The sequence below is a fragment of the Coffea arabica genome, chromosome 1c, assembly GCF_036785885.1.
Source record: "Coffea arabica cultivar ET-39 chromosome 1c, Coffea Arabica ET-39 HiFi, whole genome shotgun sequence".
Taxonomy (NCBI): domain Eukaryota; kingdom Viridiplantae; phylum Streptophyta; class Magnoliopsida; order Gentianales; family Rubiaceae; genus Coffea; species Coffea arabica.
Genome location: NC_092310.1, coordinates 42,949,651 through 43,021,739, shown reverse-complemented (window position 1 = coordinate 43,021,739; position 72,089 = coordinate 42,949,651). Strand labels below are relative to the sequence as shown.

Below are 72,089 nucleotides of genomic sequence, written 5' to 3'. Positions count from 1 at the left end.
AAGAAAAAGCAAGGGAGATGGAGAGAGGGTATTAGGAGAGAGCTACGAGAGGGTTTTGGAGGGAGACCGAGAGAAACAACGGCCAGAGGGGGTGACGGCTGGTGGTGTGAGAAAAAGGAGAGAGCTTGGGCTGAGGAAAAGAAACGAAGCAAGAGGGGAACGGCTAGGGTTACGGGCATGAAAGCTTCGGGAAGTGGTTGAAGAAAAGGTAGCGGACTGGAGAAAAACCGAAAAAGAAAGAAAGCTAGAAAAAACTGAGAGGAGGAAAAGCTTCAGGTTGCGGAGGAAGAGCTTCAAGCAAGAAAAAGCTGGAAGGAGGGACTCTCCCACGTCCAAAACCTCTGCTGAAATAGAAGGTAGTCCGTCTCTATCTTTGGTTATTGGTAAAATTTTTATCGTAGCTTCCAGGTTCGATGCGTTGTATGAGGGTTTACACTTTTCTGATTTGGGGTAGTCATGGTTATGATTGATGTTGTTAATTTCTAGTGAATAGGGCTTTATGCCCTTCTGTTCTTGGATCCTTTATCATGTTTGGGTAGATCAGGATTTTTAGAAGAGATTAAGCTCCTGTTGCAACAGTTTTGAAACTCTCGGCTTGCGCAAATTTGTTGCCGCAGTGTTGATCAATCCGTCTGTTTGTTTTACTTTGGGTTGTAGTGGTTGTCATGTTCACGCTTTTGTTTTGCTGTTGATTGGAGTTGTTCTGCTGAATAAGGGTGTTGAACAAGGGCAGTAAATGATGTAGCATCAGGGAGTGGTTTGCGATGTAGCATCAGGCCGCAACAAGGCCAATTGATTGCAACAATTTTGATAAAAATTCGATCTTTTGGATTGCTGAAGTTTCTGGAATGGCTTCTGTTCTTGGATCCTTTATCATGTTTGGGTAGATCAGGGTTTTTAGAAGAGATTAAGCTCTTGTTGCAACAGTTTTGAAACTCTCGGCTTGCGCAAATTTGTTGCCGCAGTGTTGATCAATCCGTCTGTTTGTTTTACTTTGGGTTGTAGTGGTTGTCATGTTCATGCTTTTGTTTTGCTGTTGATTGGAGTTGTTCTGTTGAATAAGGGTGTTGAATAAGGGCAGTAAATGATGTAGCATCAAAGAGTGGTTTGCGATGTAGCATTAGGCCGCAACAAGGCCAATTGATTGCAGCAATTTTGATAAAAATTCGATCTTTTGGATTGCTGAAGTTTCTGGAATGGCTTGTTTTCTCTTTTGAGTTTCGCTTGTTGTTCAACGGTATCCCACGTATGTACTTGCTGCAATTCAAAGTAGCAATGTGCAGCATAGCAGCAAGTCGTAACATGGCATTGGTTTCTTGCAAGCAGCAGGCTTTGCCTGCAAGTATTGAAACATTAGCTGAAGTTTTTGTGTTCATAGGTAGTAGTTCTAGGTGTGGTTTTCACTTTGGATGTGCATAGCCTTTCCTCTCATTTTGAGCTCGATGTTTGAGTATGACTATGCTTGTAATGTTGAAATAATTTTTCTTCCTTAATCAGAAATTCATAAGGAACCTGAAATTTTGAAGCTGCCTTGTTCTTTCTTTTGCTTTTCTGTCCTAATCTTGGGGTTTATACTCAAAAATGCGTTTTGAATCTTTTTGATTGGGAACTTACGGGTAAAGCCTATCATTTTCTCTCCGTCCGTGAAACTGAAGTAACATGAGCCCCAGATCTTGGGTTTCATTCTTTTGTTCATTTCATGAGTTGGGTTGGGTCGAAGTTTTGTAGCAAGTGTTCATATCATTTTGTGGTGTTTTATCATTCCCCTCCCCCTACCTCAAGATCGTGCCTTTGGGTTCTTGCATTTGGGTTGTTCTACTTGAATCCGTCTAGGCTGAATAAGGGGGATGCTGCAATAGAAAGTTGCAGAAGCTTTTCTCACGTTATTTTGCATGAAGCTGCATTAGTTTCATGTTTTTATTCGGCAACAGCTTACAAGTTGGTTTCATCACTTTGTTTGTACATTTAAATCTTGTGTCAATGATGGTTGCTATTCTCTAGTTTGTTCACAAGCTGCAAATTTGTAGCAGAAAATGGTAGAAGCAAAGAAAGCGTCTTTGCATGCATGGATAATTTCTGAAAAAATTGCGCTTTGGCCCCTAAGTCTCCCTTTGTTTCACTATGGCCCAAATGGATTAAAAATCAATCAAATTGCCCCCTCGAACTTTCTTTTTCCTTTCAATTGGATCCTAATCTTGTGAATATGGGCTGTTTAGGCATTTGAATGCATTTAATGATTCAATTTCATATTAATGTGATTATTTGAGATGCCTTGACCTTTTCTTGTATTTTGGAGGGCAAATAAGCGATTTCATGTCATTGGGGCCCCGAATTCAAGGGAGGTACACCCTAATCCCTCATTTCTTACTTTATTTGACTCTACGTGCCTTATGTGCCTTTATATGCTTAATTGCTTGCCTTTTGAATTATTTATTTATTTATTTATTCGCTTTATTTATTTTTTAATTTGGCATATTTATTTTTCAATTTTGGTTATTTGAAAGGCACTTGAATGCCAAATTTGTAATAGTTAGATATTTATTTTAATTATTTATTTATTTCCCTTTTTTAGATTGTAGTAGGGCTCCCTTAATGTAATAGATAGGGCTTTATTTGCTTTATTTGCTCTATGTGATTTGCATGCTTACGTGCTACGTGTTACTTGCTTTCTTAGGGCCTTGCATCTAGATATCATGCTTATGTGTTATGTGTTACATGTGATTTATGTGTTTATTTGCTTTATTAGCCTTTACATGATTTATTTGATTTGTAATGAATGTGCGACGTCACCACACTAGTCCAACACTAGTTGTGGCCCTTTCCCGAATCCACACTAGTCCAACGCTAGTTGTGGCTCATTGTTTCGATTTTCCACTAGTCCAACGCTAGTAGGAATTCATAGATATTGGCTAGTCCAATGCTATACCCTTAGGGACCTTCCTCGCTAGATCATGTTTGTATGATTACATTACACTTCATGCATATTTTTCCATTTCTTAGGATCTTTATCATTTTTACATAATATTTCCCCTAATAAAATATCCCCTTACCCCTATATATATATGACATTTAGATTTGCATCTCATTTAGGAAATTAGGGGGTAGATTAGTGCATTTTGCCTGATTAGACTAGAAAAACCCCTCGGATATGGGATATGGACGAGTTTGGCTTCTCTAACCTTAGCACGCTCGTATTCCCTTTATAAAAGGGAACATTGAAAGTCACAAGTATAAGTCCCCCGCACCCATTATGATGCATTCCTTTAGGTCATACACATTTGTATATTATTATTTTTCTTTACTTTTTCTTTCTTTTGAATCTCATGACTTGCATTATTCGTGACTTCTTCGAAGAGTCTTTATTGGGCGTCACAATTAATGTGATTGGTACCAAATAAGTTTTGAAGATACATTTCGACCCCCCCGATACCCTTTTAGGTCTAGGTTTTGCATTCGTATAGTACATCCAAATGTGATAAATCTTTAGGTTAGAAATAGGAAAATCTTTGACTAAATCGCGCAATTAGTTTGGCTAGGTTGAAAGGGTGTCTTGGATACCTATCCTTGCCTTCCCTTTCTTCAAATGTGACTCCCGAATTTTTTTTTTATTTTCGTAGACTTGAAGTCGATTAAAAAGGATTTTTCTACTTTTTCTTTAAAAATTCATTTTTTAAGTGACTTGGTAAACCTGAACTCTATACCAAGTGGCGACTCTATTTTTCATTCAAAAATACCCTTTTAAACTACATTTTGGGTCAAATCGTCGCATTTTCAAGTCCCATTTAGACCCATGCTTTTTCATAGTCAAAAATTCATTTTCCAATAAAAAATCGAATCAAAAGTCATTTTTTCTGGACTCGTTTTTATTTTTTCTTTATTTTAAAAATGGGGCGCGACAGCTGGCGACTCCACTAGGGACTTAGAGAGTCCGAGTAAATTTGATTTAGTCAATCTTTTTCTTCCTTTAACCTTTTCATATATCGCATTTTGATATTTAGAGTTGCATTTTTCTTTTTTAGGATTTTTGCATTTCGCGCGTATCAACTCACTCCCTCACCCATTTGCGTACGATTGATTTGATGGATGAATGATTTCTGTGATGTGATCTCGCGCTTTGCATTGCATTTGGGTGGGGGGAATTTTACCCTAGAGCCTCGCGTTGGTTCTCGATCCCTCCCCTCCAAACGAAGCACTTCATACGTGCATGTATAGTTTTATACCCTATTTTTTTTCTTTGTCGTGGGCACCATCCCACACCTCCTTATAGGATTAGGATCGATTGCCTTGGGTAGGCGGATGGTGTGCTCTGCGCCTATAGCGCTACTTAAGGGATCACTCGAGCCACCGATCGAAGGCCTTGAGAGTGATGACCCTTCGCCTTTAGGTCTGAAGGCTTGGGAGCCGAAGCCTTATTGAATCTAGATGCATTAGTGAGCCAAACCTCATGCATCCATATTAGAAATGCCTAGGGTAGAGTCAACCTTACCCTATTAAGGACACTATGCACGAGGGGAGGGGTCCTACCCTTTTTCCTTATTTATCTTTATTGCTTTTTATATCATCTAATTGTCCAACGTGTTATGTGATTATGTGTTAAACTGACGTTTCCTTGTCTCTTGTCTTTTGCATTCACAAACGTTAGGAAATAAGAGGTTTGGCATGATTCTCTTTTAGGACCTACCCTTATAGATAGGCTATTGCACGTTTAGAAATTCTGGTATATTTCATTCGCAAATTAATAATGGCATATCATTTTAGGCCTACCCTGGCATATAAAGGGCTCCTTAGGTCAGGTTTTCATTTAAATTGCATGTTTTATTGCTTTAATAAACTGGCATCATGCATCCACCTTAGAAGGGAATGCCATTTAGGGGATCCCGTGCTAGGAATAAACCGCCATGTGTCTCGGATATATAATTCAATGAGACTTGCACGTCTATATTTCTTGTACCATCCAAAGGGGTAGTGCATGAGGTAAGGTAGGATACGATTTTTCCCTGATAACACAATAACTTTGGCACTTTAGGATATGAACATCTAACAATCATCTTTTGGCCATTTTAAACGAAATTGGTAACAATCCCTTGCTTAAAGGACATTAATTTGAAGAGATTCACAAATGATTCTTCATTGTTGAGACAAAAATATAGAGGCCAAATCTTGATTTTAGGAAGCTCATAGACTAATGCATTGCAATGATTTTTTTGAAAACTACCAATGGGTAGATAATTCAACCCATTTTTGAATAAACCATCAATTCCATTCAGTTCATTTGATCAAGTTATTTATCAATTTCATCCAATCCATTTTGTCAATTCAAATTTAGGACAATCTAATCATTTTTGAATAAATCATTAACTCCATTTCATTCATTTGGCCAATTCACCCATTTTTAGGGCAATCGAACCGATTTTGAATAAATCAAGTTTCGTTCAATCTATTTGACCAATTTACCATTTTTAGGGTGATCCGATTAATTTTGGATAAATCAAATTTCATTCAAATTCATTTGACCAGTTTACCTATTTTTAGGGCAATTCGATCGTTTTGAATAAATCATCAATTTATCCAATCCATTTGACCCGCTTTTTCCCCTTTAGGGTTTAAGTCTAAGGTTCACTGAATAAAAGTAATCGAGACATTGCAACCTCTTTTACATATCATTTTATGATCAAAACAGGCAATCCATTCGGACTTCGTTCTCATTTTTTAAGACAAATGTCTCTTCTCACTCTAATTGGCCAATTTTTTCAAATCATTTTTTCACTCAATCAGTTGATCGGATTCATCAGGTATTGTATGGTGCCTACCCTAGAGGATTGCATTTTCATGTTAGACCTACTCTTGACATAAAAGGGTTCCCCCCATAGGACATGCATATCGATTCTGCAATTTTGCTTACTAACTTTGGGTTTTTTTTTCCTTTCATTTTTCCCCTCCCCCTGCATTCATAAAAATGTTTCAATAAGGTGAAAATATTTTTTCTATATCTGATAACAATTTTTGATCCGGAAAGTGTGAAAAGTATTACTTGACTCTTGGGCAGACCCTGCGATGAAAACATGAATGATCTATTTGGAAGCGTTAGGATAAAACCTCTAAGAGATTTCATAATTGTTTTTCAAAGGAAAATTCTGTATATTTGATTTGTTAATACATTTTCGGCCCAAAAGAAAAGGAGACAAAAAGTGTATATATGTGGAGTTCTTTAGAAGTTTTTCTCTTCTCATTTGTATTATAATTGAACGAGAAATTTTGTTTTAAACTTTTTCAGCAATAAAGTTTTGGATAATTATTGTATTCATGTACATTTCATTCTTTTGCTCATCGGAGATTTCATGATGAATTTTGGGAAATAAAGCTAAATTGAGATTTCCTCAACCTCCAGCCTGAAATTTCACGAGTGTATGCTTTCTAAAGTCCATACGTACACTCAATTAGTGATCCAAACTGTACAATAAGAGTGCCTGGAATTAAAAAGAAGCAGCTCAAACTGATAGGTCACTCAAAAGTCCCAATCAGATACCTTTTCTTCTTCACAAAAGCACCCCAAAATAAAATCAGTCCAGTGACTGATAAAATGCAAATTGGGGCAATCTTTGCTTGAAAAATGTCCACTGTGCCTAATTATATTCAATTCACATCTAAGTGAAAGCAAAATGTTCATTATCCTTGTTTATTTTGAAAATTTGGAATGATACTTCGAGCGTTCATTTCTCTACCCATACAGATTTTTATCATTTGCTTTCCTATTTGAGCCTTTCAAAGAATAATTTCGTTTCAAATAAGAGCCTTAATGATCACTACCCTACATTGGAAAATTTTCAAATATCAAAAGAAAATGAATTTTCAATGAGCAATTCGTTACTTTGGTTGTCATGAAGCGTAAGAATGATGCTTTGGTCATCATTTCTACAACCTAAATACTGTTTTACCCTTGCATTCTCATATGAGCTAAAATCGGTGGTTCTTTTTAAAGCACCTATGATCGCACCCCACATTGAGAAGGGAGATTGGAGAATTTTCCCAAAAAGGAGAAAAAAGCAAAATGCTAAAATTAAAAGAAAGAGAGAACCCCGAATGGGAAAATTTATTCTACCTGAGCTTCAATTTTGGAAAAAAGAGAAAAGAAAAGAGAGAAAGAGAAAAGAAAGAAAAGTTGTCCGGCGGATCCTCTATGTTTTGCGGATATGGATGAACGGAAGTCATCCTAGTTGATTTATATGCATACAAAAAATTTCGCATTAATGAAAATTTTCCTTTCAGAGTTAATGTAAGGAACGGATTGGAAGTTAGGCCATCTTCTTTTCCAATCAAACATTCTATCCCTAGTTATCCCTTTTGAGCCTTCAGAATAAATTATTTCGTTTGGCAACCCCTGAGGATCGCAAACCCCACACTGGAGCAAGTTTGAGTTGAAAAAGAAAGAAAAGTCTCAAGAGGCGAAAAGTGACAAAACAAAAATAAAATCAAAAGAAAAAAGAGAACCTTGGTTGAGCATAAACTGAGGCAAAATTTTGAAATTTCAAAGGAATGGCGGAAGGCCGAAAGGAAAAATCAATCAAAAAGAGAAAGTTGAAAGAGAAAAGAGCCTTAATTGAGAATAAATTGGGGTAAGTTTTGATTTAACCCTAAAATAGGGTTGATATAATAATGCGATCTCAGATCATTTGAACCACTTTTAAGAAATCTGCTTTCAAGCCTTAATTTTTCTAAGCATCCCGCCAGACCCCATTACAAAAGTCGAAAGTCCTGACTTTTGTTCCTTTGCAATATCTCTGTCAAGAAAATTTCTAATTGGCAAGTGATGCTTGTATACTGATGCCAGAATTTTTTTAAATGTATTTCCGAATTGATTAGCTGTGAAGTTGATAGTACTCATCTTCTGAAAATCCGCCAGGGCACCTTTGAAAATAAAAAGAAAAAAGAAGAAGCGAGCAAAAAAAAAAAAAGCAAAAGAAATGAAAAAAGATTTGATGCTGAAGTCCCCGTTAAGTGATGATGAAAGTCACCAAATTTACGATCTGTGAGTTCAAAATAGGGGCAATTTTGGAAAAATGCGATCTTTGGTACAACGTCCTTGGAAGTCTTATTCTTTAACTATCGTTTTCAAACCACATTACAAGCTCATAAAGTCCATCGTTGATTTATCCTTCATGACAACTAAAGTAAGGATTATGCTCATAAGGAACCCATCAATCATTTGTGATCATAAGAGTATGACCAGTTTTCACATGTTTAGCTATCGTTTCTGCCCACATGTTACAAGCCTAAAAAAGGCTTATATGTTGACTAAGTTTTCTCAAGAAATATGGGTGACAAACTACTTGCTTTCACTAAGATGTGATATTGAATGGATTACATACAATTTGGACATAAGAATAAGACAGATCCTAACTTCTCATGTTTCCTTAGCCATCTCAAAAGCAGAAATAACACCCACTTATTTGGTCTATGAAAGATGAGTTAACAAGGAGTGGTGACCCATTACCCTAAGCATCAATGCTAAAATAAGGGAAAGAATCTTTTAATTTGGTATTATTTTGAGAAATTCATCATGAAATGTTCTGTTAGAAAGCACAGTTTCTTACTTTGTCCCAATAAATAGAGAGTCATCCAAGCAAATTTTTGCAATTAAGTGGTCCCACACTGGGGCAAATTTTCATTTGAGAGATTTGGCAAAATGAGCTCATACTGGGGCAAATTTTTATTGTGAGATTTCACAAAATAAGCCCATACTGGGGCAGATTTTTTGTAATACATTTGAGAATTTCGAATCAATCACGCTGCTTTTTTCATTAGTAGTAGTTGCATTAATTTTCAAAATAAGAAATTTAAGTGCATCTTGTACTTTGGTGATCCCCCTGTGCAGGTATTTATGGCTCAACATAATGAAACAGCATCCAGTGACGTGGAAGGCCGATACTGGGAAAAGAGAAACAGGAAGAAAGAAGAAAAAGGCCCTACACTAAGACAAAATTTTGTTGAAAAGGTTCTCTCGAAAAGATCAAAAATCAGGAAAATTCCAAAAGAAAAAGAGAAAAAAAAAATTTTCAAAATAAAAAAAAATCAAAATCAAAATCAAATTTCATCACGGCAAGCTGGGGTTTAATCCCACTGACCGATTGTCAGAGCATTTCATTTTGCATCCACCACTAGCCGTTGGGTCAGTCCCACTAGTGAGCATTTCATTATCACTGCCACTAAACATGGGTTAGTCCCACTAGTGCGCATTTTCATCTTATCATTAGACATAGGTCACTCTCACTAACATTTCATTTCATTCCATGATTTTAAGTTTTATTCGGGTCAGTCCCATGATTTTAAGTTTTATTCAGGTCAGTCCCATGATTTTAAATTTTGTTCGGGTCAGTCCCATAATTTTAAGTTTTATTCGGGTTAGTCCCATGATTTTAAATTTTATTGGGGTCAGTGCCATGATTTTAAGTTTTGTTCGGGTCAGTCTCATGATTTTAAGTTTTATAAGTTTTATTCGGGTCAGTCCCATGATTTTAAATTTTGTTCGGGTCAGTCCTATGATTTTAAATTTTATTCGGATCAGTCCCATGATTTTAAGTTTTGTTCGGGTCAATCCTATGATTTTAAATTTTGTTCGGGTCAGTCCCATGATTTTAAATTTTATTCGGGTCAATCCCATGATTTTAAATTTTATTCGGGTCAGTCCCATGATTTTAAGTTTTTTTATTTTTTATTTTTATTTTTTTATCCACGTTTGCTCATTAGTCTCCTAATTTTATTTTTAGGCATTTTTTAGCATTTAAAAAAAAGAAAGGAAAAAAAAAGAAAAAAAGGTTCACAAAATACGTTTTCTTTTAGCATTTTGTTTATCTTGTTTTATTTGTATTATTTCATTATTAAAAAAAAAAAGGACAGACCAAGCTCATGGACCGTGAGCCACACAAGATCAAAACTCTTTCTTTGTACCATATTCATTAGCAGAAAACATGCGGGAAGAAAAGGATTGGAGGGCTGCAAGGAAAGAGAAAAAAACTGAGGTTAACGGAGAGCCTTTGATATCAGGTTTTGGGGCTGGCCATTGGGTATAAAGGAGGGAGCATCGAATGACGGCAAAAGGGGGAGATCAGAGGGCTGATGGCTAGGGTATTAGGAGAAAGCTGAACGAGAAAAATCTGAGAAAAGCTATGGGGTTGCAGGGAAAAGGAACCAGAAACCAGAAAAGTGTAGAGAGGACGGACGGCTAGAGAAAAAAAGCAGGAGAAAGGAATCTGGGGGGGGCGCTAGAACAGAAAGAACAGCGGATGAAAAAGAAAAAGCAAGGGAGATGGAGAGAGGGTATTAGGAGAGAGCTACGAGAGGATTTTGGATGGAGACCGAGAGAAACAACGGCCAGAGGGGGTGACGGCTGGTGGTGTGAGAAAAAGGAGAGAGCTTGGGCTGAGGAAAAGAAACGAAGCAATAAGGGAACGGCTAGGGTTACGGGCATGAAAGCTTCGGGAAGTGGTTGAAGAAAAGGTAGCGGACTAGAGAAAAACTGAAAAAGAAAGAAAGCTAGAAAAGACTGAGAGGAGGAAAAGCTTCAGGTTGCGGAGGAAGAGCTTCAAGCAAGAAAAAGCTGGAAGGAGGGACTCTCCCACGTCCAAAACCTCTACTGAAATAGAAGGTTGTCCGTCTCTATCTTTGGTTATTGGTAAAATTTTTATCGTAGCTTCCAGGTTCGATGCGTTGTATGAGGGTTTACACTTTTCTGATTTGGGGTAGTCATGGTTATGATTGATGTTGTTAATTTCTAGTGAATAGGGCTTTATGCCCCTCTGTTCTTGGATCCTTTATCATGTTTGGGTAGATCAGGGTTTTTAGAAGAGATTAAGCTCCTGTTGCAACAGTTTTGAAACTTTCGGCTTGCGCAAATTTGTTACCGCAGTGTTGATCAATCCGTCTGTTTGTTTTACTTTGGGTTGTAGTGGTTGTCATGTTCACGCTTTTGTTTTGCTGTTGATTGGAGTTGTTCTGTTGAATAAGGGCAGTAAATGATGTAGCATCAGGGAGTGGTTTGCGATGTAGCATCAGGCCGCAACAAGGCCAATTGATTGCAGCAATTTTGATAAAAATTCGATCTTTTGGATTGCTGAAGTTTCTCGAATGGCTTGTTTTCTCTTTTGAGTTTCGCTTGTTGTTTAACGGTATCCCACGTATGTACTTGCTGCAATTCAAAGTAGCAATGTGCAGCATAGCAGCAAGCCGTAACATGGCATTGGTTTCTTGCAAGCAGCAAGCTTTGCCTGCAAGTTTTGAAACATTAGCTGAAGTTTTTGTGTTCAAAGGTAGTAGTTCTAGGTGTGGTTTCCACTTTGGATGTGCATAGCCTTTCCTCTCATTTTGAGCTCGATGTTTGAGTATGACTATGCTTGTAATGTTGAAATAATTTTTCTTCCTTAATCAGAAATTCGTAAGGAACCTGAAATTTTGAAGCTGCCTTGTTCTTTCTTTTGCTTTTCTGTCCTAATCTTGGGGTTTATACTCAAAAATGCGTTTTGAATCTTTTTGATTGGGAACTTACGGGTAAAGTCTATCATTTTCTCTCCGTCCGTGAAACTGAAGTAACATGAGCCGCAGATCTTGGGTTTCATTCTTTTGTTCATTTCATGAGTTGGGTTGGATCGAAGTTTTGCAGCAAGTGTTCATATCATTTTGTGGTGTTTTATCCTTCCCCTCCCCCTACCTCAAGATCGTGCCTTTGGGTTCTTGCATTTGGGTTGTTCTACTTGAATCCGTCTAGGCTGAATAAGGGGGATGCTGCAATAGAAAGTTGCAGAAGCTTTTCTCACGTTATTTTGCATGAAGCTGCATTAGTTTCATGTTTTTATTCGGCAACAGCTTACAAGTTGGTTTCATCACTTTGTTTGTACATTTAAATCTTGTGTCAATGATGGTTGCTATTTCTCTAGTTTGTTCACAAGCTGCAAATTTGTAGCAGAAAATGGTAGAAGCAAAGAAAGCGTCAGCTTGCTGGACGCTTTCATTTGCATGCATGGATAATTTCTGAAAAAATTGCGCTTTGGCCCCTAAGTCTCCCTTTGTTTCACTATGGCCCAAATGGATTAAAAATCAATCAAATTGCTCTTTTTCCTTTCAATTGGATCCTAATCTTGTGAATATGGGCTGTTTAGGCATTTGAATGCATTTAATGATTCAATTTCGTATTAATGTGATTATTTGAGATGCCTTGACCTTTTCTTGTATTTTGGAGGACAAATAAGTGATTTCATGTCATTGGGGCCCCGAATTCAAAGGAGGTACACCCTAATCCCTCATTTCTTACTTTATTTGACTCTACGTGCCTTATGTGCCTTTACATGCTTAATTGCTTGCCTTTTGAATTATTTATTTATTTATTTATTCGCTTTATTTATTTTTTAATTGGCATATTTATTTTTCAATTTTGGTTATTTGAAAGGCACTTGAATGCCAAATTTGTAATAGTTAGGTATTTATTTTAATTATTTATTTATTTCCCTTTTTTAGATTGTAGTAGGGCTCCCCTAATGTAATAAATAGGGCTTTCTTTGCTTTATTTGCTCTGTGTGATTTGCATGCTTACGTGCTACGTGTTACTTGCTTTTTTAGGGCCTTGCATCTAGATACCATGCTTATGTGTTATGTGCTACATGTGATTTATGTGTTTATTTGCTTTATTAGCCTTTACATGATTTATTTGATTTGTAATGAATGTGCGACGTCACCACACTAGTCCAACGCTAGTTGTGGCCCCCTTTCCCGAATGCACACTAGTCCAACGTTAGTTGTGGCTCATTGTTTCGATTTTCCACTAGTCCAACGCTAGTAGGAATTCATAGATATGGGCTAGTCCAATGCAATACCCTTAGGGACCTTCCTCGCTAGATCATGTTTGTATGATTACATTACACTTCATGCATATTTTTTCATTTCTTAGGATCTTTATCATTTTTACATAATATTTCCCCTAATAAAATATCCCCTTACCCCTATATATATATGACATTTAGATTTACATCTCATTTAGGAAATTAGAGGGTAGATTAGTGCATTTTGCCTGATTAGACTAGAAAAACCCCTCGGATATGGGATATGGATGAGTTTGGCTTTTCTAGCCTTAGCACGCTCGTATTCCCTCTATAAAATGGAACATTGAAAGTCACAAGTATAAGTCCCCCGCACCCATTATGATGCATTCCTTTGGGTCATACACATTTGTATATTATTATTTTTCTTTACTTTTTCTTTCTTTTGAGTCTCATGACTTGCATTATTCGTGACTTTTTCGAATAGTCTTTATTGGGCGTCACAATTAATGTGATTGGTACCAAATAAACTTTGAAGATACATTTCGACCCCCCCGATACCCTTTTAGGTCTAGGTTTTGCATTCATATAGTACATCCAAATGTGATAAATCTTTAGGTTAGAAATAGGAAAATCTTTGACTAAATCGCGCAACTAGCCTTGGCTAGGTTGAAAGGGTGCCTTGGATACCTATCCTTGTCTTCCCTTTCTTCAAATGTGACTCCCGAATCTTTTTCTTTGATTTTCGTAGACTTGGAGTCGATTAAAAAGGGTTTTTCTACTTTTTCTTTAAAAATTCATTTTTTAGGTGACTTGGTACACCTGAACTCTATACCAAGTGGCGACTCCATTTTTCATTCAAAAAAACCCTTTTAAACTACATTTTGGGTCAAATCGTCGCATTTTCAAGTCCCATTTAGACCCATGCTTTTTCATAATCAAAAATTCATTTTCCAATCAAAAATCGAATCAAAAGTCGTTTTTTCTAGACTCGTTTTTATTTTTTCTTTATTTTAAAAATGGGGCGCGACACCCATAAACCCAGATATTATAATGCAGCCAGTGTGAACAAGCCCAACAACATCTGTTCACTCCCCAGCCTCTGTTTCTTTTCTTCATTCTCTGTTTCTTTTCATCACTCTAGTCTCTCTTTCTTTTCTTCTCTTTGTTGTTACCTAAACATGGCTAAAAAATACTTAATCGGTCTATTGAAAAAATCTGCAATGCCGGTGAAAAGTTCTATCGATCCTTTGGAACAAAGAAACCTTTCCAGAATCCAAGGAATTTCTGGTGGTTTCCTATGGTGATATGCACTATAGGAGATTTATGCTGCTTCAATCAATTTCAACTTCAACCATATAGCCCGCTTTACAATGAATCGAATGATTCTGATATTTGACGTACTGATATTGTCGGGGAAATTGGCATGTGATTTTATTACAACAACATCCAAGGTTTATACGAATGCCCATACTTATGTTTTTACTATTTTCCATTTTTTGGACACATTTAGACACTTTTCAAATTCAAATTTCCCTCCAGCAAAAGAATTTTCCTAGCCAAGAGTGGTAATACACCTAATTTACATGTAATTTACCATTGAAAATGCATACTCAAATATTGTTCTTTATAATATGATTTAAGATTCAAATTCCATTCCCCTTAAAAAAATCATATCAAATATTCATCGCATTATCTTTTACAACACTATATATATATATATATATATATATATATATATATATATATGTCACTCGGTCGATTGTGACCATTATCTTTTCGTCAAACAGATTTGACCATTATCACATGCTATATTTTACACAATTAGCTGCCCATATAATACACTATTGAATTGTTAATGCGTAATGTTTTTTTGACAACATAATGAGGCAGGTACGTAGGGCCATCAGGACTCGCTAGCTTAAAACCAGATTACTGTGATGAAAATCAAAATCTAGCTGGGAATTTTACGATTAGTTAGACTAATTAATAATTAGTAATTAATCAGATGCGGTACAATACTACCGTTGTTCGGATATTTCTAGATCTCAGATTCTACCTCAGATCATTTCTGAAGTCATGTCATCAAATTGCAGGTAGGATCGTTGAATCATAGGATCTTACTAAAAATTGCAAAAAAAATCAACATTTTTTTTTAATTTATAAGCCTATCGTCCATGAAAATAGTTGTAAATAAAAATGAAATTGTAACTACAAAAAAATTCTTCTACTAAAATGTGCAATTTCTAGCATTATATGCTCATTGAAAAAAGGTTCAAGTGATTCTAGAATTTACAATAGTTTCGGGCTAAATATTAAAAGCTAAATATCATTGGTCTAAATTTGTGAAATATAAGATATTGCACATTATTAAGACGTCTCTTAGTTCATAGGGTAATCTTATATATGGGATTATCGTTGGATTATGACACATGTATAAAAATGAAATTTTAAATTCGAATATTGGATAGTTGTCATCCAACAAAGGCTAATAGTGTATACAGCATTAGTGTGTAAACTATTAATCCTAATTCATATAATATGTACTTAAATCTACAAAATTCTAGTATTTTAACAGTAGTTTTATAAACTCTAGCATCATACTAGGATCATAATCTCATTAAATCAATGTGTTGTAGCAATTTCCTTTATTTCCAACCCTTAGCATTTTTAATTTCCTATTTATCAAAAAATCCCATTGTTAGTTCATTCTTCACCGAATTGTATAGATGATCTAGCACTCAGAAATTAGGACGACGACACCTGAACCCAAGGAGACGAGATTCCCCGTCATGGGATGCTACTCACCAAGATCAGTGTAAGAGAAGCAAAAGATAGCAGACGTAGGGAAAAGGACCAATGGAAACCACCATAGCTCCCTGGGTTTGAAACTTTTAGGAAATAGCTTCCTACCAGCAGTGGAGTTGAGCTTTTCAAAGAATGATTTTCAATCGAAACCAGTTATGCGATTAGAATAGTGAAAGAACCAGAGTATATGATGATGGTAGTGTGGCGAGGCAGAAGGAATATAACGGGAAAGAAGCTACTAAGTGAGCAGTAGTAGTACTAGTAGAGGCTTGCGATTGGATGTTTATATAGGGGAGATACCCAAGAATTGTCTAATATTTGATGACAAGTGAACATCTATTTTTTATTTTACATGTTTATCCCTCACTGGTAGTCTACCACTATTTCTGGTCCTTTTTTCAGGTTAAGCAGCAAAGGATGTCTTATTTGCAACTTTGCATACATATTGACTATAAGACACTTAATAAGTAACAAAGAATCATAACTTAAAGTGACAAGACATTCCACTTTAATTTCGTGTAGTTTGTAGGTTCATGTCAACAAGAGGTATGTATCCCTTAAATAAAAAAATACATTTTTTAAGTAATTTTATTTACAATTGCTTAAGTCTGATTCCATTGTATGACTCTTTAAAGCAAGAAATATTTTGGTCAAAAAGAAAAAAAATGAAACAATTATAGAAGGAGAAGAGTTTCATTTTTTCTATTTATCATTTGATTTCCAAATCTTCATTGATTCATGAAAATATTTTAGAAGTAGAATAATAAAAATGCAATTGGACTAGACAGTAGAATCGATCAAATTAATCAAGCTAAGATTTGTGTATTATGTTATAAAATCATTTTTTTGCCTTTGAAGTGGCCAAAATTTAACTCGAGCTCGAGTTCGATTGAGCTTGATTTGAATTGATTAGACTTAATTAAACTCGAGCTCGAGTAACATAAATTGATGTCGAGCTCAAGGTCGAGCTCGAATTCTAAAAGCTCGATGAGCTCGAGCTTAGTTATTTTTGTCTCGTACTCGAGTTCGACTCGACTCGATTCGAATACAGACCTAGTTCAGTCTTATTTGATTATTTTAACGAATTTAAAATTTTGTTCAAATTTAATTAATTTATTTATTGAAATTGAATTTGAACAAGTTTTTTTTCCTAGCTTGAATATTATTGAATATAAAATATTGTTTGGTTATTAGGCGGAGTTCGATTCGAGTATCAAATTGTTTGGTTAATCTTTCAACCCTAATTCTAGCCCTGAATCGGTAATAAATGGAGATATGCCAAATGAACTCTCAGAGTTCAAGAAAATTGATGTAATTAAAATTGAAAACATAGAATTTGAGTTTTCATTGTAGCTAATATTTTAAGAGAACTCAAATTCGGTTCAATTTAAAGCCAATGTGTTCTATATGATTTGAATACAATTTTTTACAATGCAATCTGAAATTATATGAAATTGAGAATTAACATTTTAAACCTACCTAAATTTTGTAAACATGATAATTTAATGAACAAAATATACGCAGCGATCTCTGATGATACGCAAACAGCTAAGGGCAAAGTGATAGAAAGCGGCTATCATTTAATAATACTACTGAGCCAAATACATTCCCCTGGATTCCCCAAGCGACACCTATTGCACCTACTCCCTAAACCCATGTATTGTAATTTACAATGCACCCAACGAGAACTAATCCAGACTCTTCACTCTTTGCCCCAGGCTCTCTCCCCAGCATCTCTTCACTCCTCAGCCTCTCTTTCTTTTCTTCTCTTTGTTGTTTTCTAAACATGGCTAACGGAGTCCTCAATCGATCTATTGGGAAAATGTGTAGTGCCGGCGGAAACCTCTATCGATCCCTTAAAACCAAAAAACCTTTCAGAATCCCCGAGAGATATCATGGTTCCCGATGATGATTTGCACCGTTGGAGCGCTAGCATGTTTCAATCAGCTGAGTCTCAACCATGTAGGCCGCTAATGGGGTAGAGGGTGGAATGGGATGGGACGAGAAGGTGGGGGATTTATTCTCCCCGTTAAGAAATGGCCCGCCTCGCTGCCTTTTAAAATATATATATATATAGACACACATATATATAATTAGTTACAAACTTACAATAATGATATTATTAGTTATAATTATTATATAATGTACACTCGTATATGTAATATAATTGATATTATCAATTATACTAATAATTATATGTGTCTATTAGTAGAAATTATTAATTAATTTTAGTAAATTTACTAATACAATTATACTAAATTGTATAATTATTACCATTAACACAATACCACCTTTTTTCTGAAAAAATACAATAATGACTTAGCAATTGTATTTCTTTTAAAAGTAAAAATTTGACTACTTTAGTTGTATTTGTTTGATCATGTTGGATTGTATTCAAATAGTTTTTATTTGATCGTTTTTATGAGTTCCAATTGTGAAATTACAATAGATGATAACTTGGTGATGTGTTGATATTTTAGTACTTGATTATTTGCTAAAATTTTACTATAATGAAATTATATGACAAATGTTTATTAGCCTTACGAGTGCTTCCATGGGTCAGGGCCAATTATTGGGCAGCAAGGTGGTGGGCGGGGAGGGCTCCCTCGTATGATTTTACAATCCTGCCTACAATTTGATCACATGTCATTTCAGAAGTTATGTGATCAATTATCAAATTTAATGATCATAAAATCATACGATTTTACTAAAAATTGTAAAAAAAAATCAATATTTTTTTATTTTATTTATAAGCTTATCGTTCATGCAAATATTTGTAAATAAAAATGAAATTGTAACTAAAAAAAGTTCTTCTGCTAAAATGCATAATTTTCAACATAATTCTAGAATTTACTATATTTTTTGGGCTAAATATTAAAAGCTAAATATCATTGGTCTAAATTTGTGAAATATAAGATATTGCACATTATTAAGATGCCTCTTATTTCATTGGGTAATCTTATATATGCTCACCATATATATGCTATTACCGTTGGATTATGACACATGTATAAAAGTTAGATTTTAAATTCAAATGTTGGATAATTGTCATCCAACAAAGCCTAATAGTGTATACAACATTAGTGTGTAAACTATTAATCCTAATTCATATAATATGTACTTAAATCTACAAAATTCTAGTATATTAACAGTAGTTTTATAAACTCTAGCATCATACCAGGATCATAATCTCATTAAATCAATGTGTTGTTGCAATTTCCCTTATTTCCATCCCCGAGCATTTTTAATTTCCTATTTATCAAGAAATCCCACTGTTAGTTCACTCTTCACCGAGTTGTATAGATGATCTAGCAAAGATGGAATTCATATTTTGTTTATTAAATCACATGAAATTTTACCCAACTCTATATCTGGAATAGAATATATGATAGACGTATGGACATACAAATAATAAAAAGTTTTCTGCTTAAATTTAAATTTGACTTTTTTTACTAAAATTTGTAAGGGATACAAATGGAAGGGAATTTATAAAACATTCCTAGGAAAAATTCTGCCACTTAAAACTTAAACTTTAAACTTATTAAGTTATAGAAATTTATAGAGAATATCAAAATAAAACAATGATTCAATTTCTACCATTATTATGATATTACATATGCGAAATTTCTAATATAAATATAATGGGAGTTATACTTATTAAACATGTTTGCGGATATTAATATCCCTTTTTTTTTATTGTATTGCCATTCCTTTTTTGGAGAGGCAACACAAGATGGGTTGTGCTATATTAAAATCGAAAATTTTCATTTTTTGTTTAATTCAAAATAAAATGGAGATATAAAAATTTTCTAAAATTTCTTCTAGCCAAGATTTAACATATCTAAATAAGATAATAGACATTTGTGTAACAGTTTTTGCTTAGAGGTTTACAGATATTCATAATTGTTGTTACAATTGAGATGGAGAGAGATTTTTAACTGAATATTGATGTATCAATTTGTATTTTCTTTTTGTGTCATGAGACACAAAAAAGAAGATATCAAATTTTGAGATCCAAATCATTCATGAATTTGCAGTCAGTAGTCAATAGTTAATGGTTCAAATTTGTCCTAAATTTTTATTTTTGCGAATGAAAATCCACATTTGATTTCTAAGAGAAAGTGAGAGAAGTTGACCATTTTGAGATACTATATAGTGGACAAGACAAGGACGGATCAACTCCAATTGAAATAAAAATTTCTTTTAGGAAAGACAAGTATTAAGAAAAACAGAAGTCAAGATACAAGTACAATAGAAATAAAAAGAAAAAATAGTTAATATAGGGTATCATATGGACGACATGACCTAGTGGTAAGATAGGGGTTGCAAAACCCTTCTCCCTTGTTCAAATCCGGGTGTCACTGGATCAACAAAAAAATTGAAACCTTTTCTTCTGTTCTGTTGATATAACTCATCGAATTATTTCCTATCCAAAGCAGAGAGAGGGTGTATTTGTTAATGCTTGTTTGATTTGAAGTATTCAAGTGTTGGTTTTTTGAAATAGATTTTTTTGGGAAAGATTGCAAATTCTTGAATCTAGGATAGGATTCAAGGAACAATTCTAAGGGGGATTACCAATTGTCTTTGGTTAGAATCTTTCTTATTTTGACTCTGCGCTGTTGATTCCACTATACTTTTATTATTTATTATTGAGAAAATTCCTTCATATTTATAGAGATAAGGGGACATATTTCACATGGATGTAGTAAGTTTCGCTTGGGTTGTTGCTTTAATGGTAGCTTTTACATTTTCCCTTTCACTCGTAGTGTGGAGAAGAAGTAGACTCTTAAGAGTATTACTAATTAATCAAATTGTATAAATTGTTTAATAGATCGTTCTAAAACATATTTCGAACTATTTAATTAAAATGAAAATCAAAATAACTTCATTTCAAATTTCATTGGATTCAAATGGAGTAATACATCGTTATATGAATCATACATTTTAAATCATACAGATACTTCACCAACTCCCATCTTTGTATTTTGAAAGGGATCCCAATGATAGGAAAATTTTCCCAACCAAATTCTATTCTATTTCAATCAATAGTGTCTTACCAAAATCATAGATTGGGTAAACCTGCCTAGAAATGATAAAATTCTGCAACTAGAAATTTTTTATAGTAGCTCGGTTAATACAGCTTCCTGCAACTAATGAAACTTTCTTCTTGTGATGCTAATTGACTTTTTTTTTTCCGAATCTAGTGAAACTTTCTGATTCATAGTAGGCATCCTGGCAACAACTACTGGAGTAGGTTGCTTAATTAAAATTTTATCTTTGAAGGGTAAACCTGGAGGGTATTTACTCCTCATTTTTCTTCCTTATACCTGATTCCACCATTTTTCGCTCCTCTATTCCTTTGATTGTCATCAGAATGTGCCACTGAAATGTTTAGAAAAATTTGAAAAATTTATGGTCGATGTGATTGTTATGTCTGCTGCCACGGTATTACGTCAATTTTTAGGATACTATATCTTCTCTCTCTTTCGTTTCTTCACTCCAACCTCTCTTTATTTTCTTTTCTTTGTTGTTACATAAACATGGCTAACAGAATACTTAATCGGTCTATTGGAAAAATCTGCAATGCCGGTGGAAAGCTCCATCGATCCCTTGGAGCTAAGAAACCTTTCCAAAATCCAAGGGATTTCTAGTGGTTTCCTATGGTGATATGCACTATAGGAGATTTATACTGCTTCAATCAACTCCAGCCTCAACCATGTAGCCCGCTTTACCATGAACCGAATGACTGATATTTTGCGTACCGATAATCTTTGGGGAAATTGGCATGTCGTTTTATTACAACAACATCCAGGGCTTCAATGTGAAGGATATGAAAATAGGACTTGGCTTTCGGTCACTTCTGAACTGTGGGTTTTTCTTAGTTTCAGTTGGCATTATTAGTTTAAATATCAAGCTGTTTTTCGGGGTATTTTTGAAAAATTTTATTGTAGCAAAGTTTTTAGAGTATATTTTGGGATATTTTTAGAAAATATTTTGAAATATTTAAGAGTAGTAGAGTTTTGAAAAATATTTGGGATATTTTTTAAACATAAAAAAAAATTTAGACTACTTTTTAGGGCACTCTTTAGAGTACTTTTTAAAAATTTTTATAGTATTTCAAAAATTAGTTTTTTAAAAACTTAAGGATTGAAATAGAGCGGGTTCGGACTGAACCAAATACATTCACCAAGGGACACCTGTCCTGCACCTATACCCATAAACCCAGATATTATAATGCAGCCAGTGTGAACAAGCCCAACAACATCTATTCACTCCCCAACCTCTGTTTCTTTTCTTCATTCTCTGTTTCTTTTCATCACTCTAGTCTCTCTTTCTTTTCTTCTCTTTGTTGTTACCTAAACATGGCTAAAAAATACTTAATCGGTCTATTGAAAAAATCTGCAATGCCGGTGAAAAGTTCTATCGATCCTTTGGAACAAAGAAACCTTTCAAGAATCCAAGGAATTTCTGGTGGTTTCCTATGGTGATATGCACTATAGGAGATTTATGCTGCTTCAATCAATTTCAACTTCAACCATATTGTACATTATTAAGATGTCTATTATTTCATAGGGTAATCTTATATATGCTATTACTGTTGGATTATGACACATGTATAAAAGTTAAATTTTAAATTCAAATGTTGGATAGTTGTCATCCAACAAAGGCTAATAGTGTATACAGCATTAGTGTGTAAAATATTAATCCTAATTCATATAATATGTACTTAAATCTACAAAATTCTAGTATTTTAACAGTAGTTTTATAAATTCTAGCATCATACTAGAATCATAATCTCATTAAATCAATGTGTTGTAGCAATTTCCCTCATTGCCAACCCCGAGCATTTTTAATTTCCTATTTATCAAAAAATCCCACTGTTAGTTCATTCTTCACCGAATTGTATAGATGATCTAGCAATAATGGAATTTATATTTTGTTTATTGAATCGCATGAAATTTTACCCAACTCCATATCTAGAATAGAATATATGGTGATAAATATATATTTCACGAATTTTTAATGTGTTTTATTAATTAGTTTCGGTGTGTTTTATTTAGTTTTATTGTTAATGAACTAGGTTTATAGTGAAAATATGCATTTTATAGTTTAAAGCGTGAAAATTGTATTTCTATGGATTTTAAGGGTAAAAACTTCATGTTTTTGTAGGTTTAAAGATTCAATCATCAAATGGAGTGACTTGAGAAGATAATTGGATGATTGAATATGGTTTAAAATGATAAAAAGAGAATATGAAGTGCAAAACAGGAAATGCAATCAAGAATAAAAGGAAGCAGTTTCACAGCTTTGACATATTATGGTATTTTGGCAATATCTTCAATTATAAGCATCAGATTGAGATGATTCTTGAATCATTTTGAAGCTAAAAGATATATCTACATTTGGTATGAAGACCTCAAAGTCTAGTTCAGTCGTTTTCCTTGTCAAAATGTCGAAATACAGAAGTTAAACTCTGTGGTCGAAAGCTGAAATAGAGTTCTGACTAGTCGATGGTAATTTAGTCATATCTCGGTCCACAGAGGTCCAAATTGGATGAGTCTTGAGGCATTGGAAAGCTAACTCAAAGAACTGCAACTTTAATGTTTTCACATGAGCTAGTTCTGCCTCCATCATTGAGAAAATAGCAGTTGAAATGATATCAAATGTATAGAAGTGAAAACGCGACCTCATGAACACGTGGCTTGTAGTCGCGTATTCCCACCTGATTGCTACAACTTGCTCATCAACTTGCCCTGCTTTCACACAATTTTTCCATTTCAATTCCAGCTATCAATCTCGGCTGTATTTGATCAAGAAAAGGTTGGAAAGTTAGAAAGACAACTCATAGAATTTTCAAAAGTAAAAAATGACAACTAGAAACAACTCATTTGGCTCTTGAATTCTCTATAAATAGAGGCTTTCGGAGAACATTTTCACATCTTTGGAAGGCTAGAGAAACTCCACAAAAAATGTAGTTTTCACTAGAATTTCTTTAGTTTATTTGTTTGGTTAGTATAGTATGGAATAGTTTAGGTAGTTATGTGTGTTATTCATTCTTGTATTGGCTCAACAAGGAGGCCAAGGGAGATGAAGAACGAGAGGCTCAAGACGCTCTAGTGACAAGGGTTTTCTTCTTTCCACATCTTTATCTTTGTATTGAACTCTAAGTTTTATTAATGCAAGATTTGGATTTGTGTTTAAATATGTGTTTCTAAAGTTTATGCCTAGAGTATGGTTGAACTTGTTATATCTTGTTTGTGATATTTATTTGGTTATATGATGATATTATTTTGAGCAAGTTATTTATCACTTTTGCTTTTTTAATCATGATTAACCGGCCATTAATTGTGATCATCTAAAGGTGTTAAGGTTGCAATGAGAATTGGAATTTAATACTAGTTCAAAGAAGTGATAAACCTAGGGAGTTCACTCACGAGAGTAGAGGAGCACCTATGTGGTTTTAGTGACTTGTTTCATGTAATTTCATAAAATAAATGAACTTGTAGTTAATTTCATAATCACGATAGTAGGTATGGTTTAGTTACAAGTATAGGTGATTCAGTACGAGTATAGATTTCACGTATATTAGGAAATTACGCCATAACTAACCAAGATAATAGCATTCACTTAACCGGTAATCTCATTTGCAAGAGTAGTAAGGAATTCCATATCTCTAGGAGCTTTCTAGTGTTATTTTCATTACATTTATGTTTATGGTAGTCTAGATAATAAAGAAATTCGAAAAACACCGGTAATTGAAATCTTCCCTATGGGATCGATACCTAATACTCCTATGCTCAATAAACGATTCGTATACTTGAGAAAAATCTCTTGTGGGGTATTTAGGATTTATAAATATAAAACTTGATTGTGAATGAGTTAAATCGTATATGTATGCCCTGCGCACGTCATATGACAAATGTATGGACATAGAAATAAAAATAGTTTTTTGCTTAAATTTAAATTTGACTTTTTTTTACTGAAATTTGTAAGGGATACAAATGGAAGGGAATTTATAAAACATTCTTAGGAAAAATTTGTCACTTAAAACTTAAACTTTAAACTTACTAAGTTATCGAAATTTGTACAGAATGTCAAAATAAAAAAATGATTCAATTTCTACCATTATTATGATATTACATACGTGAAATTTCTAATATAAAGATAAGGGGAGTTATACTTATTTAACATGTATGTAGATATTAATATCCCTCTTTTTTTTATTGTATTGCCATTCCTTTTTGGAGAGGCAACACAAAGTGGGTTGTGCTCTATTAAAATAGAAAATTTCCATTTTTTGTTCAATTCAAAATAAAATGGAGACATGAAAATTTTCTGAAATTCCTTCTAGCCAAGATTTAACATATCTAAATAAGATAATAGACATCTGTGTAATAGTTTTTGCTCGGAGGTTTACAGATATTCATAATTGTTATTACAATTGAGATGGAGAGGGATTTTTAACTCAATATTGATGTATCAATTTGTGTTTTCTTTTTTATGTCATTAGGAAATGAAACTATCAAATTTTGAGATCCAAACTGTTCATGAATTTGTAGTAAGCAGTAAATAGTTAATGGTTCAAATTTATCCTAAATTTTTACTTTTGCGAATGAAAATCCAGATGTGATTTCTAATAGAAAGTGAGAGAAGTTGGCCATTTTGAGATACTATATAGTACACAAGAAAGGGACGGATCAACTCCAATTGAAATAAAAATTTATTTTAGGAAAGAAAAGTATTAAGAAAAATAGAAGTCAAGATACAAGAACAATAGAAATAAAAAGATAAAATAGTTATGTATTATAGGACAAATTTCACCAAATTTGTATCATTTGGACAACATGGCCCAGTTGTAAGACAAAGGCTACAAAACCCTCTCCCTATTTCAAATCGGGGTGTCACCGGATCAACAAAAAACTTGAAATCTTTTCTTCTGTTCTACTAATATAACTTACCGAATTATTTTCCATTCAAAGCAGAGGAAGAGTGTATTTGTTAATGCTTGTTTGATTCAAAGTATTCAAGTGGTGTTTTTTGAAGTGGATTTTTTTTTGAAAAGATTGTAAATCCTTGAATCTAGATAGGATTCAAGGAACTATTTTAAGGGGGATTATCAATAGTGTTTGGTTACAATCTTTTTTTTTTTTTCACTCTGCGTGATTGATTCCACCATACTTTTATTATTTATTATTGAGGAATAATTCCTTCATATTTATGGAGATAAGGGGACATAATTCACATGGTGTACCAAGTCTCGCTTGGGTTGTTGCTTTAATGGTAACCTTTACATTTTCCCTTTCATTTGTAGTGTGGGGAAGAAGTAGACTCTAAGAGTATTACTAATTAATCAAATTGTATAAATTGTTTAATAGATCGTTCTATAACATATTTTGAACTATTTAATTAAAATGAAAATCAAAATAACTTCATTTCGAATTTCATTGGATTCAAATGGAGTAATACATCATTATATGAATCATACATTTTAAATCATACCGATACTTCATTGACTCCCTTCTTTGTATTTCAATAAGGGATCCCAATGATAGGAGAATTTTCCCAACCAAATTCTGTTCTATTTCAATCAACAGCCTCTTACCAGACTTATAGATTGGGAAAACTTGTTTATAAATGATAAAATTCTGCAACTAGAAATTTTTGATAGTAGCTAGGTTAATACAGCTTCTTGCAACTAATGAAGTTTTCTTCTTGTGATGCTAATTGACTTTTTTATTTCAGGATCTAGTGAAACTTTCTGATTCATAGTAGGCATCCTGGCAACAACTAATGGAGTAGGTGGCTTAATTACAAGTTTATCTTTGAGGGGTAAACCTGGAGGGTATTTAGTCCTCATTTTTCTCCCTTATACCTTATTCCACTATTTTTTGCTCCTCTATTCCTCTGATTGTCATCGGAATGTGCCGTTGAAATGTTTAGGAAAATTTGAAAAATTTATGGTCGATGTGATTGTTGTGTCTGCTGTCATGGTATTACGCCAATTTTTGGGATACGGTATGTCGGGCCCATTTTTAATGAAAAAAGATGACGTCTTTATGAAAATGAAATTTGATTTATTTTGAGTGAAAAATGAGTTTTTGATTTTTAGAAAATAAATAAAGAAAATGGACCTAAATGGGACTTTAAAAATGCGACAGATTCGACCCAAAATAATGGTTTATAAAGGGTTTTTAATGAAAAATAGGAGTCGCCACTTAGTATTGAGTTAAGGTGTACCAAGTCACCTAAAATGAATTTTTAAAGAAAAAGTAGAGAAAAACCCTTTTTAAACGACTCCAAGTCTGCGAAAATCAAGAAAAAAGGGGTCGGGAGTCGCATTTGAAGAAAGGAAAGGTAAGGATAAAATCCAAGGCACCCTTTCAACCTAATCAAGGCTAGTTGCGTGATTTAGTAAAAAATTTTCTTATTTTAACCTAAAAATTTATCACATTTTGGAGGTATTTATATGAATGTAAATCTAGACCTAATGGTTATCGGAAGGGTCAATATGTCTCTTCGAATTTTAATTGGTATAAATCGCATTAATTGCGACGCCCCAAAGTGATTATTTTGAAGAGGTTATGAATGTGCAAAATATGAGGCTCGAAGGAAAATAAAAGAAAAGAAAAGAAAATAATGATATACGAATATACATGACCTAAAGGAATGCCTCATAACGGGTGCGGAGGAATTATAATTCGTGAATAGATTTCCCTTTTTATAGAGGGAATACGAGCGTGTTAAGACTAAGCAACCATACTCGTCCATATCCCATATTTAAAGGGCTAATTCTCCTAATTTTGGTCAAGCATATGATCTAACATATTTCTAATTTTTTCCGAAATGAGATGCAAATCTAAATATTATGTTTTATACATAGGGATAAGGGATATTCATATAGAGGAAATATTATGCAAAAAATGGTAAGTATCCTAAAAGTGAAAAACATGCGTGAAATGTAATAATTTTGTCACACAAACATGATCTAGTGCGAAAACGACTCCTAAGGGTCTAGCGTTGGACTAGCCCATCTGCCCATATCTTTAATTTCTTACAAGCGTTAAACTAGTGAGAAATCGAAAAAAGGGCCACAACTAACGTTGAACTAGTGTAGAATCGGAAAAAAGTGCCACAACTAACGTTGGACTAGTGTGGTGACGTCATGCATTTATTATAGTCTAATAAAGCAAATAAACACATAAATCACATAAAACACATAACACATAAGCGTAATATCTAGATGCAAGATCTTAAGAAAACGAGTAACACGTAAACACATAAGCATGCAAAACATACAAAGCAAATAAAGACCTAACTATTACATTTGGGGGCCCTAACTACAATCTAAAAGGGGAAGGAATAAAATAAATAAATAAAATAAATACCTAACTATTACATATTCTATCTAAATACATATCTTGAACCCCCTAACTATTACAATTTGGCATTTAAATGCCTCTTAAATAATCAAACACTAAATTATACGAAATTAAAAGAAATAAATAAAGGAAATAAACAAAACAAAACAAATAATAAATAAATAAATAATAAAAAAATTCAAAAAACATGCAATTACACACATAGATTCACATAGGATCAAGTAAAACAAAAATGAAGGAGTAGAGTGTATCTTCCTTGAATTGGTGGCCTAATGAAATGCAATTTTCTTATTTGCCCTCCAAAACAATAAAATTGTTAATGTATCATTTTAATTCATAAATAAAAGCAATAACATGAAACAAAATGTGGAAATGATCATGAAATTGATTAACTAAACATTTAAATGGAAGCAAACAACCTATATTCGAGAAATTAAAACAAGCAAGAACCTAATTAAAAAAATTAAAAAGTTTGAGGGGTCAAATTATTATTATTACAAATATTAGGGAGCAAAATCCAAATAAAATAAAGTTAAGAACTTAAGATAAAGCCTACCAAACAAAATGCTAGAATTCATAAAAATAAGTCAAAATCCTCTCATCAAATCCCAAAACAAAAATACTACCCAAATTTTAATTATTTTTACAAAAAATCCAAATCAACAACTATAAATTTATCAAGAATTGTTAAACCCCAAATTTTATCCTAAAATTCATGAATAATTTATCCAAAAATCATATTAAAGTATACCAAAGAAATTTAAAATTTTGAAAGGACAAAATTGATTATATTTTCTCAAATTTCGGGCCATAGTAGTATTACTTGAAAAATTAGGGGTTAGAGTGCAATTTATGAAATTTTTTCATGCATCTAGTTCGACGAATTCATCTTCCTCGCTGGTTTACTTCTACAATTTTGCAGCTTATCCCACGCAGATGATTTCATACCAAAAAAAAAAAAAAAATCGAACAAAACCCATTATTTCATCCACCAAAACCCACATAAATCTCCATTCATCATTGTTAACAGAATCCAACATAATTGCCTATCGTTAGCAGATTCAACAAGGAGAAATCAGATGAAGAAAGTAACAAAGAAACAGATGATGTTACCGTTTTGGACAAAACCAGATCTGGGACCCTAAAAAACGAAATTTACGTGACCTCACTATCAAAACCTAACATCTGACCAGCTCTAAACCCTAGTCTACACGCATCTTGAGCCATCAAAATCGCACCTTTGAAACAACTTTTTTTTTTTTTTTCGGAAACGATAATAAATTGTATTAACTTGTGTAAAAATTTACACTTAATGAGCAAAGGCTCAAGCTTCACTATACAAGTGTCCGCGACACTGAGGATTTAACCATTCCTCATCAAAATATATGCTTAGCGCATAAAAACTGAGGTTAGCTAAGCTATTCCTCACTTCCTCCCTAGCTAAAACAAATGAGCATTCCATAAACATTGAGCTTAAATCGTAGATGTCCTCAAGATGAGCACCTTTGAAACAACAAGGGTCACAAAAATGGGACATCAAAATTGGATGCGTGATGAAGAAAACTCATGCGAATGGTCCAGCGAAAATCATGGGAAGTGTTAGATTGACTAAACAAGGAGTATTCATTACCTGATGATGAACTTGCACGAGAGTGAAGCCAAAGGAACGAGCAGATGATGTTCTAAAGGAGTTTTCGAAAATTTGCAGATGCACCAGCAAAGCCGATCCAGTACTTTGGAAGGCAAATTTGGAGGCTTTCCAGACGCTTTTTCTCCACAAAGCCTAAATAAGAATTGCTCCCCTCACTTCATAGATGTTTAAGATCAATTAATACATCCAAGAAGAGGTTGATTATGCTGAGAAAATTGTAGCTCAACGTGGCAGAAAATCAGCCTGTTCCAAAAAAAAATTCTGTTCTTTCCTTTTGTTTTTCTTTTCGTTTCCTTTTTCCTTTCTGTCTTCCCTATCTAATCCTACCCAGACCTCCCTCTTTCTCTTCCCTTTCTCTGGTTTTCTAGATTTTTTTGCTCTCTCCCTTTCTTTTCTCCTTTTTCTCTCCTTGCCCGCAGCCCCTCCTTTTTCTTTTTCCTTGCTTCCCAGATTTCCTTCACTCTCCACGGTCTCCTTCTTCCTCTCTCACTCTCCTCAGGTGCTCTCCTCCTATCCCTTCCAACCCTCTTGCTTGTTTTTCATTTTTTTCTCCCCTTTTTTCTCCTTCCTCGCTTGTCTCTTTTTCTTCCCGCAGCTCTCTAGCCCTCTTTTCCTCCTCTTGTTCTTCCGTAGCCCTTTTTCTTTTGTTTTCTTTTCTTTTTGTTTTTTAGATTTTTCCCAAAATCCCCCAAATCAGCAAGTGTCCTACCACCCCATCTAGCAAGTGTTGTGGTATCAATAAAAAATGAGGACACTTATCTAATCCTTACCTATTCCACCTAACTAGTTTACATGGCCTCCACTTATCTATTATGTATATGTTTCACATATTTTTTTTTTAATTTTTTTTGTTTTTCCAATATATCTATTATGCGTATGCTCCATACATCTATTACTTTTTTTAATATATTCATAACCAATACTTAGTGATATCCATCACAAAAGGCTTACATTTCACAATTGCATGCATTGACGGGTTTCTCGATTAGATTCAGGCACATGATGTGGTTTGCTCCTGATTTCTCAAGCTACAATGGGGACGATTAGTTGTAAAATTTGAAAAGTTGTACATTCCTTCAATTCTTTTGTTTTTGTTTTGGCAGAAAAACACCTTAAACTTCATTAAATACCAATTAAATGTTCCTCAGTTCTTTTGGCTGATGGTCCTTGTTGGACCCACCCACCCGCAGCGCTCTATCAGAATGCAAAATTGGTAGTATGATTTTATATTTTTTTTTAATGTTGAGGATGAGATGATGCAGCCCAAAGTAAACTTTCTATATTTCTCGTAAGAGGTGCATATTGTTATAAAACTAATCAAATAAGCTACTATAATATCAAGTGAAATATTGGAGAAAGAAGTAGAGAAAAAAGTAGAGAAATGGAGAGTAATATTCTTATATTCCAATAAGATACAAAAGTCATACCAAAGGGTTTCAATGTACCTCTATATATAGGCACTACAAGATTAAAGGTACATAAATCCTATTAAACATCCACTATTACAATAATATGAAGAAACCTATGAAACGGTTTCTCCACTACATGAATGGATTTATGAATTGTAACTTCTATACATAAGTAGCCATAAAATCATGAATTAATCCCCTTGGGAATACAAAGGGACATCCACATTTTTGTTATTTCATAACACTCCCCCTTGGATGTCCATTACACAAAGAATATGCCTCGTTAAAACCTTACTAGGGAAAAACCCAGTGGGACCAAAAAACCCTAGTGAAGGAAAAAGAGTACACTATTCTTGTGTAATAATTTCTCCCCCTGATGCAAACGTCATTTGAGATCTTTTAATCGTTGCATTCCAATACTCTTCACCAATTTCTCAAATGTCGCAGTTGGTAATGCCTTGGTAAATAAATCGGCCAGATTATTATCTGATCGGATTTGTTGCACATCAATTTCACTATTCTTTTGCAAATCATGAGTAAAAAAGAATTTTGGTGAAATATGTTTCGTCCTATCTCCTTTAATATATCCTCCTTTCAATTGAGCTATACAAGCTGCATTATCTTCATATAATATAGTTGGAGGATTTTCTTTTCCGGAGGATAACCCACAATTCTTCCGGATATAGTGGGTCATTGATCTTAACCAAACACATTCTCGACTGGCTTCATGAATTGCTATTATTTCAGCATGATTCGATGAAGTGGCGGCTAGTGATTGCTTTGTAGATCGCCAAGAAATGGCTGTGCCTCCATATGTAAATAAATAACCAGTCTGAGACCTTGCTTTATGCGGGTCGGATAAATACCCAGCATCAGCATAACCAACCAATTCAGGTTTGGATTTATTTGAATAAAATAAACCAAGATCTATTGTTCCTTGGAGATAGCGAAAAATATGTTTAATACCATTCCAATGTCGTCTTGTGGGCGAGAAACTAAATCTTGCTAATAAATTTACTGCAAATGATATATCAGGCCTTGTACAATTAGCAAGATACATTAGTGCACCAATTGCACTAAGATATGGTACTTCAGGACCAAGTATCTCTTCATTTTCTTCTCGTGGTCTAAAAGGATCCTTATTAGGATCTAATGATCTGACAACCATTGGAGTACTCAATGTATGTGCTTTGTCCATATAAAATCGCTTTAATACCTTCCGGATATAAGCAGTTTGGTGGACAAAAATGCCACCTTTCAAATGCTCAATTTGTAAACCAAGGCAGAATTTTGTCTTTCCAAAATCTTTGATCTCAAATTCTTTCTTCAAATATTCAACACTATTTTGAATCTCTTCAGGAGTTCCAATTAAATTTAGATCATCAACATATACCGCAATTATCACAAAATTTGATCCATTTTTCTTGATAAAAACACATGGACATATTGGATCATTGGTATAACCTTCTTTTGTCAGACATTCATTGAGACGGTTATACCACATACGTCCAGATTGTTTGAGCCCATACAGAGACCTTTGTAATTTAATAAAATAAATATTTTTAGGATTTGATTTGCATGCTTCAGGCATGTTGAATCCTTCGGAAATTCTCATATAAATATCATTTTCAAGATTCCCATATAAATATGCAGTAACGACGTCCATTAGACGCATATCTAATTTTTCATGTACTGCAAAACTCACAAGATATCTAAATGTGATAGCATCCACTACAGGTGAATACGTTTCATCATAATCAAATCCAGGCCTTTGTGAAAATCCTTGGGCTACAAGTCTTGCTTTATATCTCACAATTTCATTTTTCTCATTTCTTTTTCTCACAAATACCCATTTATATCCTACTGGCTTTACACCTTCAGGTGTTTGGACTACAGGTCCAAAAACTTTTCTTTTAGCCAGTGAGTCCAATTCAGATTGGATCGCATCTTTCCATTTTGGCCAATCATTTCTACCTCGACATTCATCAACCGATCTAGGCTCATGATCCTCGTCCTCTGCCATAATATCAAGTGCTATATTATATGCGAAAATATTATCAATAATTATTTCTTTTCGGTTCCAACTTTTTCTTGAAGTGACAAAATTTATTGAATTTTCTATAGTTTCATTCTCTTCAAGAATTGGCTCTTTAGGAGCGACCTCTTCAGGAGGTTGAATTTTGTCACTAATTGTTGATTCATCTATTCCTCTTTTCTTTCGAGAATTTTTATCTTTGGAACCAAGAGGTCTCCCACGCTTCAGGCGTGCTTTAGACTCATTAGCACTTGTGATTTGTTCTTCAGGGACATCAATTTTAATCGGAGCATTTTCAACAGGAATATGTGATTTAGTAACTCTTTTGGAGTCATTAAATGCATCCGGTAATTGATTTGCAATTTTTTGCAAATGTATAATCCTTTGAACTTCTAATTCACATTCTTTAGTACGAGAATCAAGGAAATTCAATGATATTTTCCAAGTGATTTCCTTTTTCGGTTGATTTTTATCTCCCCCTAATGTCGGAAAATGTGACTCGTCAAAATGACAATCTGCAAATCTCGCAGTAAATAAATCACCTGTTAATGGTTCCATATACTTAATGATTGAAGGTGATTCATATCCGACATATATCCCCAATCTTCTTTGTAGGCCCAATTTACGACGTTGGGGCGGTGCAATTGGAACATACACCGCACAACCAAATATTCGTAAATGAGAAATATTTGGCTCATAACCAAAAGTTAATTGTAGGGGAGAATAAGTGTGATAACTTGTCGGCCTAATTCTCACAAGTGTTGCTGCATGTAAAATAGCATGTCCCCAAGCAGATGAAGGAAGTTTAGACCTCATCAACAATGGTCTAGCAATTAATTGTAGCCGTTTAATAAGTGATTCGGCTAGACCATTTTGTGTGTGAACATAGGCTACAGGATGTTCAACAGTTATTCCAATGGACATACAATAATCGTCAAAAGCATGTGACGAATATTAACCAGCATTATCTAGACGAATTTTCTTTATTGGAAAATCTGGAAATTGTGCTCGCAATTTAATTATTTGAGCAAGCAATCTCGCAAATGCCAAGTTGCGAGTAGATAATAAACATACATGTGACCATCTAGTTGATGCATCAATTAGCACCATAAAATATCGAAATGGTCCACATGGTGGATCTACAGGCCCACATATATCACCATGAATTCGTTCTAGAAATGCAGGGGATTCAGTCCCAACTTTAACTTGTGATAGTCTAATAATTAATTTCCCTTGAGAACAAGCAACACAAGAGAATTCATTGGCTTTTAATACTTTTTTATTTTTCAATGAGTGGCCATGTGAATTCTCAATTATTCGTCTCATCATTATAGATTCAGGATGTCCGAGACGATCATGCCAAATTATAAAATCATCGGGATGAGTAGACTTCTGGTCTACTAGGTGATGAATTTCAATTGCACTAATTTGTGCATAATATAACCCAGAAGAAAAAGAAGGTAATTTTTCTATTTCGCATTTTTTCCCATAAATGATACTTGTGATTAATAAAAATTCACCATTTGTCTCAGTCATTGTCTCGATATGATATCCATTTTCGCGGATATTTTTAAAACTCAATAAGTTTTTTCGAGACTTGGGAGAGAATAGTGCATTATTTACAATAATTTTAGTCCCTTCAGGGAGAAATATAGTGGCTCTTCCGGAGCCTTCAATCAATTTTGCACTACCACTAATGGTATTAACATTTGTCTCTCCCATTTTCAAACAAGAAAAATATTTTTTATTTTTCAATATGGTGTGCGTAGTAGCACTATCAATGAGACAAATATCATCATCACCATTATTTAATCCCAAATATTTGACATCCATTTCTTCTTCAGGAAGAAAATTTCAAACAAAAATAAATATTAATAAAGATGCGAAAATAAATATTCAATGGAAAGAAAATTACATGAAAGATATAAAGCATCATAAAAATATCTAAATAATCATGGGATATTTGTTGACATCTTCAGGATGTTCAAAAAAATCAGCAACATCGAGGTGTGTCATGTCAGCATCATCACCATCATCATAGTCATTCTTTTGATCAATGAAATTTGTCTCAACACCTTTGTCTTTCTTTTTCAATGATGCTTGATAGAGGTCAACAAGTTGTTCGGCCGTACGACAGGTACGAGACCAATGACCTTCCATACCACACCGGTAGCATTTTTCTTCATAAACTTTCTTTTCTCCATTTTTCTGATCGTAGTTATTTTCCCTCTTTTGGGAAACATTTTGTTGCTTGCCCCGGTTAAAATTTTCACGGGGCACACATTTACTACGATCACGTCCACGGCCACGGCCACGTCCGCGGCCTCCTCCACGGCCACCTCTACGGCCACGTCCACGACCTCGACCAGAATTTTGAAATTGGGTCGCATTCGCTTCAGGGAATGGACTTGCACCAGTTGGTCGGGACTCATGATTTTTCAGCAACAATTCATTGTTTTGTTCAGCCAAGAGAAGACATGCAATAAGTTCAGAATATTTTTTAAACCCCTTCTCTCGATATTGCTGCTGCAGGAGCATGTTAGAGACATGAAAAGTAGAAAATATTTTTTCTAACATATCTTCATCAGTGACTTTTTCGCCACATAATGATAATTGAGAAGTGATTCTGAACATGGCTGAATTATATTCGTTGACAGATTTAAAATCTTGCAGCCGTAAGTGAAGCCAATCATATCGGGCTTTTGGAAGAACGACCAACTTCAGGTGGTCGAATCTTTCTTTCAAATCTCGCCAAAGGACAAGAGGATCTTTAACAGTAAGATATTCTGATTTTAATCCTTCATCTAAATGATGACGAAGAAAAATCATAGCTTTGGCACGGTCTTGGTTTGAGGATTCATTTTTTTCCACAATAGTATTACCAAGACCCATTGCCTCAAGATGGATTTCAACATCCAATACCCATGATAAATAATTTTTTTCAGAAATATCAAGAGGTACAAACTCTTGTTTTGTAAGATTAGCCATAAGAAATTGAAATAAGATTTTGACTTAGAAATTTACCTCAAAAGTCACTTGAAGAAATACGGGCAGAATTTCGGCAAAATCTTGTACTTCACTTTTGCTCAAAGTAGCGCCTTCGTTTTCGCCATTGCTCAAAAGAAGAGCTTTCGTGCTGATAACGTGTTATAAAACTAATCAAATAAGCTACTATAATATCAAGTGAAATATTGGAGAAAGAAGTAGAGAAATGGAGAGTAATATTCTTATATTCCAATAAGATACAAAAGTCATACCAAAGGGTTTCAATGTACCTCTATATATAGGCACTACAAGATTAAAGGTACATAAATCCTATTAAACATCCACTATTACAATAATATGAAAAAACCTATGAAACGGTTTCTCCACTACATGAATGGATTTATGAATTGTAACTTCTATACATAAGTAGCCATAAAATCATGAATTAATCCCCTTGGGAATACAAAGGGACATCCACATTTTTGTTATTTCATAACACATATATCACTTTTTGTTTTGTATAATTGAGAGATCCCAGTGTGATTTGAACCGACCGCTTGGACTTACAATTCACCGCAACAGTAAATAAAATATTGAACAACATATTATACTCAGTCAATAGTCAAATTATTTTTTCCCCTAAAACTCATACTATATATCCTGACTAAAAATATATATGGAACACAAAAGAAATTAGATTTCAAAGATATATGCCTGCCCTAATTCTGTACAAAATTAAGTTAATTTTTTGTACAATTCCTAAATTAAATTGGTTCCTAAAGACTAGAACACTTGCACTCAAATAATACAGTACAATACAATACGATACGATACAATACAACCTTTGTTGCTTAATAGGCGTCCACACTCATTTGACTACAGAGGTTTGTTCGAATTAATATTATAATAAAATTAAATTAGATAATTGCATGGGAATCTCACTCCTGTAAAACACCTAAAACCTAACCACTGCTACCCCTCCGTCCCTAGCCATCACTACTACTACAGTTTGTATTTCAGTCTTCAGCATCTTCACTCTTATCATGGCTGTGGTTGGTTGCAAATTATTCTCTAAAATTTATTTCACCACCTACAGGCAACTTTGGTGGTTCCCCGTGGTCGTGTCCCCTGTTGCTGCTATTATGTGTTTTGCCCACTCCGACCTTCGTGAGCAGCATCCCATGACGGTAAATTTCATCTCCAGAGTTTCAGGTGTTGTCATTCTCATGTTAGATTTTTTTCTCCTTCACGATTATGAAAAAACTCAAGCGTATAGGGTGCTGCACCTCAAGTTTAGTATCCTCGGCCGATCTACCTCGGTTCAGCCATACTCTCCGGGCTGAACGAAACTTCTCTGGCGGGAACTTCTTCTTCTACTTTGTTGCCACTACCGTCATGTGTGGGGAGAGGCTCTCATTTCTTGTGGGGTCTGTCGAGCTTATCTTAGCCTTGGTTTTGGCTCTTGGTTCTGGACCTTTGTTGCATTATCTTGGTCTTGTCTTACCTCTGCTGCTTGCCCTATGTGCCTCAAAAAAATCGAAGGAATGAGGGGAAGGAACCATGGAGATGGAGATGATTGGAGGTTCTAAATTCTTGTGCATATTTCGGTAAGTTTACTAGTATTATAAATAAGTTACTGTTTTACTTTGGTAGGTTTGCTAGTAGTATAAATAACTTAATGCTATCTCTATCTAATAGATCATCTTGTGTTGTTCTACTGCTATCTCTCAAAGATTATCACAAAGATTACAAGGACTTGGTTAGTTATATAATTTTGGTGGGGCCACTAGCTTCTAAATTTGGCCATTCTGGTGATATATGCTATCTTTTATTTCTCAGTAACGAGGATAATTATCCAAGACTGTGACACAATCTTTTTAAGATACAAAAGTTTGGCATTTTCTTGGTTTCACTCTTCACTTTTAGTAATAGGAAGCCCTTTTTTCTTTTTTCTCCCTGTCTCTCTCTTATTTTTATTTTTTTTTCATTTTGTTTTCTGTGATGTTTGGAAAGAAAGCATTTTTGTTATCTATTTTCTCTTTCTTGTTTTATTTTTTCTCTCATTTTTTATTTTGTCCCTGGAAGAATGGATACGTTTCTGTGACCGTAAGAATTATTATTATTATTTTTGCTAAAGTTTTGGTTAAGTGCAAATCATTAACGTTCCATAGCTTTCTAATCTAAAACTTCAAAGGCTGTCTCTAAATATTAATGTATTCCATGATGAAAGAACTTTTTAGTTGTTTGTTACTAGGTCTTGAATTCTAGACCTTGACCTTTAATTCTCAAATCAGCACTTTCAAGTCTCCACAACCTTTCATAGCACAAATTAAACAAGCCAAACTAATAGTGTGACGACCCATTTCTCCTTAGGGCGAACCCTAGGGTTTCGGGGTCCGCCTGCCTATCTCTCGCTAGGATTCGATACAAGTTAAATTTAAACTTAAAACTAATCAACCAATAGCAAAACCAATATAAAGAAAAGTCGCTTCCTTCAAATTGTCATTCAATTCTTACATCACAATGTTTCCAAAAGGTACATCAAATTCCCCAAAATACAACCATCCAAAGTTGATTAAATCATTTACATCCAAATTCGGATCAAATATAATCAAGCCGATTTCTCAAAAATCTTTCCACTCCGAATTCCTGCATAGGAAAACAAACTTAAACAGGTGAGCTAACGCTCAGTGAGACCAAGAAAAAAAACAGGCAAGCAAGCAAGTACAACAAGTATTAAACTTATAAAGAAAGGCAGTCATAATGTTCATGTAATTCACAAAAGAAAACAAGTCATAATCAATAAAGGATACGGAAACTCTCATAAGCTAACTCCACACTGCTTTGCCAAAGTTTTGATCCAAAATTTCAAGTGTTAACACTCCGTCAACCGAGCGAGTATCAAGTCCGTAGAACTTCACTTTTCACCAAATTTCCGTCCACCGTTACACCCCCTACCGGGGCCAAACGTCAAACAAGTTTTTTTGATATTACTCGAGTATATCCAAGTCAAGTATATGTCCAAGGTTTACCAAACCCTTGCTGGCTTGAGTTGAATGGCTCGCTATTGGTTTTGGGTGTCCCCACAAGTTCAAGTATAAGTCGATGAGATTGCTCTCAAATCGACGTCAAGTCAAATGCAAGTGTAATTTGTCAAGTACAAGCAAGTCAATTATCAAGTCAAGTAAGAGAGAACGAGTGCGATAAAGTACACATTCGTCTCAACAAGCCCAAATCATATATTTAATAAGAAGTAGTTTAAGTATTATGCAACAAGTCATGCACTTGACACTCACCAATTCAAAAGCAAGTGAGCAATAAATTCCTTTACAGTTCCACGCCAGGATTGAGCATCTGAAGAAATATTAACCAACCATCACTCACGGATACCCTAGGCCACTTAGCGTTCAAGGAAGAAAATGCATTTGCTTAAATTTAGAACAATGCCTCAAAGAGTTTTAATCTATCGTAAATCGAATTTCAAAAATGAAGGTGTTAAAGTCACAAGAGAACTTGTTTCATCCATGGAATCAAGTTTGAAATGGACTATCAATCTCAAAAGGAAGTTGAAAGTTCTTAAAAGTTCATTTCATAGGAAACCAGAAATTTCCAGCTTTATGTGACAACACTTGAAAAATTATATCTTGAGTTTCGTAAGTCCAAAAATTGAAAAATTTATACCGTTGGAAACTGGATTCAAAGTACTAAAACCTTCCACAAGACATTTTTTCAGATTCAAATCAGAAAACAATCAAATCTCAGTTCAAACTTACTGTTTTATTAAAACAGGGCAGAAACAGTCTGGATTTTCAGTAGAGTTAGAAAATTCGGCAAACTTCACAGGAATAAAATTGGCTTCTGAAATTCATAACACAGCAAGAACTTCAAGTCAAGTTTCAAACGCATCAAGAAGAACTCAATTTGGATTCTCAAACACCAAGATACAACAGTTTTAAGAAAACTGGTTTTCGCAACTTGTTCCGCGGATTTTCAGTTACAAAGCTTCGACACAGTTTTGAAATCAGGCTATAACTAACTCTACACAAGTCCAAATTGAGAATGGTTTATGGTGTTGAAAATTAGATTCAAAATTCTATAAATCATCAGAAGAAATCGCATTCAAATTCTTTTCACAAGAGGGACGAAATTGAGCCACAAGATGTAACTATATAATTTTCTCGGGTAAATAGGTGAAGCAAATCAGTCCATTTTGCTGGTTTGCTACGGCTCACTCAAAACGAATTAGCAGGGAAATGTTATACCGTTGGAAAGATCTTGGTGTCTAGTTTCAAATGCCATAAATAACACTTGATTTCGATTTTTGTACAAAGATTTATACATGGACAAAGAACCCCTGGTCGGCTGACCTGGGTAGCTTTTCCAGTTTTCTTCCTTTTTTCAAAAGTCAAGTTTTATCCAATCAATTGAAATGATTTTTGAAAGATAATCTCTACACACACAATACAACATATAACAAGCATTTTAGGAGCCATATAAGCAACAAAATTCGAAATCAAAGTAAGGTAACAAGGAAGCAAATTTCGGTCAGCACCTCCCTTAGATTCCTTCCAATTTTCTCTCCACTACCAAGCCACTTATCAAGCCATAATTCACAAAAACAACAACAATCAAGCAAGAAACCTCATGTCCACTACCTAAAAGGCTACCTCAAGACCACTACCTAAGATATAAAGCAAGAACAAGGGTTCCCTCAAGTTCTCTAGCTTAGGTTTTTTGTTAGGATTTTCAAACCCATGAAAATCAACCACTAACCACTACTAATCTTGGTAAAATTTAAGGATTCAAAGGAGATGAGCTTGTTACCTCTTCAAGTTCTTGAACCCTAGTGGAAGGCAAGACTTTTCACCAACACTCCACCAAAAACCACCACAAGATAGCACCTTTCTTCTACCTAAAGCAATATCCAAAGGTCTTGAGGGTTGGGTGTTGATCTTTAGCAAGATCAAGAGCAAAAGATGAAACTTTATCTTCCTCCTTTTGAGCTCCTAATTTTCGGCCAAGAGAGAGAGAAAGTGAGGGAGTTGGAGTGTTTGATTTGTGGAAAAAGTTGGAAGAAAACTAGCCTTTTCTTTGGTGAAAAAAGCCAACTTCGAATAGTGGTATAATAGTGTCATGAACTCCCGATTTTCGGCCAAGAGAGAAAGAAAGTGAGGGAGTTGGAGTGTTTGATTTGTGGTGAAAAGGTTGGAAGAAAACTAGCCTTTTGTTTGGTGAAAAAAGTCAATTTCGAATAGTGGTATAATAGTGTCATGCACTACCAAATTCCTCCTTGTTTGCTACACTTAAACACTAATTCTCCAAGGTAGTTCTTCTAGTACTATAAATACTCATTCATACTGGTCTAAAATTAATTCTCCAAATCTCCGATTAGTCGTGCCGGCGCGACTTTTGAAAATTTTTGACGCGTAAATGATAAAAATATAATTTAAGTAAAATTCATACTACAATAATAAAATTCAATAACACCAATGCAAATAATTTTAAAATAGGTGAAATTAAGAATAAAAATACGAGTCCTCACAAATAGCATAGCACAACACATGATATGTACCCCACATGCACATACCATCACTTTCATAGCATCCATCTTCCATGACACAACACACTTGACTTAGCATCAATACAAGATTGTATCAGATTGTGTATTACCAGTTTCTGATAAAGCTATTGTGATACATGTTTTGATACACAACTTCACGATCCTGAGTTTGTATTCTGCAAAATGGAATCAACAGATACTTTATAGACTTGATTATATAGTCATCTGCCAAAAGGTGTATTAATCATCAACGTTTTCACAATCAATTTATCAAGCAGTACATTTATTTGTTCAATAACAATTTTCATCATATGTATGCATTAAAGCAAAAAGGTTACATCATTATAAACTAAGCTATACAGAATATTCACCCTTATGGCAGATTATCTTTCTGACTATCCTGATCATCCTTTTTGAATCTCAATCGGACCATGGAGGAGTATCCTTATTCAGACCAATTTCACGTGAGATAAGGATTTTCAGATCCTCATTTCCGTAGTCCACCTGCTGTTCCTTGATATCTCGAACAAAATCTCCAGTAGAGCGTAGACATCCATGCACCTCAATCAATTGAAGAGTTAATGTTTCCCATAAACAAGAAGGCAGCTCTTCCAATTCCTTGCAACGTTTCAAAACTAATTTCTCAAGACTAGGAAAATGATGTCCTGAGCCTCTCCACCTGACTGTCTGCAAGGATTCCAATTTCAAGAATTTGAGTTTAGGGAAGATTTCCTCTTCTTCCATGTCTTCCATGTCCCATTCCTCTACTCCATCAGCTGGTCGAAGTAACTTAAGAACCTCAAGATTACGTATTTCTTTTATTGTGGAAAACATATTCCAAGGAAAGTACTCCAGGGTCAACTGTTTAAGACTTGAGGGGAGATGAAATTCAATATGATATGCTGTCACATCACCTAGAATCAGCTTTAGTGATTCTAGTTGAGTCAGAAAGCCCATTTGCACGATTGTTTTGCTCTCCCCAGTAGATTCTTTGGATTCTAGCAAACAGCATTTCAGTTCACGAATATTTGGAAACTTTCTCATCATCTGTACCATACTTTGCCCCAGATAAAACCTCGGAGTGGAAAAGGTGCCTAAATCATATAAGGTGGAGGAGTTGTCAATGTTGTCATTGGCCAACCTAATATCAATGAAAGCACCGTGCACATGGAGATGCCTCAATTTCTGCATGTTCCACAAAGCATCAGGCAGTAAACAATGTCCTCTGCAATATACCGTCAGAAGTAAAGTTTCCAAGTTTGAAAGGTTCGCAAGTGAGAGTGGGATGTTCAGAATATCACTATAAAATGTTACTGCCAAGTACCTCAAATGAACAAGCGAGCATAATTCACATGGGAAAGTATAGCGTATCTCCGTATTTCCCAAATCCAAGACTCTAAGAAGTTTCAGGACAAAAACAAAAGATAGTATATAGTCCGTGTCTTTACTGCTGAAGTAATCAGACTGCAGCAGCAGAGAGCGTATACGGGTAAAAAATATCCTTGATTTTGCAATATACTTGAGATCAGAGCCGTATGATAACCGACGTAGGTGGTGTGGCCCATCAAACGCCTCCTTAGACAGTTGTAGAAAATTTATATCTTTGGCTTTTCCCTTGCAAAACACATGCAACAAATCATGAATGTGGCAGGTCTTGACCACACCTAAAGATCTCTGTTTCCCCACTGTAACCAAGCTTCTCTTAATTAGACTCGTTATATAGCCTTCTGCAATTTCTTCTGGGCTTTTTGACTCATTCTTCTGAACAAATCCTTCAGCGATCCATAACCACTTCAACCTCTGGGTAGGAATTGCTTGATCTTCTCTAAATGCTCCAAAGTAAAGGAGGCATGGCTTCAAATGATCAGGTAGATGTATGTAACTCAATTCCAGTATACTCTTGCATTGATCCGTGTCACAAACTATGTTTGAACTAAGGCTATTCAAGACTTCCACCCAACCAGATTGATCTAGAGTAGCAAGAATTCCAGATATGATGACAATTGATAAAGGCAGCCCCTTACAGTTTCTTGCTATTTTCCTCCCAAGAACATTCAGTTCTGGAGGGTAGACTTCTACTCTAGCATTTGCCACATTTGTCTGTAGTAATTCCCAGCTTTCATCATCAGTAAGTAGCTGAACAACATGACGATTTCCAGTAATCTCATGATCCCGACTTGTTAAGAGAATTCTGCTTCCATTGGCATCATCAGGAAACGATATTTTCAAAGTATGCCATGCCTCAATATCCCATACATCATCCAGGAATATGAGATATTTCTTTCCCTTCAAGTTTTGACGGATTATATCAGGCAAATCATCATCTTCCTTCGTCTCAGAAAATTGAGCTTTCTGATCAATGCAAGCCAAAATCTCAAACAACAGATCTCGCTTGTTATATGTTTGAGAGATACAACACCAAGCACGAACATGGAAGTGAGATGTAACTGAAGGATCATGGTAAACCTTTTGTGCCAGAGTTGTCTTACCTATCCCAGGCATCCCCACAATGGAAAGCATGTCCAACTGCATTGATCCTCCTTTGAGTTGATTGATTATCACTTCAACCTCCTCATTCAAACCCACCACAGCTTCAATTTGAGTAGCGCTATCAGTACTGAGCTCTTTGTTAGTGCCACTCCACTTGCTTCTTGTTGTTGGGGAACAATTTAAACAACTGCAAAAACAATCGGAACGTCATTAACAAAATAGAAGTGCTAATTTCAGCATCCACTAATTTATTGCCAAAATATTACCTTGTGATAGTTTTCAGGGCTTTCAAGACATAGTTTTTGAGATGAATCTTCAGGGCTTCACCTTTAAGAAGCTTAATTTTTTTGTGATCTTATCAAATAACATCAGAGAATAAAATGATATATCTCCAACTATTAAGGAGTCAATAACAAACTCTACTTCATATGCCACCTCTATAACACGACTCCAAAGAGCTTGAAGTTCTTTGTGCTGATTGCATTGCTCCCCGTTATTCTCCAAGCACGATCTTAAGAATAAAAGATCATCTTGCATTGTTTGAAGGTGGAGATTGTCCGTCCGGCTGTGCTGCTCCACACTATTTTCCAAAAATGATCTTAAGAGTAAAATATCTTCTTTCACTCTTTGAAGATGGAGCTCGTCTTGCTGGTCGTGCTGCTCCATATTATTCTGCCAAGGTAATCGGAGCCCTTTTGGAACTTCCTGCTTTAAAGACCTTGTGGAATCTTCCTCAGCCTTCTTCAAGTGCGATTTTAAGAAGTCAGCTCCATCCCTTGCAAAAGAAAGTAGATCCACTTTACTGCTTGCCAGTTCCTTCAAGTTCTGTAGGAGAAGATCGATAAACCCCAGTTCACTGGTTGTAGGAAAGTTAAACCTTAAATCTACAGGATGCTGTTCCTCAACTTCTGCCTTCCTCAACTTCTGCCTTAATAAGCTTAATCTTGTACAGTAAACAAACGAGCTTAACATCTGTTTCCTTGGCTGAAGTTTCTTGGATTTCCTCCTGATAAAGTGAGAAAATTACATCTACAACATCTTCGACCACAGCTCCAATAAGATCCTTGGTTCTTCCAGGTAGCCCATCATACTTCTCTTGCTGCCTTTGGAGAATGATTCTCAGGAATTGAAGTCCCTCATAGAGTATCTTCATTTGATGCTTCAGAGATCTAATAAAACAGGAAGGAGAATTTAGTAGTAACTCAAATAGATTAGCTTGAAGTGAACTTACAAATTTCCCCAGTATAAACATTTCCATCTGGGTAGACACAATGAGCGATGATGATCCAGATTGCAAGAAGCCAATGTGAGCCAAACGGACTTGCTGATAAACATGCTTGATGTTCTCTACTGATTCAGTAATCTTCAATTTAAGTTCATTAAATGCTTGATTATCATCTTTGAAAAGAAAGCAAACATAACAAAGATGTGCTGCAGATAGAACTACAACTCCCCAATGCTTCTTCACTACCCAGGAGGGCTTGCCTCGTAGTCTGGCAAAGTGAATCAAATTGTTAAGGGATACCAACGTCTCTTGAAGGGTTTCCAGCTCTCCATAATATACTGAATCACATTCTATAACATCCTTAAGATTCTCCAGCAAGGAGTGGAAGAATTCCATGAATTCATCTGCTCATGAAAAACTGGGTTTCACAAAGCGATCCAACAGACTCTCGTATGCTCTTGAACTCGGTTGGATTCTAGCCCGAGCAATGGATTGCGTAACCAATTCCAACATCTCGACATATGCTTCGCTTATTTTATGGTCACAATCCATTAGAGTTTTTCGGAAACCAGAGACCGCTGCAGCCAAGTCGCTGGGGTGCAATCCATCCTCTGATCTAAGAAGCAGCTTGTAAAACTTGTAAGCTTCTCTATGAACAAAGTCTTCAACTCTGGAAGAGTACGCCAATCTCCTTGAACACAGCACAAATGTTTTCACCAGTCTTAACTCCACCTTCAGGAAATGCACTTCCCAAACATGAGGACTTTGGAAGAAATATCTCTTTTCCATAACCCACTGCAACTTGTCCAAGATTGAACAGATGCAAGTTTTCAAGTCCATCTGCTTTCTTCTTCTATTGCTCTCAGATTTCCTTCTCTCTCAGAAGTGATCTTATCTTCTCCACCTCTCAATATGTGACTGAATCCATCCAACCCCCTGTTTCTCCAACGGAAATATATGTAAAAACGAAGCAGGTAAAGCGATTGTGTGCTCCAACCAATCCCAACACGATTTGGGTCGACAGTACGCATGATTGGTGCAAATGAAACGCGTCAAAGAATGAATTGTTAACCACTAAACAACAAATGAATCTGCCTTCTTTGATTTATTCGAATTCATATTCTTGCTTAGAACTTCTAAAAGTTGTTATCCCATGGAGACAAATCGTCAAAGATGTGGGTTGAGTTTCTTTGTGAATGAGGTGTGAAATGGTGGTCATACTCTGTTTTGACAGTTTTATCCTTAGGAAATTATGTTATTATATTTTCGTTTTATAAAAGAACATTGTAGTGTAAAAAAAAAAGGGTTATTATCACTTTACCCCCTTAACCTATATCACTACTATCAGTTTACCGCCTAACGTTATCTTTTAGTCACTTTACCCCCATAAGTAATTCAACTCAACATGTTAAAAAATTTTAGACAAAAATACCCTTTTATTCTATAGCATTACTACACTGTTATTATTACTTTATTCCTTAAATTATAGTGATATAATCGATTTAATTTCTAATATTATTTTCTTGGCATTTTATTTCATTATTAATCTAACTACTATGGTCAAAAAATTTTAAATATATTTACCCTTATATATAATTAAAAATAAAAAATTTAGAATGATTATTCTTCTTTTCTTCACTTTAAGAGATCCAAAACTATAAAAATAAAAGGATTTTCTCAAATTTTTTTTTCACACTTATTAATGCTATGAAAAGAAAAGGAGATAGGGAAGAGGAGATAGAAAATTAAATTTTGCAAAGAAAAAAAAATCTAACATTATCGTATTAATTTAAGGTTGTTGGGATTAGAATTGAAATTTGGTGATAAACAGTAAAGTGAAATAATTTTAAAATAATAAAAGTATTTAATTCTTTTCTATTTGTATATTCTAAAAAAAAGAATTGAACTCTCTCTCTCTATTTCTCTCTCCCCATCTCCCTCTCCCTTCCGATCTTTCTATTTTTTTAATATTAAAAAGATTGCCAAAAAGAAAGAAATTAATATTTTGACTTTTTTTTCCTTGATACTAAAGAGGAGAAAAGCCACTTTAAATATTTTATTATTTTTATTATACAAAGAGGAGGGTACTTTCTTCTAAAGTTTTTAAACTAGCTAAGTTGGTTTAATGGTGAGATAAATTGCCTAAAAAATAACTCTATGGGGTAAATTGATAATGAGACTATAATTTATGGGGATAAAATGATAATAACTTTAGGGCTAAACTTGTCTTTTTACTTTAATTAACAAAATCCGTTAAGTTTGACCTTTAGTTTTGAGTGTAAAGTGACTAAAAGATAACATTAAGAGGAAACTGATAGTAGCAACGAACGTTAAGGGGATAAAGTGATAATAACCCAAAAAAAATAATGATACAACTTCAGATGCCAATAATTATCGAGATCACAAAAATTATTTTTACTGAATAAATATTTTAGTTTCTTATGATAATTCAAGATATTGAAACATTATCATGAAAACACTAGTATATATTTAAACATCAAACGGATTATTGATAAGGACCAAGAAATGAAAAATGTATAAATATATAAATTTTTTGAATATATAATTTTTTTCTTTTTTTTTGGTGATAAAGCATTATTACTAAATATAGAATTTTTTTAACAAAAAATATAATTGTATATATTTAACTATTGAAAAATACCAATATTTTTACATGTACATAATACCAGTGTTTAAAATATATTGGCATTTTCTAAGAAAAAGTTTTCAATAGCATAAATTATCATAAGTAACTAAACATTTGTTTAGTAAAATGATTTATATAATTTCTATAACAATTTACATTTGTAGTTGTATCAGCATTTCGTAGACATTACAATATTCTTTAATAGAAAAAATACAATAACACCACTTCCGAATTATGAAACTATCAGATCATTATATATCTAATGGTATGACTGTCTTTCAGACCTCTCATACATAGAAAATCTAACTTATATAATAATTTACCTTCAAGATATAATTTGTATGTTTTCTAATCATAAGGGGTAAGTTACTATTCAACCAACATTATAGGGGTGACTTGTGATTAAGCCTATATTTTATTTTGTATTATTCGTGTATGATGTGATGCTACGTGTAATGTGATGCTAACTATGGACTAAAATAGTTTCATTTATAACTTGCAAAAAATTGAATAGTTGGAAATGCGTGTCCATTGATGTCTTGATGATGACTTCCTAGTTCTTTAGTGCAGCGCGGCTTGTCGACAACCGTCTGATGATTTGTGTGGACTCACTAAATACACTTTGCCCCCATGAGTTTGAGCATGATTAACAATTTGGACCTTAAACTCTAATGTATACCCTTTATCTCCATTGGAACTTTATAACGAGTCAAAATTAGGTTATATTTTCTCATGTATTTGGCCAAAATAAGGCTTAGAGCTAGAAGAAACTCAATTTTGGTATTTAAAAAATTAAAATAGGATTCGAAATTGAGCCAAAAATTTCATAGTTATCTGACTATTTTCCCTATTAATTAAATTGTGATTGGAGACAATACATTGAATTAATTACTATACAAACCATGCAAGAATTCTGAAGGTGCTCCAATCAATATACATCATTTATTTTCTTCCTCCTGCTTAATAAACTTAATTTCAGATTTTTGTATAAACTTATGAATAGAGATTCACAATTTTAATATATATATATATATATATATATATCTATTTACTTCGTAATATTTTACCTTGTCATATGAAAACCCAAAGGTCTAATAGTGCACCGTACAAGTAAAACCAATGTTTTAAAAACCGGACCGTTCATTGAACCGGTGAAGTGAAAGGGTCGAGGTTCAACCGGTCGGACCGGTTCAACCTCGGTTCAATGAATTTTTTAAAAAATTATTTATATAAATATATATATGTACAAAATAAGACATGTAATGGATTAATTTAATACTTTATATGATGAAAAATTTACTATTTTTTAATAACTTGGATTTTTTAAAAATAAATTTTTTAAATTATAAGTTAAAACAAATAAATTTCATCTCAATTTCAATTATATCTAAATCCAATCCAAAAATATCACAATATTTTGAAATTATACAAAATTCACGTCTATGAGAATTTAGATATTGTGAACTTAAATTTTAATTTACGTTTTAGAGATTGCAATTTAAAAAAGGAAGTTTGGAGTTCGAAGGAAGTCAAGAAAATCGAAAATAGAAATGTAAACTTGATAAGAAACAAAAAATGAGATAAAAGTGAGTGGTTGTAGCATTAAATAATTTGGGTTAAAAAAATAATTCTTTTTGAACTTTTTTCAATTTAATGGACAAAAACAAAATTAAAAGATGGAAGAAAACATCAGTAAATTAAAAATAAAGAGGTTTGATTAAAAAGGGAGTGACAAAAAAAAAGAGAATAGAGAGAGAGAGAGAGTTTAAAATTAAAAAGAAAGAGCCATGAGAGGATGAGATTTTGTAAGAAAAATGGAAAAAGAAATATGAGTGTTTGCTTTATATAAATAAGTTATCAAAAAAAACTAATAGGATGTGATGGTGCAACAGTTAATACATTAGTCTTCTATTACAAAGGTCTTGAGTTTGAATCTTGATAGCTGCATTTTGCAAAAAAAAAAAAAAAAAAAAAGAGGAAGGTTGAAAACCGGTTCAATAGCGGTTCGACCAGTTCTTGACCGGTTTTCTGACAAAGTCAATTATGGCATTGAACAGGACCGGTGCCATGGGCGGTTGAACCGCGAACCGGCCGGTCCGGTCCGGTTTTCAAAACATTGGTTTTATGCATCATGAGTAATTGTTGTGATTTATCCAATCTTGAGTCATATTAATCTCATCGTTGGCTGGGTCATAGGTGGTTGGAGGCTGGTTTTCTGTGGCTAAGTACACGCACTTATACACACACACGTACATATATATACATATGCACATACACACATGACTAAATGTACATAAAATTTGAAACATTTGGAATTACATTTTCTTTCTTCTAAATTTTAAAGTCTAGAAGTGCTAATGCCTCAAACATTTGGGATCAAAACTGCAATTCTGTCAAGTTTAAAGGGTAGCCTAATATTTTGGGAAGTGAAATTGTACTTTTTCACTCAATTTCCGGTGTCTAATTGTTTGTTCACCGAAAGGATTATATCGCTAATCTAGTACCCTGTGCAACAAATCCTCTCATCGTGTAGAGGAAGCTCTCTCTTGGGATAAGAGCCCACCTCCCCTTGGTGGGAGTTCAACACCTTTCAAAATTTTTCAAAGTTCCTCCAACCCGCACTTCTTCACAACAATTTTATAACCTTCATCACTTTCAATCTGGCCTGCACCAAATGCAAGATTAATGCAACTATCATTGATCTCAGGGGCCATTAAGGATGTCGCTCCAGAGGGAACACAAGGAAAGACAATAACTCCACTTTATGGTTAGCTAAAAGTCAGGTACATCTTGATTTATCCGAACTTTTCCTTGCTCTTTACTGAGGTAACTCATGTTCATTCGTGTCTTGTTTTTTTTAGTGCTTCTTGTCCTTTAGTTTGCTCAGCAGAGCTTTGTCTTTTGTTTGCTCAGTCACCTGTGTTAAACCTTGGTTTTTGTCTGTTCTAGCCTTGGTCGATTGTGTCCCTTGTTTCCTTTCTGTTTTTTTGTGTAGCGTGTCCCTGTTTTGTCTTTTCTGGCTGGTCGTTAAATAGGTATAGCTTCAAAGGTTCTTTGGCAAGGGAATACCTGCTAGCATCTTTGGTTACATCCATGGAGGTAGATCTAACTGAGCTATTACAAAAACTTTCCTTGGAGGGAAATGAGATATCGGGAGCTCATTTGGAGCTTGAGGACCTAAATAGCGGGGTGACAGATTGTGATGGCAGTCTGATAGGAAGAATTTTGGGTGAGAAAATTGCAAATTTCACGGGGGTGAAGAACTTTGTTACGGCAGCATGGAGCTATCCTAGAGGTCTGACAGTTATAGAGTTGGGGCAGAACTTGTTTCAGTTTAATATTCCAAAGCAAGAAGATAAGGAAAGGATCGTGACAGGAGGTCCTTGGATTATGGACAACCAGATTTTAGTGTTGAACAGATGGTCTGAAGGGATAGAAGATAATTATGGAGCGTTTGTAATTGCACCTCTGTGGGTTTAGATGTGGAACTTGCCAGTGCATTGGATTACCAAAGAGGTAGGAAGGAAGATAGGGGCAGTTTTTAAAGAAGTCACAGAGGTCATTGTTCCTCAGTTTGGGGGGAAAGAGGGTAGACATCTGAAGACCTTAGTTCTTGCGGATTTGTCAAAACCCCTTCTCAGAGGAACATTGGTGCAAGTAGCAGGGACACTCAAATGGGTTGCTTTTAAGTATGAGAGGTATCCAGATTTTTGTTATAATTGTGGAATTGTAGGCCATGGAGAACGCACGTGCAAAGCACAAAGACCTGATTCAGGCAGTCTCTTAGAGAACCAATATGGCCCTTGGATGAGAGTAGGTAACATCAGGAGTCCTTCTAAGGACAGAGTGGTGAGGGAGGAAATGGTGAAAGATAAAAGGTATTGGAAATTCCAGAATGGTGAACTAGTTGAAAGGGAAAGGATTAAGAGCCTTTCTGGAGAGAGACTTTTGGAGACCCTTAGGAACACGAAAGTTTGGATCTAGAAGCAATCAGGAGCCTTTGCAGGAGCAGGAGGAGGTTAGGGAGGGACAAGCTCAAAGGGGCCCTTCTTATGAGGTGGGAACTGGGGGTTTGGAACAAGAGAACAGAGATGTGACCCAGTCCTTGACCAAGGAGAAGCAAGACCTCCCTCTGGTGATTCAGGACACAGTGGAGGTGAACTCAGTGGCTATAGGAATGGAGGGAATAGAGGAAGATAGAGTAGTGGGTAATAGATGGATGGAGCAGGAGAATGGTTTGCAAGAGGTTCCAGTGCGGGAGGAAGGAATGCAGGAAGTAGATCAATGTACTGATAAGGCACTGGGAGCTATTAAAAAACATGCTAACAGGTCTTATAAGAAGTTGAAATCCCCTATGAAAACAAGAAGGCCTCTGAAGGAGAGAAATGAACTAGACAATAGTATCACAGGTAGTGGGAAAAGAAAGATGTTGATCTTTGATGAGGAAATGGAAGAAGTGCTCCAGCAAGAGACAACAAGTAAAAGAGCTAAGCCATACGAAGCTTCTGGTGTGTTAGCTATGTCTGAGGTGGAGGTGGGGTCCTTCCCGAATGGGGCCCCCATAAGGATATGAGGGCCTTGGTGTGGAACTGTCAAGGAGTGGGGAGCCCCTTGACAGTTCCCCATCTGAGGGAGGTGAACAACCTCCTCTCTCCAAGCCTGATTTTTCTGAGTGAGACTAAAAACAGGAAGTTGGTGTTTGATAAGATAGCTAGAGGGTTAAGGTTTGACAATAGTGCAGTAGTGAAAGCTATGCACAAGGCAGGAGGTATGGCCATCCTTTGGAAGGAGGAAATACTGATTCTGGAAGTTAATCAAACAACTTTCACTATTGAGGTCAGAATAAAGGATAATGATTACCATTGTGACTGGTGGTTTATAGGGGTCTATGCGAGCTGTGATGATCAGATTAGGAAGGAACAATGGAGAGTTCTAAGAGATAGAAGAAGGCTGTGGGGGGATAGATTCATGATTGCAGGAGACTTCAATGACATTGTGTCCAATGAAGAGAAATGGGGAGGAAATCTCAGAGAGAAGAGAAGCTTTAAGGATTTCAAGGACTTTATTGATCATGCTAACTTGATAGATTTAGGTTATGAAGGCCAACCATGGACTTGGAGTAACCACTGGGAGGATGAAGGAGAGATTAGACAGAGGTTGGATAGATGTTTGGCCAGTTATGATTGGATCCAGACCTTTGAAAAAGCTAGATGTCAACACCTGGACACGTATGCCTCTGAACATAGCATACTTTGCTTGGACACTGAACCAGATAAGGAGAAAAGGAAAAAAAAGTTTTACTTTGACAAAAGATGGTTGCAAAAGAAAGAGGTTCAACAGGTAGTGGAGCAAGCTTGGCAGATTGATGAGCCTGGCTCCCGTATGTTCAAGGTTACCAAAAAGATCAGAAATTGCAGAATTGAACTTTTGAAATGGAGGAACACCTTCCAAGCAAACTCTAAGAGAAGGATTGTGGAGATAGGCAAGGCTCTGGAGAAGATGAGAGTCTCAGATTTGGAAAACAAAAAAGAACAAGCGGCTGAGCTTAAGAACCAGCTTAAAGAAGCCTACAAGGAGGAAGAGAAATTCTGGAGCCAAAAAGCTAGGATTGAATGGCTTAGAGAAGGAGATAAAAATACAAAGTACTTCCACGCCTTTGTTAGGGGGAGAAGGACTAAGAATAGGATCAGAAATCTGCAAAGGAATGATGGTTCTTGGACTGGAAATGAGGAGGAAGTTATCTCAGAAATCTCTGGTTTTTTTAGAAGGCTGTTTACAAGTGGAGGGAGAAACGATATGTCAGAGATCCTAGAAGGTATTCCCCTATCCATAAATCAGGAGATGAACACCAAATTAACTAAACCAGTTGAGGAAGATGAGATCAGGGTAGCCCTTTTTTCCATGCAGCCTGATGAAGCTCCAGGCCAAGATGGCATGTCCCCTTTGTTTTTCCAAAGGTTTTGGAGTGTTTTCAAAGGGGATTTGATTCCAGCTATTCAATCTTTTTTTAGCTCTGGCTTTATGCTTAAATCTATTAATTATACTGTCATTTCTTTGATCCCCAAAATCTTGAATCCAACCTGTCTGAAAAACTTTAGACCTATCAGCCTGTGAAGTGTTATTTACAAAACCATTTCCAAAATTCTGGCCAATAGGCTAAAGCTTGTTCTAGACAAGTGCATTAGTGACACCCAATCAGCTTTCATACCAGATAGGCAAATCTTAGATAATGTAATCCTAGCTCATGAGTACATGCATTACCTTAAAAACAAAAGGCAAGGAAAAGAAGGATATATGGCAATCAAGCTAGACATGGCCAAAGCCTACGATAGAGTGGAATGGCATTTCTTACAGGAAATGATGCAGAAGATGGGTTTCTGTGCTAAATGGATCAATTGGATACTTAGCTGCCTGAAGACAGTATCATACTCTTTCAACTGCAATGGTGAAACTAAAGGCTTTGTCACACCAGAGAGGGGAATAAGACAGGGAGATCCATTGTCGCCTTACTTGTTCCTAATCTGCTCAGAGGGGTTTTCCAATTTGCTGAGGAAAGCTGAAGAGAGGAATGACATAACAGGCTTAAGAATTAGCAGACAGGGACCTATCATCTCACACCTTTTCTTTGCAGACGACTCTCTTATCTTCTGTAAAGCTAACATGAAGCAGGCCTCTGAAATCATGAAGATACTCAAGATATATGAAGAGGCCTCAGGATAGTTGATTAACTTTGAGAAGTCGTCTGTCTTTTTTAGCAAGAATATGTCACTGGAGCAAAGGAAAGATGTATGTAGCTCAATGGGAGGGATGGCAGAGATAAAACAAGGAAAGTACCTAGGACTACCTATGGTCATCTCTAGGTCAAAGGACCAGATTTTTGGTTTCATTAAGGAAAACATTAAGAGAAAGCTGCAGGATTGGAGGAACAAGTTGCTGAGCTCTGCAGGCAAGGAAGTGATGCTCAAGGCAGTCTCAATGGCTATGCCAACCTACGCCATGTCTGTCTTCAAACTAACAAGGAAGCTATGTAAAGATATTAGCTCACTGATGGCCAATTATTGGTGGGGGGATTCTAATGGCAAAAACAAATTGCACTGGCTTTCTTGGAAGAAACTGTCAATGAAGAGGAATGCAGGAGGCCTAGGATTTAAAGACATTGAAGCATACAATAAGGCTTTGCTAGGTAAGCAGATTTGGAGAATACTCACTAAACCAAACCTTCTGTTAAGCAAAGTGTTGAGAGCACGATACTTCCCCAAGGACTCAATTTTCACATGCAAGATTCAAAAAAATTCCTCCTGGATATGGCAAGGATTATTAGGAGCCAGAAGCTTGTTGGACAGAGGGCTGATCAGACGGATTGGCAATGGGAGAAGTACTAGAATATGGGACCACAGGTGGATTCCTGGATCTAGTTCAGGTAAACCAACCTCATCCAGTCCACTGAGTAGGGAATTGAAGATGGTTCATGAGTTAATCAGTCATCACAGATGGAATAGAGTCACCATCTTCAAGAATTTTCATCAGAGTGATGCTAATAAAATCCTAAGCATACCCATAAGCCTAACGGAGAGGGAGGACAGCTATTATTGGCAACACAATACAGGGGGGATATACACGGTCAGTTCAGGATATAAACTTCAAATGGAGGAAAGTGCTAATACTGAGAAGGAAGAAGCAGAAGGAGCTGGGCCAAGTATTACAGATGGTAGCCAACAAGTTAGACAAATGTGGAACACCCTTTGGAAGCTCAACATCAAACATAAAATTAAGATTTTCATTTGGAAATGCTTAACAGGGGCATTACCAGTTAGAGCAGCAATTCACAGGAAGACAGGAATGGGGGATCCATTGTGTAGAATCTGCGGGGAAGAGCAGGAAACAGTGGAACATCTTTTGCTCAAATGCCAACACACTCGGGAGGTATGGAAGGTAGCACCATTACAATGGGATGGGGCGGTAGACCAACAAGGAGACTTCAAACGTTGGTGGGTAAGAATCTCAGAGGCACGGAAAAGGCCAAAGGGGTTGGAGTATATTGGGTTGACTGCAAACATTTAATGGCAAGTGTGGAAAGAGAGGAATAAGAAGGAATATGAAAATATAAGTAGTTGTTCACCAGCTAGGACAATTGGGAAAGCTCAGAAGGAATGGCTCGAGCAAGAGGAAAGTTTAAACACTAAAATCAGCCTGAGCCCAGAAGAAACAACTCCCAACCATGAAGAGCATTATTAGGGGCAGGCAGAAGAAGGCACCATTCTGTTGGACGTGGCTACAACAAGTCATTATGACCAGGTCTCATTGGGGATTGGAGTTACAGCTAGGAGACACCCAAGCATCAGGCTTGCGGAATGGGCACTTAAAGAGAGAAGCCTGGGAGATAAAGCTATAGATGAAGCAGTGGCCATTAAGCTGGTATTGTGCAAAGCTCTAGAGCTGCATTGGAGTAGAATCATGATTCACTCCCACAACTAGGAACTGTTGCGACAGCTAAAGTACAAGAGCCCATCCAACAGTAGATTAGCCACCTTGATAGATGACATTTTGAACATGCAAAAGTTGTTTCGCATGTGCTTGTTTTGTTTGGTTAAGAAAGAAAGCTTAGTAAGAAGTAAAAGGCTAAGTTCTCATGCCTTAGGCATTATTGTGGATGAGGAATGGAACTTCCTCAGTGCTACCGTGCACTAGTTGTATAGTCTTCTCGAGCCTTTGCTCGCGCTTGTAATTTCTTGTTATATTGAATGAAATGATCCTACCGTTTCGAAAAAAAAAAAAGTACCCTGTGCAAAAAGTAGGTTAATTGATCGCATGAATTTAATTTTCTACAAACTTGCCCTTTGTTTAATTGGGTTGAAAATAATCTAACAACAGTTAAATGTGGTGAAGTAAATTGAAAAATCGTGTAACAAAATATAAAATTAGTAATTTACCACTAAATGGAGCAAAATTAAGCTTGTGAGGCCCCTGATCTCCCTTCTATGCTATATTAACCATCTGATCTTTCATTCCTCAAGAGCACTTTCACACTGTCCCTTATCGTCTATACCTCAGGCAATGTACCAATTCTAGGAATGGGAACCAAAGAATTTGCTCTCCCAATCATTACTTTCTCTTCTGATAATTAATTAACCTTCTAACTTGACCATTGCTATTCGATACATGCACATTAATTGGGATACAGAAACAGTTGAATTTGACCAAGAAGTTTGCCAGTTTGGAATTTAGAATTGTGATTTTGCAGAAATATAGTTCGAATTAATTGATGGTGAAAGAAAAAATGCCCTTAAAACAACAATTGTTTTCCAGGCCAAAAAATAAGGTTCAGTTACTTTAACATCAAAGAGCCCATAACTACTAAAACAGCAAGAGAGAAGCTGAAAACTATTAATCCTAACACGTTGCATTCATCAGACGTACCCCCGGAAGGTCCTTTTGAAATCTCTTGTGATTAGCTAAAAGTACCAATGCCGTGTCTACTAGATGTTCTAAATGTATTTAAGGAGCAATCTCATCTACAAAAATAAAACCAAATGATTGCATTAGATAAATGATTGACAAAGGTAAAGACAAAATCGGCAGAGACATTGAGACTTTTGCCCATCTCCAATTATTAATTTTGATTTCTTGGTAATGAGATAAAGTTATCTCTCCTTTTCTTTTAATTCTTTCTTTCGGATATGATACGGGAAGGTGAAATTAGAGATGGCAAAATTGCAAGCTAAAGTGATATACCTAATTTATTTTCTTCAAGACTTTCTGATCTAAGTAAAAATAAAAGAAAGAAGAAGAACATTATTTTAAAAATATTTGTAATATTTGCAAGGCAACGTCATAATAGTTAGGGACCCTAAAAGAGAAAGGTATTTTAAAAGAATGCCTAATGATCACTCGTTATTTTGATATGAAGCCACTACAGAGAGAAAATAAATTATCTTGATATGATGCCAATAATGCTAGTTTTTAAATTATTAGAGCTTCCTATCAACATTCAACTCAACCACCACGGAGAATAATTTTGATATGAAGCCAATAATGCTGCAAAGTTTTGAGAAAATATACTATACAACTATATAGATACAGTACACATTGACTAAAATTTGTGAAGTCTTTGTCACTCTGGCTAACGCTTGTTTTATTTACTAATGATGCTTCAACTTGCTGACCTTGATCCAAATTTATAAGAATGGTTAAGACATCACGAGTGCCTCCAGTATTTGCTTCTTATATTGTGCAAACTATTCAATTCTTGCTTGCTAATAACATAAACAATTTTATTTTTTATTAGAATAAAAGGTGATTCCCTTTTACTGAAACTCGGTTTTCGTTATCATATTCAGACTATAATAATAGGTAATCTTTTTCATCAAACGTGATGTTGCACATGATGAATGCACTATCCGTTCTGATTGTACAATCAAACCTCTGAATTATTGCGATCTTTGGATTCTTATGATACTTTTGTACAAGAAAATTTAGCTCTATCATAGAGCTCGGTGAGATTTATATTAATTTATGAGAAGAAAAACATAATAGGTTAAATTATTGTGCAAAAAAACGCCGAACAAAATAGGGGAAAAAATGAATTTCAATATTCAATAGAATAATTTGGTATATTAAATTCATAAATCTGCATATTGGCGAACTAACACCCTTAAATTTCTTAAATTTGCTTTCAGAACTAATATTTCTCTTTCGACCTGTAAAATCTGCAGTTGTTATGTCCCACATTTGTGGGAAGGAAAGCAAATGTTATGTATATAAACTTAGGCTTATAGGATACTTAATAACTTGATTTAACCATTCTAAACCCGTGACTTCACTCAAGAGTTACTTTGGCCAACTTGTTAACTCAGGGCATTATAGTTGGTCTTTGTGTAGTGTGAGTACACATTGGACAAAGGCCATCTCTCAAGATTTACTTCGGCCAACTCATTAATTCAGGGCATTATAGTTGGTCTTTGTGTAGCGTGAGTACACATTGGACAAATGCCAACGTTATCATGGTCTTTGTGTAGGATGAGTACACATTGGATAGAGGCCATCTCTATAATCCACACACAACTAAGTCTACACAAGGGGAATAAGTATCACATTTGGAATTTGCACACGACTAATTCGACAATTTAGAGTAGGGTGAGTAGACATTGGATAGAGGCCATCTCTAGAATCCACGGACAACTAAGTCTACACAAGCAGACCTCTGGAATCCACACGCGCAACTGAGTCGATAGTTATGATTTATCATGTTGGACAAAGGCCACCTCCACAATTGAGTCGACGGTTATGATGTGCCATTTTGGACAAATGCCGCCTCTGGAATCCATGCACAACTGAGTTGAAAGTTTATATTATGACAGGCGCCTCCACAACTCAGTCGACAGTTATGTTGTGCTATGTTGAACAAAGGCTGCCTACACACAACTAAGTCTACACAAGGGGAATAAGTATCACGTTTGGAATCTGCACATGACTAATTCGACAATTTAGAGTCGATAGTTATGATGTGGCATGTTGGACAAACGCCACCTCCACAATTGAGTCGACAATTATGATGTGCCATTTTGGACAAACGCCGCCTCTGGAATCCCTGCACAATTGAGTTGAAAGTTTATATTATGACGGGGCCTCCACAACTGAGTTGACAGTTATGTTGTGCTATGTTGAACAAAGGCCACCTCTGGAATCCATGCACAACTAAGTTGAAAGTTTATATTATGATGGCCTTTGCAAGGATGCAAAATTCTTACGTGCACCAAGTTGGACGAGGCCATCTCTAAAATTTGCACACAACTAAGTAGATAGTTTAGATTATGATAGATTTTGCAAAGACACAAAGTTCTTAAGTGGATGCAATTGTGATATCCCACATCAATGGGAAGGAAAGAAAATGTTATGTATGCAAGTTTGGATCCATAAGCTACTTAGTAACTCAGTTTAACCATTTCAAACCCGTGGATTTACTCAAAAGTTAGTTGAACTAGCTCGTGAATCTAAGGTATTACAGTTGGTACCAGAGTGAACCTCGGTGATTTCTGCATGGTAAGCCTAGGGTCAGAGGTTTTATGGTTTCAACTATATAAATGATTGGAAGGAACTAAGTACCACGTTTGATAAGAGCCACCTTTAGAACTTGTGGGATCAAATGCCTCCTCTAAAATTCATGCACAAATGAGTGAATAGTTTAGATTATGATGGGTTTTGTGAGGATACAAAGTCCTTAATTGGAGGTGATTATGATATCCTACATCAGTAGTAAAGAAGGTAAATGTTAAGTATACAAGCTTGGACCCATGGGATACTTAGTGACTTAGATTAACTATTTTGAACCCCTAGCTTCATTCAAAAGTTACTTGGGCCAATCCGTGAATCTGAGGTATTATAGTTAGTATCAAAGCAAACTTCATGATATCTGCACAAAGTGAGTTGTGCGCTAATGGTGTTATAGTTCTGACTATAAAATCGAGTGCAAGGAACTAAGTACTACGTTCAACCGGGACCATCTTTACAACCTATGGGATTAAGTGTCATGTTGAAGTGTGGCTGCCTCTAGAATCTATAGAGTGCCACATCCAATGGAGGTCACCTCTAGAACCTACAGGACTAAGTGCCATGTTGGATCAAGGCCATCTCTAGAATCTTCAGAAAACTAAGTGGACAGCGTGGATTAATATGACAGGTTTTCTGATGATGCAAAATTCTTAAGTGAAAGTACCATCTCTACAACCTGTGGGATTAAGTGCCATGTTGGACGAGGCCACGTCTAGAATCCGTAGAGTACCATATTTGACAGAGATCACCTCTAAAACCTACGAGACTAAGTGCCACATTGAACTAGAGCTATCTCTAGAATCTGTAGATAACTGAGTGGATAGCGAGGATTATGACAAGCCTTGCAAGTACGTAAAATCTTTAAGTGGGGGTAATTATGACATCCCACATTATTGTGAAGGAAAGAAAATGGTACGTGTATACGTATGGGCTTATGGGCTACTTAGTAATATAGGTTAACTATTTTAGATAGGTGATTTTACGCAAAAGTTACTAGGACTAGTTCGTAGACCCAGGGCGTAACAAACTCTTTCATATTAGTTATAAAAGTTTATTAGATTGATAAAATACAAAAAAAAAAGTCCTTTATTTTTTTCCCCTAGAATTCATTTCTTGCTAATGTTAGATCAAGGTTTATTTTTTTAATACTGTCTTTTTTTTTCATTAGAATTTGAATTAAATTATAACAATGATGATGGCAGTAAGTTAGCAAATTTTTGTGAACAATAAAGAACTATTAAACTTGATGTTTGTTTTGATATTCTTATGTAAGTTGATAGAAAGAGAATGTTAAAATATTTCATTAATCAAATTAGCCAGGTATCAAATAATTAACCAAAACTATGAAAAAAAAAAGAGTTAACATGCCTTATTTTCAAATATAGAGAAGAAAAATAGGAATGAAATCAATTCTCTGGGGGAGGGATTGAAAAATGTCATACATAGATTAGGCTTAGAAGGATCATTTAGAGCAAAATTTATTAGTTAAGTGACGTCATAGACACTTCTATAAGTTTAGGACGAAATAGGACCGTGAGTAAAAGTTGAAGGATTATGGAAGTCATTTACCCCCAAATTATGTTAATATTGATCTCGTTCTTTACATGGTGGATTCCTGACCGCTTGTTTTCAAAATGAGTTTTCTAACTTTATGGTGGGAAGCCTCTTTTAGCTTCGTGGATCTTTGCAACATGGCTGTCGTCCTCTTGACGGTTGCACGAAATTGTGGCCCAGCAAGATACCGTTATATATGTACTATCAGTCCTATACAGCATCTGATTCTTGAGCTTGGAAAAAATAATTTTATCAGTCTTGATAAAGTGCTTTTCTCTAGCCAATAAATTGATTATATATTGTAATGTTAGTCCAGGCTGTTTTCGATTCTGCTGCAAAAGATCATTTTATTGCATCCAGCTTCTACATTTTGATAAACACTAAATTCTACCATTCTCAATTTGGTTGGCTGAGGAAGTATTTTTCTATTTGCAGAGAGATTATAGGAGCATATACGGTTGTAGTGAGAGAGTCGGGCAAGAAAATTTTGGATCTGATCTATGAAGGACTACGATTGACTGGGGGAAATTTTGACAATTATGACTTAGGTATGACGATCCACAATTAACCTGCAAGCCCAGACCCCAGTTCAGCCTTGGGAAGATATGAACACTATGATAAGAACCTCATAACTCTACTTCAGCAAGATGTTCATGGAATACAAATATTCAAGGAAGGCCAGTGGTTAGGGGTTGAGCCTCTTCCAAGTGCATTGATAAACTTAGGTTTTTCCATTGACGTATAACTCCATCGTTGCATATTTAAAAATCATATATATATATATATATATATATATAATAAAGTCGTATTCTCATACTTATCCTTTCGCGTTTTCTCTTTCCTACGTGGCTTAATGAGACGGCAAATAGTTTCCTATGTGGCATGTTACTTTTTTATTTGGATGTATATCAATTCTTATTTCCTATAAGAATTCTTAATATTATATGATTCTTATTTCCTACCCAAAAAAGGAACTAAAAAGTAATTCGATATAAATAAAAGAGACATAAATCTCCTCTATTAGATATATAGGAATAAATCATAATATATATTTTTTATAGTGTCCTTTTTTAATTTTTTTTACAGCTTCATCATACATCCTTTTAATTTTAAGATAATCTACCCATATATAAAACAACGTACAAACAATCTAGACATGGAAATTAAAGAATGTTAGCCCAAGAAAGTTTTTACAAGACTCACAATTCCCATGCATAATTGATGTACAAATAGAAATGGCACTTCATTTGATTGAAAATTTCTGAAAAAGTCCATAAAGAAAATGTTAACCTTTTTATCATTTTAATTGTTACAAAATCTAGATAAACATAACTTTTAGAATATGTGTATTTATACAGGTATATGTTAAAAGTCTTGGCAAGTAATGCAACCGGTAGTGCTTGGTTTGTTATATTTGATCAAGAGGCTGAAAGAATAATAGAACACAAACTTTCTTTTGTTCTTGACGAATTTAACAAGGTAAACTTATTTCTAATTTTTAAAAATATTTTTAATAAGAATTAATTTTTCTTACACTGACAGTATATATACTATCAGAATTGGATGAATGACAACTATGCAAAATTTGAATTTCAAATTTAATTTTTGCACACATGTCATGAATCCAACGATGATAGTGTATACAATGTCAGTGTAGGAAAGATTTACTCTTTTAATAATAATAGACAATCCGACACTTATCTTAACCATTGAATATTCTAAAAAAAAAAATCTATTATGCATTTCATTTTCAGGAAGGATTTAGCAGTGAAATCTAGTCATCAATTATAAATAAGATCACGTGGAAACCTTTTGTGTTTCAAATCAAGTTGAACAATTACAATCTGGAACAAGGTAGTAATAGATTTACAATAACTAGATGGTTCCACTGTGATTTCTGGAGGGAAACGCATTTCATGCTTTCACAGGTAATGTGCAATAAATTTCTCTTATATTTCACATATTATATCTCACATAATATTTTTGTCTTTAATTTTGATAAATCATTATCAGATTGGTGGAACCGACACCAATACCAACCTGAAGCATTTTCTTCCCAGATCCCAATTAGTATAATAGATGATTTTAATCAACAACATTTCAATACACTTTATATGAATAATTCATCAGAAGGTTCAACAAAAACCACAGAGGAAAGGAATCCTCATAAAAAGATTTGCATGAGAAAATAGATTTAATATACTATTTTACTTTCTTAAATTATAATCTTTACGTATTGTTATACAAAACTTTGAATGCGATAAATCATTTTTTTCCAGTACTTAGTTATCTTGCTTTGATATCATGCAGCGATAATGGAAAATCAATAAATGCTGATTTGCACGAACAGATCGAGAAGAATGTTCAAACAAAAGAAAAACAAAAACAAGTTTATGAAGAATAAAATATTATTTGACACTATTTACTACACTTTTTTATTTATTTTCAAGTTTTTTAATGTTATGGTATTGTTGAATGATATTTTTTCTATTTTTGAATTATTATTCACTAAATTAGATGTTCAAATTTATATTATAAGAATACTTTGTATTACAATGCGCACATAATAATATACTTAAGATAAGTTATAATAGATTATACATTAAATTTTTATTTTATATCGACATTTTTATAAAATTAACTAAATAGTTTATTATTTTTCAATGATTCCCGTTCAATGAACGGGTGCAAAACTAGATGTTTTCTAAGCAAGGTAGCGATGAGATTTTTATGAAGCGGGAAGGGAAGGGGTATTTGAGTTCACTACTTGTAATTCCTAAAGCCCCAACCTTACTACAAAAGAATATATACACAAGTGCTTCCAGGCTATATCTACTTATATCTACAAAATACTCTCTCTAGAGCAAGAAAGGAGGATCTTATCAAATCAGTTATCCAGGCCAAATCTACTTATTCAATGTCCTACGTCCTGCTTCCAGATAATATTCTTATTGATATTCAATCCATGGCTGCTAAATATTCGTGGAATGATAGTCTGGACAAGCAAAAGATGCACTGGAAGAGCTGGAACTCACTTTTGCGTTACTAAGGAACTTGGTGGATTGGGTTTTAGGAATCTTAAAGTTTTTAATTATGCTATGGTTGCTAAACAAGCATGGTGAATTTTAAGTAATCCAAATACCTGACAGGGTGTCGAATCCTGCACAATAATAAAATTAAACCTAATTGCCAGTTAAAATGACCAAAACTCAATTCCAAGTACTGGAGCAGGGACTCTAGGTGTGCAATGGGTTACTTGATTCACCATGTTCCCGAAGAGTTTGCTTGATCCGATATACCCGAATGGGATTGTTATTTTTTTCACAAATAATTATGAATTTGTAGACAGAGTAAGTAGGGTCGTATCCTCAGGAATTGGATATATTTGTTTCTTCAAAAATCTAAAGTAACACAGAGGGGTGATTTTGTAGGAACGACGACAATCAAATAAATTCAAATAAGAAAATAAAAATAAATAACTAATTAGAAATTAAACAACAATTCACTAAACTTAGAGTAACAATAATTAAAGGTCTAAATCAATTAAAACAAGGAAACAAGTAAAAATAAAATAAAGTAGACAACTAAAAGTCAAATGGCAATTCACTAAAATCAAGGTAATATTAAAGATCTAACCAAGAAATAACTTCAGCAATGGTTCACCTAATTGATCATCGAAGCATAGGCAATTCAAATTATTTATCAATAAATAGGTTATAACTACCAAACAAGTGATGGCAGTCAACCCCTCCTTACTGGGTTAGTGATTAAGGTATGCCCGTTAATCACTGCTTTAATTAGGAAATAATCCTAGGTACACCCGTAAGATTTAATTCTCCAATTGCCTTACGTATTAGAGGAGCCCTATTCTAACCAAATAACGCACTACCAAGATTATTTCAGATTAGGCCGCGTACCTGACACGAATCTAATCGTGCCAATTGTCACTATTTCAGGACAATTAAATAATTACGGATTTAATGTCCTAATTGACAATAGGTTACCAAATCAATTAATTATCCAGATCCAAGACAATCAATTAATTAAATAACCATAACCATAGCAATTCAGGAATATGCGAATACCAATAAATAAAAGGAAAAAATTAAATTAAATTGATCTCACAATTTTTAGGTGATCCAAAGCATCCGTCGTTTTTTGACTAGAGTGAGGGAATTAGTTCATATTCGATGAACGAAACCCGTACAAAATTTCAGCAAAAGCCACGGCCATTGTCTGCATTTCAGGAAGCCGCAATTCGTCGAACAATTAGAAAGCAAATGAAAGTTACAGGTAACAATTGAATCTCTTTATTGTTCCTAGCATCCGTAGAGCAAAGCCACTCAAAAGATACAAGGAGGAAAAGTCAAAGAAGGTAGCCTCCAATCTCCTGACATGGGTGGGAACAAGCAAAAGGAAATCTAAAGGAAGAAGTCAATGAAATGCTAAGCTAGTACTCCTCATTGTTTTTCTCACAACCGTGGAGAATGCCTATAAAAGGCTAAGAAGAAAAGTCAAAAGTGAGGCTAAGCTAAAGGACGAAAAGCTCAAAAGTGATCAGCCCCTCTCTTCCTCTGCAATCTTCCATTTTGCATCTCATGGGATTGATTGACCGTTCCCGAGCGGTTGTCTCACGGAAAGAAATGTAAGGCCAGAAATAAACCACGTCAAAAGGCTTCAATTTGTCCCAAAACGACGTCGTTTTATTAAGTGAGATAGTCAAAAAAATGGTTATGCTCTGCTGACCGTAACGACAAGAAACGGAACGTTATGACCACTAGTAAACAAATCCGGCCCAAAGCGAAAGGTTGAAAATGAAAAGGCGCACTTGGACTCCCACCCAAACCAGATGAAGCAGTTGCTTGCGAAAAGCTACGAAGGGAGAAATAAGAGGGGAAAATAAGAGATTGGCAACACTCTCCGGCGTGATATTGCGAAAAGCTGTGGAAGTGCAACATTGGATACTGAAAAAAATAGCAAGGAGAAGCAAGAAGTGGTGGAGTGGTGGACAAATTTCTGGTGATTCGGATTTATTATAAGAAGAAGAAAGGTGAACCCAAGGTTGAAGAATAGAAGATCGTAGGCGCGGGAGTAGTGAACGACCGAAAATCAGTCAGGTATTCAAATTTTTTTGAGTCCTACGATGATGTAGTAACGTGTGTGATTTGACATGCTTGTTGAAGGACCTTACTTGTGGATGTTGTTGGCGTATAGTATGATGATCGCTTAGAGGGATATCACGTAAGCACAATTTTGTGTATGGTAATGAGTAAGTGCAGCATGATAGGAGTATTATGTGTTAGTTTTTGAGCATGACAAAGTGAGAGTGGGAAAGAAGGGGGAAATCGTGCGGCACAACTGCTTGAGAAAATGTGTGCATGGGTTCGGGAGTTAGTATTGAAAAAATGGGTGCAGATTATAATTAGTATGCGGTAAGTAGGTAGTACAACGCGTTGAGTGTAGCATACACTGCTACATTCGTTGTTATGCATAAACACAAAACTGGAGAAGTAATGCAAGTTGTGGATCAACGGGAACATGACAGAAACAGAATAACAATGTTATCATGAAATTGGGATGGCGTTTTTGGGTCTTGAATAGTGTAAGTTTATTGTATTAGTTCGTGTGCACGAACACAGTGTTGGATAATTGTTACATGTTGTGATTGAATAGGTACATAGAAATAACAGAGTTCAAATGTTTTGTACTAAGTTGTGCGTCTCATACTTGCTAATGGAAATGTTATTTTGAAATTGAGGTGTCGTATTTGGGTCTTGATTGGTGTAAGTTTATTGTATTAGGGCGTGCGCATGAACACAGTGTTGGATAATTGTTACATGTTGTGGTTTAACAGGTACAGAAAAATAACAGAGTTTTAATGTTTTGTACTCAGTTGTGCTTCTCATATTTTCTTCTACATTGATGTTATAGGTTATTGGTTTAGTTGCATAAAGAGAGACAAGTTTTTAGGTTGGAAGTGAATGAGTACGAGAGTAGGTTATAAGTTGGCAATGTGAGGCAGACGGAATAACAAATCATGAGGTTTAGCATAGTCAGTGTGGAATAACGGTTAAGAATCTTACTAGTTATTGTAGGTGCACATCATGTTGGATAGTCATTACACGCAGTCACTTAGTAGTGACACTAGCAGAAGTGCACTGTAAAATTGGATGAACATACATGTAAAATTATTTAACGGGTTTGTTGTTTCATTCATATTGTTGAAGAGGGTGATAAATAAAGGAGAAGGTGATTGAATCGAACTTGATAGGCAGGGGAATAGATTATGAAATGACTAAATGAGGGATAATTAACCAGAAAATTTGGTATTGAGACAAACAAATTGTGAAAAGGAAGATTACTTGTACAATAATTGTTGTGGTTGGACATCATCTTTGATAGTTGTTACACGTAATAGATCAGAAGTTACAATAATAGAACTGGTCTATAGAATTTCATGAAGATACTATAAATTTGGATGGCCCCTTGTTCTACTGCATTGGTATTGTACAGTAGCATAATAAATAGAAGAAGAAATTGATGGATGAAGTACAATCTGATAGGTAGAACAACAGATTATGTAGATTAGTGGCAGTTGGAAACAAACTGTGAAGAATGAGTTACTGAGTGTGAGAAAAAATGTTACAGGTTGTACTATAACTAGCGTGACTAATATTTGATGCTCATATATTATGTTTAGCAGTACTTCATGATATGTTATGACTGTGGCTGGAAATAAAATTTTGGAACTGAAGTGCAATATGTTTGTTAAAAACATTAGTTTACATGGCAAGAACGCGAGCAGGAAGCACACTTTAGGAAGCAGACAGAGAAGAACTCGCCGAAACAAGTGGTGGTACAAAACACGGTGCAGCACCCATTTCATCGAATAGGTAAGTGGCCAGTGCTTGCGTAAGGTCTTGGCAGGTTAGATTTGGCATCATTATAATGCATTACAATGTTGACTGTTCAGGGGTAGGATGGGAAGGAAAAAAAGCAGTAAAAGGAATGATCGTTTAGATGGGGAGGAAGAACTGGTTATAGCGGGAACAAGCGAGGTCGCAGAACCAGTCCCACCATTGAATCCATGGATGAAGTTCAGGTAAGATTATTGAATTTGAGGAAAAAATAATGGTACTAAATAGCACATATAACTTTGGAGTTTTGAATGTGGACAGGAAAGAGTATCAACACACGGTTTCGGCGAAGGGTGTTAAACTGACCGAGGTATGCCGTCCTAGCAAAATAAACTGAAGAATCATTGAACTGATGGGGTGCCTAAGGGAAAAATAGTGAAACGAGCAATTATTTTGTGTTTAGTCTAACGTGTTTTTTGACTTTATTTATTCAATGCAGTACAATGACATTGCCCGGGCAGCATATAATAAGTTGAGTGAGGAAGAAATGAAGAAGCGAAGGAGGAGTATTTGAAAGAGAAAGAAGAGTATGAGAAAGAAATGGAACGTCTAGGAAAGCCGATATTGCGAAAAGCACGGGTTCAAATCAAGGTAAATACACGGTATGATTCATCAAACACTTAATGAAACTTATATTAGTCTAATGCATATATCTAAAAAATGGTGTAGAATCAGAAGTACACTATCCGATGCTCGCCAAAGCAGATGTCAAGCTTAGTTTCACGAATCGATGAAACTAAGAAGCAGCAGATTAGAGACATAGGATTTGGAGGGTTGCTAGACATCCAGTGTCATTAGATTCCTAGTGGCATAGCTACCTGGTTTGTTGACAACTTTAATCCGACATTGAGCAGTTTAAATGTACATGGAGATGGTGTGCTACCTTTAACGTCAAAGGATATCAGTTTAATTCTGGGGATCCCGAACGAAGGTCCCGTTCCAGTTGAAGACACCGATACAACCGATGTTGGGGGAACTGGACCAAGTCGTAGGACATACAAATGGAATGAACTCCCAAATGAATTGGTAGCCATGAATGCAGGGGAAGAATTCTTAAGACTATTCGTGGCATTTTCTTGTGGATGTCTATTGGCTCCAACCACTAGAGCCGAGCACAAAATAAAGCTTTGGAACTGTACGCAATTGGTTGATAGGGTAGCCAAATTGAACTGGGCTGAGTATGTGAGGATCGTACTATGCAATAAGGTGCTAGAGGTGCAAAAGAAAAGTGAAAAGCAGTACCAATACGTTGGCGGTTGTATTTTCGTTCTGTTGGTAAGATTAGACAGTTGTAGTCATGATGAAAATATGCTCTAATTGTTACACAGTGCACCAGAGAGTCAATTAGTTTTGCGTGCCTTCATAACTACTGTCTGTATTTTCACATTTTATCGAATTCAGTGCGATGGATTGATTAGATTATGCTCAAATAAATGCGTCTACGATGATGTTTTAACAGTGTGGTCAAGTTTATCTACAGTTGAATTAATTGCTGTATTGTATTGTAGATTCATTATCTTGATCGGGTACAAATACTGAAGCATAAAGTGTCGAGGACTACTCCGCGAGCTAAGGCATGGACAGATGCTCTGATCTCTGAAAGGGATGCACTTGAGATTAAAAATCTTGGAGCTTATGGAAAAGAAAAACTGGTAAAATGTTATATATTGTTGACCTCATTTCATATAAAAGGTAGTGGTCTTTTTATTGCGTGGCTTTACTATTGAAATGGTTGGTTTAATTTGTTGTTAAAGATTGGACAATATGATCCGGAAGATAATGAATATGATGGGCAGAGTACTGAACTACCCCCTGATTTGGTAGGGATGCTGATAAACAGCGGGCACACCAATATCGGTGTAAGTGGTCTGTTCCATGATTTAATGAAATTTATTGTTTGATTAGACGTAATTACTGCATATTGTAAGCAACATTATTGGTTATATTGATAGGCCTATCAACTTCATTCATGTTGTAGTATCATGTTAATATGTGATACCAATCCCAATATTACATCCCTGTCTAGAGAGTTATTAAAAATTAAGTCACATGAATGGAAATACAGAAATATAGTGATCTCTTGGCCAATCATGTTATAAATGTATGAAGTTTCAATGATCCCGGGTGACCATTTTATTTTTTAGTATATGAGTTACAGTTATAGAACCTATGGCCGCAATTCAAATGTTAAATTAAGAACCTTTGCGCAAATGTACTATTGTATATGCCTGTATTGTATTCCATTGTTGAGAGCATGTGGCTCATTTATGGATTGATAATTTCATCATCTAACTGCAGGCTGAGCTAAATGAGCTGTATAACATTGCTGTTAGTAGCCAACCAAAGATATTGCAGATTACAGAAATCCTCTCCTCTCAGCCGACAACAAAAGCTTCCACTTCTGGACCTGAAGCATTGGACAAAGGAAAAAAACCTGTACAGGAGGACTATACAATGCACAATAGTCCTAATGCCGAAGAAGAGCTGGAATTTCAATCTGCCGAAGAAGGGGCCAACGACGAGGATGATGATGCTGAAGAAATTGATGCGGAAGGGTCTGATGAAGACGAGCATAATGCAGCGCAGGCCGAGAAAGACGATGCCAATACGAGGACAAATATTGAAGGTATCCCAGACCCAGAGCTGAATGAAGATGTAATGGACGTGGAGAATCCAATTCCTACCTCATCAATCGTACCCGATAACATCAGTCGCGGATTGGAACAAGGGACCACCATGACAACAACTGCACAAGGAAGCATTATACAGCGTCAAGAGCAAGAGCAGGAGCAATACAGGTCAAACATCATAGAACCTGCCGAAGAGGGTCAATGTACGGTGCAACCACCTTTGCACGCCAGTGCATCGACGTCACATCTGCTTTAGCAAGAAATACTACGAAGGTTGCGATCATATGGTCGAAAGCGGAAAGGTTGGTATACTGTTATTATTCATAAGGTTCTAATTCAAGTAGTATGACTGTAACATCTATTATCATGTACGGTAACTGTGTTTATACCATCATGATGCTACCTACACGGGCCTGAACTCTCGCTTGTCATCATCGAAAACTTGTTAGGCATACTGTCATACCCTGTCCGATGTGAAACACATATGAAGTTGATGTAACAAACATAATTAGGCATATTATGAAAGTATGACTTTATTCATGTTAAGAAGTTAGTGTGTTTCGAAAAATGTTAGTTACATTGCGGTGAAAAAATGTTATAAAATAGTTATTGAAAAGTTACAGTGTGTTTAAAAATTGTTACCAAAAAATTTGGTAACTTATAGATTAAAAATTAGTATGTTTGAAGAATGTTTACAGTGTGCTTGAAGTTTGTCACAAAATAGTTACCTGAAAGTTACAATTTGCTCTATTGAATACAAAACTCCATATTCGCAGATCGTTAGTCATGGAATTTATTTTACATTATTGTACAATAGTTACCGGAAAGTTATACTGTGTTCGAAAGCTGTTACGAAATAGTTAATGGGGAAGATGCTATTTCATAATTAATGCAAAGTCCGTAATTCAAGAATGTTAGTTACGAAGTGTTTGTAACTTGTTACATTA

The 72,089-nt window shown here is 35.2% G+C and overlaps 2 protein-coding genes across 2 annotated transcripts; both read right to left on the bottom strand.

Annotated features, from left to right (window-relative positions):
* Window positions 1–35,030: 35,030 nt before the first annotated feature.
* LOC140005372 (uncharacterized) lies at window positions 35,031–35,978 on the bottom strand. Its single transcript, XM_072046264.1, has one exon. The coding sequence runs from the start codon at window positions 35,976–35,978 to the stop codon at window positions 35,031–35,033; it is 948 nt and encodes a 315-aa protein (XP_071902365.1).
* A 5,897-nt stretch (window positions 35,979–41,875) lies between these two features.
* Window positions 41,876–46,513, bottom strand: LOC113723843 (putative late blight resistance protein homolog R1B-16). The gene is made up of 2 exons (XM_027246812.2): window positions 44,388–46,513; window positions 41,876–44,308 (listed from the first exon to the last, which is right to left on the bottom strand). The coding sequence occupies exon 2, from the start codon at window positions 44,161–44,163 to the stop codon at window positions 42,052–42,054; it is 2,112 nt and encodes a 703-aa protein (XP_027102613.1). The 5' UTR covers window positions 44,164–44,308; window positions 44,388–46,513; the 3' UTR covers window positions 41,876–42,051.
* Between the last annotated feature and the right edge of the window lie 25,576 nt (window positions 46,514–72,089).

Coding starts and splice junctions, on each gene's coding strand:
- LOC140005372 (XM_072046264.1), bottom strand. CDS start 35,978: ATGGGTCTTGGTAATACTATTGTGGAAAAAAATGAATCCTCAAACCAA.
- LOC113723843 (XM_027246812.2), bottom strand. CDS start 44,163: ATGCAGTTGGACATGCTTTCCATTGTGGGGATGCCTGGGATAGGTAAG.